The 58,237-nt window shown below is 40.3% G+C and overlaps 2 protein-coding genes across 2 annotated transcripts; both read left to right on the forward strand.

Annotated features, from left to right (window-relative positions):
• Positions 1 to 4,918: 4,918 nt before the first annotated feature.
• MURE (ALBINO OR PALE-GREEN 13) lies at positions 4,919 to 10,487 on the forward strand. The gene is made up of 5 exons (XM_010243579.3): positions 4,919 to 6,918; positions 7,668 to 7,784; positions 8,152 to 8,327; positions 8,564 to 8,709; positions 10,190 to 10,487. Exons 1-5 carry the CDS (start codon positions 5,046 to 5,048, stop codon positions 10,206 to 10,208), a joined length of 2,331 nt encoding a protein of 776 aa, XP_010241881.1. The 5' UTR covers positions 4,919 to 5,045; the 3' UTR covers positions 10,209 to 10,487.
• A 7,489-nt stretch (positions 10,488 to 17,976) lies between these two features.
• On the forward strand, positions 17,977 to 44,845 carry LOC104586405 (U-box domain-containing protein 33-like). Its single transcript, XM_019195840.2, has 9 exons — positions 17,977 to 18,163; positions 34,084 to 34,205; positions 38,842 to 38,963; positions 40,588 to 40,692; positions 40,783 to 41,242; positions 41,450 to 41,602; positions 41,800 to 42,309; positions 42,417 to 43,175; positions 44,308 to 44,845. Exons 1-9 carry the CDS (start codon positions 17,977 to 17,979, stop codon positions 44,488 to 44,490), a joined length of 2,601 nt encoding a protein of 866 aa, XP_019051385.1. The 3' UTR covers positions 44,491 to 44,845.
• Positions 44,846 to 58,237: the final 13,392 nt, after the last annotated feature.

A 58,237-nucleotide genomic window follows, 5' to 3' on the forward strand; every position in this document is an offset into this window, starting at 1 on the left:
TTCCGGGATGTGTCACTCATCCGATTGGGTAGTACTCTACAACGGTCACCTGCGCAGCCCTGGCAGATAACTGCTGCAACAGAGGTTCAGTGGCAGTTACGCCCGATTTGACAAGAACGCCCATATATAAGAGACCCTTGGTGGAAGGGGAAGGGGATCTTATCTCGAATATCTTGAACTTAGTTGAACTTTCTCTCGAGCTAACTCAGTGATTTAGCGCGACCTACACTCTTAGGCACTCTTTACTACTTTCTCCAGCATTCTAACTTAAGCATCGAAGTATTCCCATCGGGCAAGTCCCCCGGGAATTCTTCACCGTCTTCTTCTAAGGTACCGTCCATCATCAGCTAGGAGCCAATCAACTACTAGTTAGGAGTGCCCGGATTGCGCAACATCAGTATCTATCCTAGTTTCTATAGTCTTTTACACCAAATAGGCAACCCATTAGGCAATTACAATTAGAATTAGGTGTCCTTTTTTGCCTAGATTAGAATTTAGAATGTTTCTTGAAATATAAATATTTCAGCCTTCTTTCTATAAAACAGTTTGACTATATATTTTATTGATAACTTTTGTCTTCTCTTCTATTCTCTAACTTGGTCCGCCCTCCTCAAGTCCTCAACTCAAGACATCATTTGATTTTTGAACTTGTCTCTCCCAACTCTCCCATCTTCTCAAATAAATTTCCTTCTATTTCTAGGCTTCTTTGTCATTTTTGTACAGGAGCAAAACCAAAATCGACCCAACCCGACTCAAACCAACCAGGTTGGTTTTGCCTATCAGTGGGTCGGTTTCGGTTTCCACCTCAGGTAACCCGACTAGGTCAGGTCGGTTGGGAAAACCCTAGTAAATCGACTCAACCCGACCCGTGAATAGAATCACATTGTACCTACCCTTTCCCATTCCAGTTGACCAAACATTAGGGAATAGACTGACCCATTCCGATTTTGATTCCCGATCCCTATTCCCTCAAACCAAATGGACCCTATGTCTATTTGAAAAACTTAGGGGTATGCTTGTAGATAGACCTGTTCATGGTCTGGGTGGCTAGATGGGCCGGCCCGGCCCGTCCCCCGGACGGGCTTTAACATGTTTATAGGCCCGCAGGCTTAAACTCGGGCCAAAAAGCCCTGCCCGACCTAAAATTACACTTAAAAAATGGGTTATGTGATTATGTCCATTTGAATAAATTTTTTGATTTAAGAATGTAAGACTGTGTTTTAAAACGTAAAAGAAAGGGATAAAAACCATCTTGTAGGCCCATTGTTCATTTAAATAGGAAAAAAAAACATATGAATTTTTAATTCTAATTTGAATAGGGAAAATTGTAATTTTTTTATTAGGTCAGGCTTCGGGCTCGGGCTCGGGCTTCGGGCTTTTTATCAGGGTCGGGCTCGGGCCCAAGTTATAGGCCCGTTGGTCGGGCCGGACTCGGGCTCAGGCCTAGCGTATTTCCATTAATGATGAGTAAAAGCTCAGCCCGGCCCGACCCAACCCATGAACAGGTCTACTTGTAGACATGTAAATTTTCAAACCATTTTTGAGTCTAAATTATAAGGGCCTCCATGGGCCCATGAGCCCAATCTACATAAACATGACCATGTTTTAAGAATCCAATCCATGTATACTAGTCCTAATTAGGCTCATGTCCTATTGTAATAGGATGGTTCTATTGACAAAATCATTAACTTCTATATAATGAAGCATGTATGGGAGTTAACTCTAACCCAACACCCCACTTACATGGGAATGGTTAGCAAATTTGGTTGAAGCAACAACCTTAATCCTAGGCTATAAATAGCCTTGCCTAGGAAGAAAGAGCCTTTATTTTTAGCTAATCACACTTACATATTTGATAAGCTCTCCTTCACTCACACCAACACTTATTAAAAGTAATCACAAACTCTTGCTAATTCCAACTTTACTTCAAATTCAAAAGAGAAGAAGGAAGAAAAACGACTTTATAGTTCTATACTTCACACTTGGATTCAAGCCTCACAAGAAAATCAAGCCATTGCAAGAAGCCCCTTCTTAGAAAAACATTCTTCATATTCCATCAAGTGCGAAGCTCAAGGTAAAAAAAATCTACACCAACTCTTCAAAAGTGCCAAAATTAAGGAAATCTACATCAGCACTTTGAGAAGAACAAGAAACATGCAAACGACCCTCATCTTCATTGAATGTTTAAGTTTGTTACCCTTCAAATAATGGTTACACATTAAATTAAAATTTCTACCAATTACTTTAAAGGCATCACATGATATTTACTTTTCATTGGTAAATGTTTAGACATATTCACAAGTTAGGGTTAGGGTCAATCGCCAGGTCAAGGGGAGATCTTGCTATCAGTTGAACTTCAAAGTAGGCCATTGTTCTCAGTAGTTGACAATCAACATTATTGGTAATTATTAACTTTCTCCTTTCTCCACATTCTCTCTCTCTCACTCTCTCTCTCTGTTTTTCTTTCTTTCTTTCTTTCTTCTTCTTCTAAATCTGGGTTCTTATAGCAGATCTCTCTGCTCTTTCCGCCATGGTAGAATAGTGACAACTTCTTCTTCTTCTTCTTGATATGGGTTTCCATAGCAGATCTCTCTGCTTTTTCCACCATGACAGAACAAGTGACAATTTCTTATTTTTTCTTTCCGGATTTGGGTTTGCAAAATAGATTGACAGAACTGATTTATTTATATTAAACATCCTCAAAACTAAAAATATTGAAAGATCTTACAATGGCTAAGAAAATAGTAGAGGAACCAAAAAAATAGTATATTATCTATTTTATTTATCATATAAAATAGGGTACAATACAAAATACCTCCCTTGAAGTTTCTGACAATCATAAAAACCTCCCCTATGGTTTCATTTTAGCAAAAACCTCCTCTTTATTTTTGAAAAAAATGGACAAATACCTCCCCTCCCTCAATGACCAAAATGAAAACATTAATTTGATGATCATTTTTTTCAAAATACCTATTTTATCATTTTATGAATTAATATGCATCTATTTTCACTAAAATACTTCATTTAACTAATCAGAAGAAAAATATTGTTCATTGTCCTAAACTTCTCAAAGCACCCGAGCGGCGTAATCTACTCCGATCTATACCATTAGTCTCTCTTTTTCTCATTCTTCTTCGAGAAATATTGTTCACTATCATCAACATCCTAAAGCACCAGAGTGGCGAAACATACTCCAATCTACACCACAAGTTTCTTTCTTTCTTCTTCTTCTATTTTTTCTAAGAAATATTCTTCACTATCATCAACATCTCGAAGCACTAAGGCGGCAGAACCTATTCCGATCTACACCACTGGTCTCTCTCTCTCTCTTCTTCTTCTTCTAATTTTTCTAAGAACACTATTCACTGTCCTTAACGTCCTGAAGCACCAGAGCGGCGGAACCTACTCCGATCTACAGTATTGGTCTGTCTCTCTCCTTCTCCTTCTTCTTCTGCCGAGTCATTGTTTTTTGTTGTCCTCCTTACTACGTGAACATAGCGGCGGTGGCTGAAACAATTCAGAAGAGAACTCAAAGCTCGAGGAGCCAAGACTGTGTTTATACTTTTTTCACTCACGAAAGGAGAGGCTGAAGAAGGTTTTCTAGCTTGGGTTTCTTTAATTTTCGAATTTTTACTTAAGTCAAAGTATCGGTGATTATAGGTACCAAAAATGGAAATAAAGCCGACAATATGTGAAACAAAGGAAAACATTGTGCGTCTGCAGATGCCATGATAGTGACCGAGATGAAGTTCTGATGAGTCAGAATCACACCCTTACTCATACCTATCGTACTAGATGAATACAGAAGAGCCACGATATCGCTCTACTTAATAGAAGCTACAGGAAAATCGGATACTGACCCTCCCGCCATGTTAACCAAGTCGGAGAATGAAGTAGTTTTGGCACGGGAGACTATTGCTGAAGCACTCGGAGGCCACCCGAAATCCTTCACCTTGTCCCATAATGGAGGAACAGTGATTACGAGCTTCGGGCTAGAGTCGTTCACTTGCTTGGCGATATCTGCGGTGGTGTAAAGAGGATTCACAGTGGTAGCAATAGCTCCAATAGCAACAACCCCCAAGAAACAAATAGGGAATTGAACCGAATTAGGAGCTAATATGAGAATGACATCGCCTTTCTTTATGCCTAAGCGAACCAAACCATGAGCAACCTTAGCAATCGTGGATTTCAACTGGCTGAAGATCAAGGCCTCGTCGAATCAGTGTCCACAAGAGTAAGTTTGTTGAAGTAAGAAGAAGAGTTCCATGAAGAGAAAAGAAACCATAGAGAGATTTGGGTCCTTAGAGAAAACCACATGAGGTTGTAGGGATTGGTATTATAGATTGGATTTCCACCCAAGGGCTATTCTAATTGGAGGGATAGCTGCATTTGCAAAAGTGCAGGTGGAATAAAGTTGGGGGTTGCAGCTGTTGCCATGTCAACAGCAACAACCACTATGGTAGGATCTAAATGGGAATTAAATGATGCTAGCAAGTAGCCTTAACAATGTCATTGATGAAAGGGTAAAAATGTAACTATACACATTTCCCATTTTGGTCATTGACGGAAGGGAGGTATTTGTTGATTTTTTCAAAAATAAAAGAGAGGTTTTATGATTGTCAAAAATTTCAGGGGAGGTTTTTGTATTTTATCCTATAAAATATTATTAGATCAGGGTAAAACTCGAACCCAACACAAGAAAAGTCGTGCCTAGTATTTTTTGGCCCAAGCCCGAGGGCCTAAAATCATGTCAAGTCCGATAAAGAAAGGGCCGGGCCGTCGGGCTACCCTGCCCAAGGCCCAAAGTGTCGTGGAGCCCGTTACCTGAAACATGGATGGGGCAGCCCGACGGGCAAGTTTTACGGGTCCAGAAGTCCGACAGCCTACATTATTACGCTGAATTCTGTACTCTGTAGTCTGTAGTATCCCTATCCTTACAAGTTATAGCATTCAAGCTAAAACCCCCAACCAAAACCCTCCCCGCCCTTCACTCTCTCTCTCTCTCTCTCTCTCTCTCTCTTCCCCGTGGCTTCATCTCCACTTTAATGGCTCTTACTCCTCTCTCCCTCCCAAGCTTCTCTCCTTCACCGCAGTTCCCGTCCTTCTCTTACTCCATAAAAGCGCCATTTCTGCAATTCAAGTCCCTTCCGTCTCTTAGACTTCTTCGTCAGAAACCTCGGATTCCAACTGCCATTGGACCCGACGGTAAATTCTATCCGACGCCTGCCGACGACGACCCACCTGAAGCTCCAGAAGATTCCGGACATGGTGTATCCAAATTTCAGCAAATTCACCGCCAGGCCGCCCGAGCACGCAAGCTACAAGAGGAGCAGTTCAAGAAAGACCAGTCGATCTTCGTGTCTGCACTCGCCGAAGAAGAAGATGCTCCCGATGACCCTGAATCCACAAATAGTGAAAATTCAGGTGACGACCTGTTCGGGGAGATTGACCGGGCTATTGCACTCAAGCGTAAGGAATTTGTTAAGCAAGGTCTCTTAAAACCAAACCCGAAGAAAGGAAAGGGCCAAAAGGCAGTAGATGTGAATGGAGAAGGGATCGATGAATTGGAGCCCGAGGAAGTCATGGATTTGGATGAAATTCAAAAGCTTCAGGGGATTACTGTGATCTCTGAGGATTCTGACGAAGAAAACCCAGTGAAATTTGCCGAGGATGTTAGTAACTCCAGCTCTCGTACGTCGAGTTCGTCGTTTGATCTCGATTTCGATAGTTACGGGAAGTCAAAGCCTCGAATTGTGGAACCCAAATTTAGAATGACTTTAGCTGAGTTATTGGACGAGAGTAAGGTAGTACCTGTATCTGTTTATGGCAACTTGGAGGTTGAAATTACCGGAATCCAACATGATTCCAGGGAAGTTAGCGCGGGTGATTTGTTTGTGTGCTGTGTTGGGATGAAAACTGATGGGCATTTGTATTTGAGCGAGGCTGACAAGAGAGGTGCTGTTGCTGTGGTTGCTAGCAAAGAGATAGATATAGACGAGACCTTAGGATGCAAGGCGCTGGTCATTGTAGAGGACACGAATTCAGTTCTTCCTGCACTGGCTGCATCCTTTTATCGAAACCCATCAAAGAGCATGTCTGTGATTGGTATCACAGGCACAAATGGGAAAACAACCACGGCATATTTGATAAAAGGCATGTATGAAGCAATGGCATTGAGGACTGGGATGTTGAGCACTGTAGCTTACTATGTGCACGGGGATAACAAGTTGGAGTCACCGAACACAACTCCTGATGCTGTTTTGGTTCAGAAGCTCATGGCCAAGATGTTTCATAATGGTACGGAGGCAGTTGTAATGGAGGCTTCTTCTCATGGGCTTGCACTAGGTAGGTGTGATGAGGTTGATTTTGATATTGCAGTCTTCACAAACTTGACAAGGGACCACATGGATTTTCATGGTTCTGAGGAGGAATACAGGGATGCGAAGGCCAAGCTGTTTGCAAGGATGGTGGACCCAGAACGACATAGAAAAATTGTAAATATTGATGACCCACACGCACCGTTCTTTATTGCTCAAGGGAACCCAGATGTTCCGGTGGTAACATTTGCAATGGAGAATAAGAGTGCAGATGTTCACCCGTTAAAGTTTGAACTTTCCCTGTTCGAGACCCAGGTTTTGGTTAATACCCCACAAGGAATATTGGAGATATCATCAGGGTTGCTTGGGAGACATAATATCTACAATATCCTTGCAGCTGTGGCAGTTGGGATTGCAGTTGGGGCGCCTTTAGAGGACATAGTTAGAGGAATTGAAGAGGTTGATGCAGTTCCAGGTAGGTGTGAGTTAATAGATGAGGAGCAAGCATTCGGAGTAATTGTGGACTATGCTCATACTCCTGATGCCTTATCTAGACTACTAGATTCTGTAAGGGAGCTTGGCCCACGGAGAATCATCACTGGTATATCTCTTTTGTTTTTTAATTTTCTTTCTCTTTATTCATTCTTTTGTATCTTTCCTTTTTGTAGTATGTTTATTTCCTGTCTTGAAATAAAACTGTCAGATACTTTATGTTTATCCTAGGGATCTTTGAACTGCACATTAATTTCAGTCTTAGACAAAATATTTCAATAGTAAACAACTTGACTATTGATTTACTTGGTTAGGTTAATTTGGTACATCTGATGGGATCTGTCTACCCAATCCAAATTCCATGTTTGATAAGAAATCAGTTGAGATGATTGTTCACTCAGATTTTATTTTGCAGAACTGTTACTTGCTGGATTCCAGTGAGTAGTTTGTTGTCTTGTATTGGTCATCGTGGAGACTAAAATTGCCATTTTTTTATTTGAGTTTTTAAATTTTAATATTGCTAAGTAGATTAGGTTGTAGAAACCAAATCATCTTGTTTCATATTTTGGTTGTGATTCTCACTTATCACCAAAACTTTGTGGTATGTATTGAAAGAAAATATTCTTCCAGTCTCTGTTTCTTGAGCACAGCTGGAAATTATGATACTTTCTTTATTTTACTATAGACTATAGAGAAAGAAAAGATGGAACAATAACATCCAATTCTGCTAAAATAGATGTTTGTATTGATTAATTTTTTAATAATGACAAAAATGTAGAACATAGCAATGATTTGGAATAATGGTATAAAACAGAGTTGTTCTTCCGTTGTCTAACCAGTTTCATGCTTTGAATCAAGTCTTTGGGTGTGTTGGTGAGGGTGATAGAGGGAAGAGACCTATGATGACGAAGATTGCAACAGACAAAAGTGATGTGGTTATCCTGACTTCTGACAATCCTAAGAATGAAGATCCATGTACGTATTTGAACTGAGCTCTGTTTACTGCTATTCACTCTTTTATGTTTACTCTGTCATTCTCAAGACTGCTGGATCAGAGATCTCTTAACTAAAACATGGTTATGGATTTGGGGAAGATGTTGACTCTGATATTGTATAAATTACTGGTGGATAAAGCTCAGTTTATTCTGGTGGATGCTATTTTCCTTTACAACTTAGATATTTTATTTTATAATTGATTATCATTACCTATTTCTATATTTCTATATTTTTTCTTTTTTCTTTTTTTTTTCCCTTTCCTATAAAAAATAGAAACAGTAATGTGGAATTCTTGTTGGACCAGATATTGGCATTCCAAGAATAACTTTTGGTTGTTCTTTTCCAGTGAACATCTTGGATGACATGCTCGCTGGTATAGGATGGACCATGCAGGATTACTTGAAACATGGAGAAAATGACTATTATCCACCTCTTCCAAATGGTCATAGACTTTTCCTACATGACATCAGAAGGGTAGCTGTACGAGCTGCTGTGGCCATGGGGGAAGAAGGTGATATGGTTGTAAGTCTTCAAAGCCCTGCTTAGCTTCTCTGCTGAAAATTTATGTGTGGACGGAAATCCCTATCCAATTCAATTTCTCTTTGTTCTCTGATAAACTAGTCACAGAACATATTTGGTGCAACTGTATTTTTTTTTTTTTTTTTGAGAAAGAAAAGAAATTCTAACTCCACAATACCCTGGCTATGCTCTGTTAATTGCTGAGTACAATCAGTTTTAATTAATTTACTGGCTTGCAGGTGATTGCTGGGAAAGGTCATGAAACATATCAGATAGAAGGTGACAAGAAGGAATTCTTTGATGACCGGGAGGAGTGCCGGGAAGCATTGCAATATGTTGATGAGCTTCACCAAGCTGGAATAGACACCAGTGAGTTCCCATGGAGGTAAGTCAATTTAACATTGTTTTCATCTTCTCACTGCTCTCTTTATTAGTCAGTGTTGAAGGACTGTTGTTCTAGTTAGAAACCATCTATTAAATTATTTTCTAGTGATAGGCTGTGAATCCCTTATAAGTCAGCATTCTCACAAAAAAGAATCATTGTTAATTACCTTGCTGCGTCTAACCCTGGCCTGCTGCCTCCAGAAGAGGACAATCCTCAACCAAGATTTCACTGAAATCCCGCCTACTAAGTTGTTTCCAACTTATTTTCTGATAAAAAAATTGTTTCCAACTTATTTAAATGCAGATATAGAATAGAAGTGCTTAGTAATTCTTATTTCATCTATAAAAGACTTAAGTGGACAAAAACAGATGCCATTTTGAAACTGGCCAGAAGATTAAGGAGATATGTGAAAAAGAAAAAACACATGCAAATATTTTTTTGTTTACTTTTCTCTTTTTGAATGCAAGCTTTTCAACTTATTTCTCTTTTATACAGTTAATTACATCATGGACTTGCTATTGGTTCTTCTTTTGGCAATGTTCAATTTTTAGGAGACCAGACTATATATTGGACAGCCTGGAAACACAGTTAAGTCTGATCCCATATCAATCTGGTTTGACCAGTCCACCAGATGCTGTCACCTTTTATAATGGCGTGGTATAAGCTGTATCAGTCACTGCACTTTTTGTTCCTCCCTTGTATGTAAAAGGTTCACTAGAGTTCAGTACAGTCTGTAATTAATTCTGCTTATACGAAATGCTTGGCTTTTTGGTAACAAATAGAGTTCAGTTACTTAAATAGAGTCTTTAATTAATTCTGTACACTCCCTCACAATTTGTGTTTTGGGTTTCTTCATCTTTTTCTATCAATTCTTCTTCTTTCTTCCTACATGAGCGGTGCTCACTCGATTTTACTCTTCAGTATGGAGCTATTTTGTTGAACTGATTTTGAGTCTTCAATAAATATATGTAATAGATATGTCTACAAAATCTGGACAGGACAATACAACCTTGGATCTCAAGGAAAATTAATAGAAAAATTATGATAATACAGAGAGAATATTGTATATTGTTTGTGCCTTAGTTTTTCTTTTAAGTTTCTATGTAAATAAATGAGGAAATTTGGGAGAAAAGATAACCTGATTTTTATTTTATAGTAGAGTAAAGAATATTTTTTTTTCTTCTTCCAATTTGTATATTTTCATTCATGCATCAGTTTGGAAGGTTCATTAAAAACTGGGTGGTTATAATTTCCTAATAACTGGATGGTTCAAACGGTCTGTTCACTCTGGTTTTTATATCAGTTCACTGTTCAATTGTAATCTGACTGGGTCTAACCATCCAGTTTTGAAGACATTGGTGATCTTAGCTCTCTGATCTTACTTCTAGCGTAATCTGTAAGAGGATTACATATAATGTCAAGATCATGTAGTTAGAATTGGTTATGCTGACGTCTTTCTAATGATGTTCTATTGCTGCAGGTTACCAGAGAGCCATTGATATCATACAGAAGAATCAGAAATTCTGAGTCTAAAGCCATGTTCAGTCCATTCTGGGGGTATGTTGCACTTCTGTGAGATGAGTAGCACATCCTGATACTCCTACATAGAGCCAATATCGTCAGGACTGTGTCAACCTCTTTTGCTTGGGTGAAGTCAGTAAAGAATTACATTTCATGATAATGGAGAGAGCTTCAGTTCACATGGAAAATATGGCAAGTGTTATGATATTATTACGTGGATTACCTTTCATTCTAACAGAAGATAAAACTCACAATAACCACATCTTCTTCCTTTGGGAACCAGGAGTTCTGACTCTGGTTTGTCACTCACTAACTTTACTAAGTTGACTTAGCAACTTAGATCAAATTGGTAATAAATTTAATTGACATATGTATGTATATGAGCAGAACAAATGCATGAGATCAAAAAGATTCAGAAAAGAGTGATGCATGTTAGCATAGTTTTCAAGGTGACAAGGCGACAGGGGGGGTGCCTTGTTGCGTAGTCACCTAGGTGATGGAAATTTTAAATAAAACCTATGAATCCTATGGTAATTCCCTAGGTTCCATAGCAACCAGCGGAAAGTCATGTTAACCAAAGTTAACTCTTTCATCCAGTCAACTCTAAAGTTCAGCTTTAGATGTAATTACTTTATATATAGAAAAAAAGGAGCAGGTTTCCCTTAACCAACCCCAAGACTCAAAAACAACTAAAAAGAACTACTGATTGAACTAAAAGCCAAATAAGCCCAATATACCCATGTATATTCTCAATAGTGGACTTTTGACCCTTAAAATAACTCCAAATATCTATTGATTGCCTTATTGCAATTGAACAAAGCAAAAACAAAACAACAATAGGAAAACCAACTCAACTGATTGAATGCTTGTAGGGCAAAGCTGTTGGACCCAGATTGATTTAGATTATTTATTTATTTATTAATTTTTTTTTTGAACCAGTTCAATTTAGAGATTGAACTCACCCACATGCATTCCATTAGCCTCCTTCATATATGTTAAATATTGCCTAACCTTGCTCGTTAGGTGGATGTATGGGTAATTTGCAATTGTGAATTTGTTTTGCAGAAATTATGACATTGTTTTGCCATCTGACATTCTGACTGACAATTTTAAGCATTAAATTGGAAGGAGAAACAATTTTCCAACATTCTGGTATTCTTCTCTTTTGGCCATTTGATGTTTAGTGCACTTCATTATAGTTGTATTACATCCAAAGCCCATGTCCGCCCATTTCACACTATTATCCATTTAAGCTAAGAATTGCCCATATGTGCTCTATTTAAATCGTTGGTGCTTTCTCTGAAGAGCCATACAAGTGATTAAATGGCTGAATCAATCATGGCTGCCATCTAGTTGGTAGACTGGGCTAAAGAAGGTAGATGGAATAGAGAGGTGCATCTGCAGTGTTATATGATCCAAGAATATCATTCAGGTTAAAGGAAAACTCTATAAAATGGTCATAAGGCCAACGATTTTATATGGCAAAGCATTGGTTAGTCAAAAAATAATGTGCTGAAAAGGAATGAATAGATGGATAAGTGACAACCAAAATGAATGTATGGTTATATATGAGCATACTTGTAAGAATTTAGATGTATTCTCCTCCTTTGGTATTTATATCAGAAGAAAAAGTAGACTAAGATGTTTTAGTTATGTGCTTGGAAGACCACCTATTTCCACGAGTGAGAATAAAGTCATCTAATGCAAATTGAATAGCCTAGAAGAGCTGAGGCCAAGGACATGGGTTGAAGCAGTGAGAAATGCTTTGAGGGTTCACAATCTAATAAAGAATGGTTCTTGTTAATTTACCAAATAAAAAAAAGACCCATTAGACAGTTGGCTAGTGGTTGGGCCACCACCTCCAATCCAACAAACTCCTTGTGCAAGTAGACCTGTCACGGGCTGGGCTTCAGGCTTGGCCCATGAACATTTCACCCATTTTACTGGTGATGAACAGGTCTCCTTTTACTTGCAAGAATGATTTGTTGAGGGGGAAAGATTATCTAAAATACAAAACGTTGTATGATCTTCCACAGGACCATGTATTAGAGTAGCTAGTTTTGTGCTTTATTTATTTCTTTTAAGAATAAGTTAATAGCTTAGAGTTTAGAGTTTCAACCACGTACAGCCTAGCTCGCTCTCTCTCTCTCTCTCTTCTAGTTTCACTTCACTGGCATAAGCCTTGAGACAAACAACGCAAGCATGGTTGCACAAATAGATCTGAACTATATTGTAGGAATTAAAATGTATTTTGTGTTTTGGTAGGAAGGAATTTATATTTTATTTGGTGGTCATTTCGTGTTCCTTACTTGTAGTGGAATTAGGATATGCAAATAACTATTTCTTTTGATGACAATTTTATTTTGTCCAATTATTTTTCTACATCGGGGCGTGTTTAATTTGTTTTTTTATTTGATTGTAGGATAATCTGAAAATGACTACAAGCAACAACATGTATTTCTTTACCTTATTTTTATTGATTTTGGGGGAATAATCTGAAGTCTGCTACGGATGTAGAAATCTGAACAAAATCCATCGTACAATTCACAATATAAAACGCATGAATTCCGTGTTATCTTATAAAGTCAAAAGAGCAATGGAGGTTATATTTACGTTCTTCATTGGTACATTCTCAGCATATACCCTGCATAGTCTTTTGTCTTGTACTTCATTTATTTTTATTTTGGTGAAGTAAACTGCACTCTATCGCATAAATATATAAAATTATAGTCCCTTATAAATCACAATTTAACATTGATTTATGGACTAAAAATTTTGGGATGGACTGAATAGTCATTCTCTCTTTTTATTTTATCCGTACGAAAACCCAAGCCAAGCCAAGCCAAGCCAAGCAGATTGGACATCATTCGTCCAACCCTCCGTGCCCTAACCGAAATGAGAAATAAAAAAGAAAGGTTGCTGAAGAAGAGTCAATGCGACGGAAGCACTCTGGGTCTGGGGTTGGTTCCTGGCTTTACGTGCGGAGTCATGGATGACGCTAACTTAAGGCAGAAGAAGCTTTCGCCGACTATTCCTGGAAATATTACTTCACTGAAACAGTGAAATCACCTTTTTTTTGTGCCTTTTCTCGTACAAAGACGTCCAAGAGAGAGAAATAAGGGAGTAAGGGGCCATTTAATAAATAATAATTGGCTGGATTTAACTATTTCTTTGTTTATTAATTTGTCTTTTAGTGAATACATTCGGTCAATATTCAGTGGGTAAAGTAGTCCTTTTATTTATTTATTTTTTAATCGATGCTATGCACATTAATAACTTCCCCCTCACCCCTTTTTCTCCAACATGTTGGTAGCGAGATTTGATTCCGCATCTGGAACAAACCAGTTAACACACCACCGACTCAGCCCTCAGTTGGTGGGTAAAGTAGTCAATCCACATCGCATTCAACAATCAATCTTATAAAATAAGGCCATGTTTCTTTCCAGTTGTATTACCATTTTTACTCTTGTTTTTAAATAATGTCAATTTTGGGAGCAAGTATCACCCAAAGAAACTTCTTTGATGGAAATAAGAAAGGGAGGAACGATTGATGGAATAATAACAATCCTCTAACAATTCATGCAAGGATTTTTCACTGGGAGCCTCTAGAAAGCCCATTTTATTGATTTTTATCCCAACATTTGATAGTTTATTTCTCACAAAGTATTGATGAATACTGTACTAGGGCAAGTGCAAATTCTTTTTCATCATTTATTTGGAGACCTTCCATTTTTTATAAATGGGGCATATAGGGGTGGATTCAAGCAGAGTTGAGCTGAGTCGAGTACTTGGTTATTCGAACTTGGCTCGTAGGAATAGTATCAGATTCAAGTTTGAGCTCGAGTTTGGTTCGGTTCATAGCCTATAAGTTTGAGCTCAGCATGGCTTCAGCTCAATTATAAGCCAAGTTTTTTTTTGAAAATAAAAAATATTATTTATTATTATATATAATAAAATTATTTATTTAATGCTAAGCTCGCGAGCCTCACGAGCCGAATTTCATTGGGCTCGAGCTCAACTCGATTAGCAAACGAGCCTATATATCGGGCTTAAATTCGACTCGAAGCTCGGTTTAAACCAAGTCAAGCCAAGCTCAAATAGCTCGTGAAAGGATCGGCTTGTGGCCACCCCTAGGGGCATATCTCTAGTGAAAAAAAGTTTGGATCTCCTACCAACAAAAACCATTTCAATACCACACATCTCATATATGATAAGTCCCAGAGTCTCATGGTGAGATGTGCGGTGTCTGATTCAAGGATCAAAATTTTGATACTATATATCCCATATCAAGTATATTGTATCGTATCTTTGGGGGCCCGATACATGAATCCTCTTTTTTTAATAAAAGATATGCATAAAAACCTCCCCAAAAATCAGCTTTTAAAAAAAGAAGCTAAAAAAAATATAGGCCTGCATGAGTTTTAGTACTGATATGCCTCTACCGATACATAGGGGCCTATTGATACTTTGAACCTTGGTGTGATCATGTAGGGTGTTGAAATATGTTTCAATGCAGGAGAGTCCATCTAGTGAAAAGAGAAAAGAAACCGCCCTTGTCTTAAAATTAAATCATTCCCCTTCAAATAACTACATTGTTGCAATGGAAATAAATTCATAACATCACATGAATCACTTTCTGTTATTATCTTTAGGGTAAAAGACTTAAACCTCCCCTGAGGTTTAACGTAAATACTTACACCTCCCCTCTCATTTCTCATAGGACTTAAATCTCCCTTGTCCAAAATAAGGTGGCGTTATATTTAACTGAATTAATGAAAAGGCCATTTTATCCTTTAAAATTCTTTAAATTTAGAAACAAAACCACCCAACTGGAAAACAGTGTTTTATTTATTTATTTTTGGCAAAACATGGGAGTTGAGAAATCTTCCCCAAACCCACCCTCTGTCTATAGATTTCCTCTACAAATAATCACTAGCAGCAAAGTGAAACCCATCACAATCATCCACTACTTGTGGAGATTTCCAGCTCCTTTCCCAAATGGCCCTCTTTCATGCATTCAATACATTCTCACTTGACTATTGAAGATGATGGGAAGGGGTGGGAGAAGTTAAGTAAAAAGATAGGCGATTGGAGCAGAGGTAAAAATCTATCGGTTCCTCACAATTAATTACCATTATTCTTGTATCATTCGTCTATTCATTACCATTATTCTTCTATTAGTTCCTCATGGTTAATTAATAAAGTTGATCCATATAAAGTGTATACCCCACCTTTGTAAAATTCTTCTAAATTCAAAATATTTATGAATACTGATGAGGGTGGATTTGGCCCTCCAGTGAAATTGTGACACCTGGCACCTCATGTAAACCAAGTGCAGCCTCTTGACAACTGGGCAGCTCAGGAAGCTTGGGCAGCTCGGCAGAGCTTGCCACAGCTTGCCACTTACAGACAGCTCGGCATGGCTCACAACATGTAGCTCGGCATAGCTCGGGGAGCTCGGTATAGCTAGGGGCAGCTCGGCATAGGCACCTCGCCACAGGCCGCTGGCCACTCCGCAGGCAGCCTGGCGTCTTACGAAGAGCTCACCACTTAGGGGTAGTTCGGCACTTAGGGGCAGCTCGGCGTATCGCAAGAAGATCTCCTGCCTGACAACTGTACCTAATAGATCTGGAGACCTGTGCCCATGTCTCTCGCTAGGCGACGCCATGCCTGCCAGTCTTGAGAGCTGTCCCTTGACTGGCCGAGTCGTACTCTGCAGCAGCCGCCTGCACCCGCCATCTCAGCTCTGGCAGTAATGGCTGCGGCAGAGAGACAGAAGCGGTTACGCCTGACTTGACAGAGGCTGTTACGCTTGATTTGACAGGACACCACTATATAAGCACTCCAACCCCCAAAGACACGGGGAGAGAATGGAAAAATGGAGGTAATCCCTGCTCTCTAGCTCTCTCATTTCTCTCCAAGCTCTTTGTAATCAGAATGCTAACTTAGGCATCGGAGAGTTCCCATTGGGAAAATACCCCCGGGTCCTCTGATTCAGTTCTCGCAGGTCCCTCAGCTCCCGCCGCCTACAAAGGAGAGGAAATCACCTCATGCAGAGGGCAGTCGGGTTGCGCTACACCAGGGAGCTCTACCATCCTCTAAGTTGTAGGCCGCCTAGGAGCAGGTCAAGTGACGAGTCCACCAGGCAGTTCTCCCCAGGGAGTTCGCCACCAGGCAGTTCTCCCCCAGGCGGTTCGCCACCAGGGAGCGCCACAGGCAGTTCACCACCAGGCAGTTCTCCCCCAAGCAGTTCACCACCAGGCAGTTCGCCACCAAGTAGCTCTCCACCAGGGAGCTCGCCACCAGGCAGTTCGCCACCAGGGAGCTCGCCACCAAGCAGTTCACCACCAGGGAGCTCGCGACCAGGCAGCTCTCCATCAGGGAGTTCGCCACCAAGTAGCTCATCACCAAGGCACGTCACCACCAGGTCAAATAACGAGGTACTTAGCCAAAAAAAATTTATACATCACAAAAAATTGGTATGTGACCAAAAACAGTTACATCAAATACCAAGCACAAGAGTCTAGTAGTGAACACCTGCCATGCATCGATACTTTGTACAAATGGTGTTTTTGTACTTCATCAACTACTTGTACAAATGGTGACTTTGTACATATAGTGCATCGGTACTTATTCATCATATGCAAGCAAAGGAGCAATAAGGGCAATTTTGGATTTATAAAATAATTAACTCTCTCACATGATGTCACATATAAAGCAATTTGGATGGAAAGCTAAGGAAGAGAAGTATTTGTTTGATTATGTCACCCCACATAGGAGGTCTAAGGGCCTGTTTGTTTGCTTTGAAGCTTGACATCTATTGGTGAACTTTTCTTTCTTTTGAACTCTCAAATGCAGAGAATGTTCTAAATTCTGAATTCTGAAAATTATCAAATATCCATTTTGACCCTATATATGAGAACTTTTGTTTATCTTTTTGGGGGTATCATTGGAAAATAAAAAATTGTCTGATTGCAACTTTAAGTGATAAGAGATAAGACGAAACTAACAACCATTTTTCTCTTAAAATTAAAAGATTCTTCTTAAGAGATAAGAATTAATGAAAAAACTAAGCCATAAGTCCAATTTGTAAATAGAGGGGATGCATGAGTATTTAAGTCTTTTACGCATATTTTTAATTTCAAATGCTGGTTTGTCCGTGTTTGATTGGGAGAGGCAAGCGAATCGTAGCAAATGTTATTTGTCCAGTGTTTCCTTCCCGGCGACAGTTATTACCGTTGACCATTCGAGATAAGCGACGCTCAACATAATGCGTACATTAGCACCAAATGCACGCGTACCGTGGTCACGTTGGGGCTTGGGGGGTGACATAGACCGGAGTCCCGACCATAAGACCAGATCCTAGAACCAGAGAGAGCAGTAGCAGAATCAAGCTACCGAATATGCCTCCGCTCATCCCTCTATTTCACTATAATAATGCTTGTGGAGCTCATCTTGCGATAGCAACCTGCTTCTGCAAGTAAATCGAGAATCCGTCGCTCCACTGCAAATCTCAGATCAAACCGAATTCATCGCCCTTGTTGATTTCGTAACGTTTGTGGAGAAAAACTTTACATCTCTTCTGATAATTCAAAGATTCCAATGGAGAGGGAGTTCCATAAATAGAATCTGATCGAGTGGTGTGGTCGGAGAGGAGTCCAAACGAAAGTAGAAGATCCTTTGTTGCGGTACTGGAGCGATCTTCCACTGCGCGCACCTCGGAAGGATTGCATTTGTTCCGAATTGATGGAAGGCGGAGTCGAGATCGAAGAAGAACCGCCGTGCAACATCGATGATAAGATCTTTGTGGCGGTCGGAAAGGAAGTGAGAGAGAACCTATCCGTTCTGCTATGGACACTGAGGAACTCAGGAGGGGAGAAGATCTGCATCCTTCATGTTCATCAGCCGGCACAGTTGATCCCGATGGGTCCCAGTAAGTTAATTAGTCTGAAATTTTGAATTCATTAAATTTTCAAAACAAGCCTTTATGAAATGGTTTTGATTTTTATTTTTTTTTCTGTGATGATGAATGTTATCTTCCTAGCTAGTTTTCACGCTTGTTAATTGTGATCTCTGAAGAACTCCATTCGGTATCAGTCCCTTTGCAAGGTTGACAGTGCAGTTGAGTTCGGAGTGTTGGATTCAACTCCGTTGAGTTGTGATTCTGACATTACAAGTTCACTGTTCACCTTCTATCATCCATCCATGAAAAGAATCCTGAGAACAGAAATTACTGTTCACGTTCTATCGTCCATCATGAAAAGAACCCTGAGAACAGAAATTACTGTTCACGTTCTATCGTCCACCCAATCCGGACTCTGATTCTATGGACAGCCCTCTGAGTCGATGTCCAAATTGAAAGGCTAGCAGGCAACTTTAAGGTACCCCGATACGAGTTGGGATCTTCTGCCAACAAACAAGTTTCAACCCTCTACCAACTTGAGATCCATCATTAAAGTTGGACGCACCATGTATGATATGTACGGTGTAAGATCATGTTGGTAAAGGGTTGTAACGTATGAAATACCAGCTATGTATATGGCTGGCGTGGGACGTAATTATTGGTTCCACTGCCTAATATACAGCCATCTCATCTAATCTGAGTTAGCTCCAAGTCGATCCATATTTTAGTTCCTTTTCCTTTCCAGGAAAATTTGAACCCCCAGTTCTAAAGGGCAAATAAAATAAATCCCAATCCCAACTCTTCTGCAATAATCTTGATTCTGTATGACCACAATTGCAGGAATAATTCATTGGATAAGCTAAAAATGAATCCGTCCTTGATGCGTTACCGTATAAAAACTAATGCATGATAAAATTTTAGCATTTTCATGCAATACATGTATATATGTTTGTATATTTTAATATATTAGTAAGTGATGCCGCACGATCCGGACACTCCTAGCTGGTTGTTGATTGGCTCATTATTGGCAACGAATGGCACCTTAGAAGATGAAAAGAAGGATTCTTGGGGATTTACCCAGTGGGAATACTCCGAAACTTAAGTCAGAACGTTGGGGGAGGAGAAAAAAGAGAGTGCGAAAGCTAAGAGTGTACGTTGCGCTTTATCATTGTGCTCGAGAGATTAGCTCGCGAGTAGGTAAAGACTCAGGTTGAGAATATGAAAGTGCAGAAGTATTCAAAAGTCTGAGAGATCCCCCTTCTCCTTTGCCTCAAGGGCTTTTATAGGGGAGTTACTATCAAATCGGGTGTAACCGCCACTGGGCCCCTGCCGTAGCCATTACCTGCCAGGGCTGCGCAGGTGATCATTGCAACATACTTCTTGCTTGGATGAGTGACACGTCTTAAAGGGGCAGGCACGCCTTCGCTTGCTGAGAGACGTGGGTGCAGACTATCGAAAGGACAGGCACTGCACCGTCAGTCAAGAGACGTGGCGCAGTTTGATCGGTATGGTTTGTCAAGTAGAAGCTTCCTGAGAAACATCCATGCTGCTCATTCGCGAGCTACTTTGTAGCGAGCTTGGGAATACTTCGGGGTTACCCTTACTAAGGCTGTTCTGGGCTGACTTATTTGCTTAGGGGCTGGAGCGAGCTGGTTTCCCTAGCTCGCAAGCTAAAGCAATCTTGGAGTTTCCCCTTCGGGGTAGCTCGGGGGGTCCCAGAGCTTGTGTTGTAGCGAGCTCCTCCTATAGCGAACTATGATATAACAAGCTGCTTTATGGGCTCGTTACTTAGCCGTGATCAGGCTACGATGCTGAGCTGTTGCCCGTGCTGAGTCAGGTCCACGTGTCATCATTTCATAGGTCAGGTCAAATCATCCTCCATCAATTGCCCCCCACTCCTTGAGCTAAGAGTGTTGCCTTAGCGCAAGGAGTTCATGAAGTATGATGGACTGATTTGACCGGAATTCAAACTTGATTGACTGCTCACATTAAATGCATTTGCGGGAATTGAGAGATTTTCTGACCTTTCGTATTCCGAAAACGTGCTGTGGTGGCTCTTAACTCCGGATGTCGTGCAGCCGTCATTACCTCAATCATGGGAGACGTGCAGCCAATCGCTTTTCGGTTTTAGAAGGCGTGCGGTCAACACACCTGCAAACCGTCAAATCTGCCTTAATCCGGGCCGTTGATTCGGAGGTGCGGAGACTATAAATATGAGGGCCCTCTAGGTCTCACTTTCTCTCACGCCATCTTGCTGTCTTCGGATTCTGAGGTCGCGCATCTATCAAGTCTACTCGAGTTCCTCAGTTTACTTCGTCCTGTCTTTTTCAGTGAGTCTTGATTACTGTCAATCATGTCTGGGTACCCGTACCATACTCGCCACCGGAGCGGTGACCAGGATAATGATGCTCCCTCGGGCTCGGGGGGAGCTTGGGAACACGTCTTGGGGGCTCAGCAGACCTCCGGTGACGGAGCCTCCACTTCCCGGGGAAGGGAACCTGATACTTTCGGCCCTTCCTCTATGACAGCGGGGAGACTTAGGTCTCTAATCAGCTATTTCCACCTTCCTAGGGACCTTTTCTACTGCCTTCCCATCGGTAACTTCCCGTGGGAGCACGGCCCCAATGAGATAGTCATCTACTAGGAGCAGCTCGAGGCTGGCCTACGTCTCCCCTTGCACCCCTTGATAGTGGAGGTGCTAAACCATTTTAACGTCATTACCGATCAGCTTCATTCCAACGCCATTCAGAACATGGTTGGGACTATATCCTTGTGTTGTGAATACTGTCTTCCTTTGGACCTTGACATCTTTTCTGCTATTCTTTGTATAAAGAATGTCACCCCCGGGAATCCACCGGAGAGGCGTCTTTACTACCTCTCCCCCCGCCATGGCTACAAGCTCTTACACGAGCTACCGAATAAAATTCCTGCCTGGAAGCGAGATTATTTTTTGGTCCGCAATCCCGAGGGGTAGCCCTTCCCTACATCTTGGAGGGGCGTCATCCAGGACTCCGGGGTCGAGCTGGACTCTGAAACTCAAAAAACGATGATGTCCTGGGCATCAGTAGGCTTCCACTATTCGGACTACTTGACCGATGAGAAGATCGTGCAGGCCGGCCTGAGCCCACGTAGGTTTCCTCTTTAGGTCGCGTAGTACCTTGTCACAATATTGTGTAAATACATATACTTTGTTCTTACCGAACTAATTACCTTATGGTTTCTTCTTGAAAGCCATCATGTCTGGTGTTGACTCCTGTCGTCTTCTTTCAAGCAATTAGAGGCGCAAAGTGAAGAGGTCACGCCCCGACCAGACTCCCCCCTCTGGGGGCACCGAGTTCGGGTCTGCTGAGCCAGGCTTCACCTCTCCGCCGCCTGAAGTTCTGCCACCCCCATCCGAAGGAGGTGTTGGCGGGGCCAGCCTCGAGGAGGGCGAGCTCCCGTAGCAAGGGTTTGTTCCCTCGGGTCCTTCTCAGTCGTTTCCCTACCCGCGACTCCTAGTGGGGAACTGGGAGGGCGTAAATGACTTCGTTGTGGCTCGTTGGAGGAGCCGGAGAGCGATCTGCAATGAAGAGGTTGCTAAGTGGGGAGCGATGGAGCCTGGGGATCTTGCCGCGCTTGCCGCCTCTCTCTGTATGGTGGTAAGTGGTCATTCTCTTCTCCTTCGTCTTTCCTTCCTTTTTGCTGTCCTTTGACTCCAGTCTCTTGTTGGCAGGTGAACACTACCATACACGCCATGTCCCTCCAGACGCATGTCCACTCCTGCGATGCTCGTAACCAGAAGGTTAACAATTAGAAGCTCTAGGGCGAGCACTTTCACACTTGCAAGGGGAGCAAGTCCCAGGAGCTGCTCGTCCGAGACCAAGAGGCGCAGATTGCCAGGTTTTCTGAAGAGAGCGCATGCTACAGGGAGGAGTCATCAAGGGTGGTAGCGGAGAGGGAGCTCCTTCGCCAACAGGGTCGAGACTTGGAGTCCACTCTTCTGGACCGAACTCGAAACTTCGACAACATGGTGGAGGCCGAGCAAGAGAAGGCGGTCTAGGACTTCAAAGACTCCCAGGAATATCATGACCTCCAGGTAGAGTATGGCTCAAGTTCGTACCACTTCGGGTTCAAGCTCTACCGGTGGTTGGTCCGAAAGAAATTCTCTGGGCTCAACCTCGACGGCATCACTATGAAGGGCCTGTCTCCCGAGATGGTGGACCAGGCGGAGGAAGAGGAGCCTGACTCTCCGGAGGATGAGGATGAGGAGGCAGATCCCTGAGGCTTCAGTGGCATTTGATCATCTGCTTTGACTTCTGGTGGCTCCCGGGTGCCATAAACCCGGTCTTGAAAGGATCTTTTGCTGGGCGGTTGTGCTCTTTTATTTTCTACCAGACTTTTTAGAGCTTTTTAGCTCGGTTGCTGCTTTGTTGTTTTTTTTTCTCTTTCTTTCTTCTTTTTTTTTTGAGACAGTAATGAAATTTCCCTTTTCTTCCAAGTACGGTGTGCTCTTTTTATTTTTGCTAAAGCGATCTCATCACTTCGAGCTATTAGGGCTACATGCCTAAAATAAGACCTTTCAGCAATTATGTTTAAGGCATCTCTATAGTATACCGCGGAGTGGTCACCATGTATGCCCGAGCTGCGTGTTTGTTGCCTATACCTTGGTTTAACCAATGTGTCGTGACGAGCCATGCTCTGTGGGGTTTAAACCTGAGCTGCCTACGCCTCTGATATCCCATACTTTTCCTTCGCTACCGAAGCGGCTAAGTCTTCCCTGATGCTGAGGTCTTTGTTAGCTCGGTGTTTCTACCCTTTGGCTGAGGGGGCGACATAGTCTGCCCTTGAAGTTTGTCCATGTCGTGGAGGCGATTGGGTCTTGTTGCGCCGAGGTCGTGTTAGCTCAGCATTTTGGCCCTTAGGCTCTAGGAGTGACTCATGGTCTACTCAGTAGTTCGCCCATGCCATAGAGGCGACTGGGTCTCATTATGCCGAGGTCATGTTAGCTCGGCATTTTGGCCCTTAGGTTGAGGGGGTGACATAGTCTGCCCTTGAAGTTTGCCCATGCCGTGGAGGCAATTGGGTCTTGTTGCGTCGAGGTCGTGTTAGCTCAGCATTTTGGCCCTTAGGCTCTAGGAGTGACTCGTGGCCTACTCAGTTGTTACAGGTAATATTGTCTTAAGTTGACAATATTCCATGCTCGAGGTACTTGTTTCCCTTCGAGAGTCTCGAGCTCGTATGTTCCTTTCCCGAGAACTCGTTTCACTCGGTAAGGTCCTTCCCAATTCGGTCCGAGCTTCCCAACGTCGGGCTCAGGTACCATAACTTTTCGAAGGACCAGGTCGCCAACGCGGAGGTTCTACTTCTTGACCCTGGTGTTATAGTATCGGGCTACTCTTTGTTGGTAAGCTGCAATCCTGATATATGCGAGGTCCCTTACTTCATCGAGTAGATCGAGGTTGGTATGTAGCTCATCTTCATTTGCCTTAATGTCATATGCTTCTAGTCGTAACGAGGGAATCTCAATTTCAACTAAGTGAGGTTGAAGGGAGTTTCTCCTGTGGCGGTTTTCTCTGTGGTTCGGTAGGCCTATAAAATGCTGGGTAGATCATCTGCCCACAGTCCTTTAGCTCGATCTAGGCATGCTTTCAGTCCGCGAAGAATAGCCCTGTTTGTAACTTCTGTTTGACCGTTCGCTTAAGGGTGTGCGACCGAAGTGAAGTTCTGTCGTATCCTCATGTCTTGGCACCAGTTTTGAAATTTTATGTCCTCGAACTGCTTGTCGTTGTTAGAGATTAGCACCTGAGGTAAACCAAAGCAGCACACTATGTTCTTCCAAAAGAAGTTCTGTACATTTCGGGCTGTAATTGTTACAAGAGGTTCAACTTCTACCCACTTGGTGAAATAATCCACTGCTACCACTAGGAACTTCCTCTGGCCTATCGTTGGTGGGAACAACCCAAGTATGTCGATACCCCACTGTGCAAAAGGCCACGGACTGGTGAGGTATTTGAGGTCGGCAGCAGGCTGATGATGGATGTTGGCATGCTTCTGGCACTTGTCGCATTTTCTGACGAGTTCGGTGGTGTCTGCTTTCATTGTTGGCCAGTAGTATCCATGTCGTAGTGCTTTTTGGGTGAGGGCCCTACCCCCCAAGTGTCCGCCGCACAAGCCTTCATGAGTGTTGCGGAGTACAAGCTCGGCTTCGGAAGGTTGCAGGCAGTGCAAGTAGGGGAGCGTGTAGGATCTTTGGTACAGTCATTCGTCTATTATGACGTATTTGGCCGCCTGACGCTCTACCCTTCTGGCGGCATTGCGACCTGCAGGGAGGGCCCCGTGTAGCAGGAAGCTCGCGAGCGGATCGATCCAGCTCGGCTCTGCTTAAACGACGGGAGTGACCTCCTCCGCCCCCTCGAGAATGCTAGGCCGAGGCAAATCCTCTATGTACACGGTCCTCATGGTGTTATCACTGGTGCTGCCAACCGGGACAGGGCGTCGGCCTCAGCATTTTCCGACCTTGGGATTTGCCTGATGAAGTATGACTGAAAATTAAGCAATGCCTCCTGTACTTTGGCTAAGTAAGCAATCATGGTCAGTTCGCGAGCTTCGTATTCTCCTGTGACCTGATTGACCACGAGCTGAGAGTCGCTGCAGATGATAATGTGCTTGGCTTTCATTTCTATGGCTAGAGATAGCCTGGGTATCAATACTTCGTACTCTGCTTCATTGTTGGATGCCGCGAACTCGAAGTGTAGTGCGTACTCCAACTTTGTGCCGCTTGGGCCATGCAGGACTATTCCGGCTCCGTTGCCCTGCTGGTTCGAGGATCCATCTACGTGAATGATCCATGGTTCCTCATCCCAGTTCGCGCTCGGCCTAACTAGGAGAGATGCCACACTGGCTGCAACCTCACGGTGCTCAGACTCGACCACCCTAGGAGCTTCGGGCTCAATCGGCCTGGGGACTTCGGAGCCAAAAGTGCATTCTGCAACAAAATTTGCTAAGTCTTGGGCTATGATAGCAGTTCGTGGCTTATATTGGAGATCGTACTCGCTGAGATCAACGAACCACTTCGTCAGTCGACCGGAGACCTCGGGCTTGAGTAAGACTTGCCTCAGAGGTTTTTTGGTGAGGACGACAACAATATGAGCTTGGAAGTACGGGCAGAGCTTTCGGGCTGTGATAACCAATGCGTAGGCCAATTTTTCTATCTCTGGATATCTTGTCTCTGCTCCCTACAACACTTTACTAACGTAGTAGATAGGCCGTTGGACCCGATCTACTTCCTTTATTAGTACCGAGCTGACCACCTCGTCGCTGGCCGAGAGGTACAGTTCTAAAACGTCACCCTCTTCGGGCCGGGTTAAAACCGGAATAATGGCGAGGTACCTTTTGAGCTCGTTGAATGTGAGCTGACAATTTTGGGTCCATTCGAACCCTTTGCTTTTTATTGTCTTAAAGAAAGGCAGGCAGCGGTCTACTGATTTGGACATGAAGTGGCTCAGAGCGGCTATCTTGCCGTTCAACCTCTGAACCTCCTTCGCTTTCCAAGGTGGTCTCATATCTAAGATGGCCTTTATCTTGTCCGGGTTGGCCTCGATGCCGCGCCGGTTCACAATATACCCTAAGAATTTACCTGAAACGACTCCAAAGACACACTTGTTCGGGTTCAACTTCATACTGAATTTACGCAGAATTTCAAAAACCAAGTTCAAGTCTTGTATTAAATCACAAGAAAGTTGGGTTTTAACGACCATGTTGTCTACATAACACTCCACTTTTTGGCCAATTAATGGCTCGAACAATTTATTTACAAGTCTTTGAAAGGTCGCCCGACATTTTTTAACCCGAAGGGCATGACCTTGTAACAGTACAGGCCGAGCTCGGTTATGAAGGTAGTTTTCTCCTCGTCTGTTGGGTCCATCCTGATCTGATTGTAGCCCGAGTAGGCATCTAGAAAGTTCAGCAACTCATGCCCCGAGGTTGCGTCCACTAGGCAGTCAATCCTAAGGAGTGGGAAGCAGTCCTTTGGGCAAGCTCGGTTCAGGTCGGTGTAGTCAATGCACATGCGCCATTTACCGTTAGCCTTTTTCACCAAAACGGGGTTGGCCACCCAGCACGGGTAATGGACTTCCCTGATAAAATTGGCTGCAAGGAGCTTCCCGACCTCCTCGTCGACTGCCCTCCACCGCTCTGGGGCTAGTTTGCGTTTCTTTTGCTTAACAAGCCTAACTACAGGATCGGTATTAAGCTTATGAGTTATAATGTCGGGGTCTATGCCGGGCATTTCTACCACGGACCAAGCAAAAACATCTAAATTCTTAAAAGCGTACCAGTTCGGACCGCAAGGGCTCCTCAATGGAAGCGCCGATCTGAAGCGTTCGGGTAGGGTCCTCCGCTGAGGTTGGAATGGAGACAGTCTCCTTTGTGGGCATAGCTCGTTCCTCGCTCTACTCCGCAGGTCGCTCCAGCTCGAGGTCGTTGGCCACCTTAGCTTTTCCCTTGAGGGCGGTAACATAGCACTTGCGGGACTCAAGCTGGTCACCCCGCACTACCCCGATACCGAAGTTCGTGGGGAACTTCATGGCCAAGTAGTAGGTGGACACCACAACCCATAAGGCATGGGTAATCAGTTGACCTACTATGGCGATGTATGGGGAGGGGGTCGCGACCACCAAGAAGTCGTGGTTGAGCCTTACAATGCTAGGCCAGGTGCCAACTTCCACATGTACTGTTACTCTTCCTAGGGGCCGAACTTCCTCTCCGCTGAAGCCAACCAGGGGAGTGTTTGTGGGCTTTTGGTCGCTCTCATGAAGCTAGAGTTTGTCAAAGGCCGCTTTGAAGAGGATATCCGCCGAACTGCCTGAATCAACGAGGACTTGCTTGACTTTGAAGTCGTTGAGCCTCATCTTTATGATGAGCGCGTCATCATGGGGGTAGTGGACCCTGCGTGCATCATCCTCTGTGAAGAAGATGGGGTCTTCTGTCCTTGGCCGTTTTGGAGGGTTCTGCTCTTCCCTGCCAGATTCACGAGCTGACGTGCGAGCTGCTGCTGAAGTGCAACCCGCCATAACCGATCCTCCGACTATGACGTGGATGATCCCCCGAACTGGTCTCTCTTCGGGGGGCTGCTTCTACGGTTGCTCCGCTTGTCGGCTGGATTTGGGGGCATCTTTGCCTTGTTCCCCCCGTCGACCTGCTTTATTATTATTATTACTATTATTATTTTGTACAAAATTTCATAAATATCCACGACGGATGAACTCTTTTATCTCATCGCGAAGGTTTTTACAACTCTCGGTACTATGACCGTGATCTTTATGAAAACTACAATACAAATTTTTATTCCGAGTGCTAGGGTCGACCTTCAACCGAGGTGGCCACTTCACATACGGAGCGTCCTTGATCGCCATGAGGATCTCGACCCATTTTTATTGAGGGGCGTGTAGTCCCTTTCTGCTGCTGGGGCTCGGGAGGGCTGGAGTGGCCTCACCCCCCGAGCTATGTCCTTCTTCTTCCTATTGTCGCCCTGAGACGGGGGTTCTGGTTCCCTCTTTCTTTTTTCTGGGGCCTATCCGCCCTTCTGGTTGATCTCCTCCTCAGTCCCAATAAACCTATCCGCGAGCTTAAGGAACTCGGTTATGGTTTTGGGTTGGTTGACAACTACGTGCCACTTGAACTCCTTATGGGTGATGCCTCGCTTGGCTGCTGTGAGGCGTACTGCGGGATCCAGGTCGGGTATCTGCAATCAAGCGTCATTGAACCGCTTGATGTAGCTCCGGATGGACTCCCCTTCCTTTCGCTCTATGCCGAGGAGGCTTTCTTGAGTTCGCGAGCATCTCTTGCTGGTGACGAAGTGGGCGGTGAAAACCTGCACGAACTGCGCCTAGCTTCTTATCGATCCTGGCGCGAGGTTCCGGTACCAGGTGCGGGCCACTCCTTTCATAGTAGTGGAAAAGGCCACGCACATGTAGGACTCGCTAGCCCGTGCCAGGTGCATCTAGGACTGGAAGGCGTCCACATGGTCATTTGGATCGAAAGACCCATCATACTTGTCTAGAGGAAGGAGCTTGAAATCCTTTGGCATGGGGACAACAAGGAGTTCTAGAGATAATGGGGAAGAAACCGAGAGGAGGGTGGTAGTTTTCACTTCAGCCAAGCACACTTCCTCCTTTCCCTTGAGCTCGGGAGAGGCTCTGGAAGCAGTTCGGTAAGCTCGTCGGCGCCTCCGCTACTGCTTTGCTGGTTCGGCGTTGGTGCTTGATGCCTCGGTGTTGCCGAGCTCGATAGGATCGGACTGCTGGTGACAGCTCTAGACCGAAGGGCCCTATCTGTAGCCCGCTGCTAGGACCTCGAACGGGTTGTCCGCTAACGGGAGCTTGAACTGCGAAGGTTGTGGTGACATGGGCCGCTCACTCCGGCGGGTTGGTTTGGCCTGCTTCGTGGGTGGGTGCTGAGGTGGAAGCGACATCTGGGCCTGAGGTAGAGAGGGAAACTGCTGCTGGTACTGGTACTGGGAAACCTGGTGCAACACTTGATGTTGGTAGACTTGAAACTATTGGAACTGTTGCATTTGTGCCTGCATGGCTCGCATGCATTGCAGTAAGTCCTCCAATTGGTTCGGGTTGGCCGCTGGGGGCACAACCGAGGGTTCAGTAAAGGTTGCACCTATAGTAGAAGGGAGCAGAGCAATGGTGGGTGCCACGGTAAGAGGCACATTCAGACTGGGGGCTCCATCCACGGTGAGGGGGACGGTAAACTGTCCAATGCAGACAGTAGGAAGCTGGGGCTGCTCCCCACTAGCGTTCTGGCTGTTGCCACATCCGGTATTGTTGGAAGAAGCCATGAAGAATGCTAAGTTTTTGGAAGAGAAGTGCTATAAAAGCTTGGAGAAAGGCTTTTAGAAGCGTTTCCCACAGACGGCGCCAAATGATACTGCACGATCCAGGCACTCCTAGCTGGCTACTAACTGGCTCCTTGTTGGCAACGGACGACACCTAAGGAGGTGAAAAGAAGGATTCCCGGGGATTTACCCGGTGGGAATACTCCGAAGCTTAAGTCAGAACGTTGGGGAAGGAGAAAAAAGTGAGTGCGAAAGCTAAGAGTGTAGGTCGCGCTTTATCATTGTGCTCGAGAGATTAGCTTGCGAGCAGGTAAAGACTTAGGTTGAGAATATGAGAGTGCGGAAGTATTCAAAATTCTGAGAGATCCCCCTTCTCCTTTGCCTCAAGGGCTTTTATAGGGGAGTTACTGTCAAATCGGGTGTAACCGCCACTGGGCCCCTGCCGCAACCGTTACCTGCCAGGGCTGCACAGGTGATCGTTGCAACGTACCTCTTGCTCGGATGATTGACACGTCTTAAAGGGGTAGGCACGCCTTCGCCTGCTGAGAGACATGGGTGCAGACTGTTGAAAGGACAGGGACTGCGCCATCAGTCAAGAGACGTGGCGCAGTCTGGTCGGTACGGTTTGTTAGGTAGAAGCTTCCTGAGAAACGTCTGCGCTGCTCATTCGTGAGCTACTTTGTAGCGAGCTTAGGAATACTTCGGGTTTACCCTTACTAAGGCTGTTCTAGGGTGATTTATTCACTTAGGGGCTGGAGCGAGCTGGTTTCCCTAGCTCGCAAGCTGAAGTAGTCTTGGAGTATCCCCTTCGGGGTAGCTCGGGGGGACCCAGAGCTTGTGTCGTAGCGAGCTCCTCCTATAGCGAACTATGATATAGCGAGCTGCTCTACGTGATCAAGCTACGATGTTGAGCTGTTGCCCATGCTGAGTCAAGTCCACGTGTCATCATTCCATAGGTCGGGTCAAATCATCCTCCATCAGTAAGCATGTATGTGTTCTGCACATAGCAATTCTATATGATGATAATAATAGTAATAATATATTCAAAATTTTCTATAAACTTTTATGTATATTTTGTTTTCATATTTTATATTTTTTATTATTAATCGGACGTAGATTGCAAAATCCAAATTTGATACATAAGCACCTCATCCAATTATGTGATAATTGGATTGAGTTGTGAAGCTTTAGATATCACTGGCAAGCCTACCTGGTTGATAGGGATGCAAACGGATTGGAACGGATTCGAATCAGGATATATTCGAATATGATCCAATATTATTAACAGCAGATCCGATCGCATCTCATAAACATGGATTTGAATATGAATCCGATGAGAAAGTCAAATATTTGGATATGATCCATTCCAATTTAATTTAAAAAATAATAAAATATTAAAAGAAAATTAAAATATAACAATTTAACTAAAGAAAAACAAAAAAATACAAGTATCTTTTCAACTATTTTCATCACATATATACATCTTTTATAAAAAAATAAATAATATAACAAATTTACAAAAATACAATATAAATAAATAAATAGCATATATATACATACATACATACATACATTGGATATATATATGTATGTATGTATGTATGTATGTATGTATGTATGTATGTACGTATGTATGTATGTATATATTGGATCAGATAGGTAGTGATCCGAATTTGACCTAGTTTTTGATCGGATCCTTTAATCTAACCAAAAGACTCGAACTAGGGATATCCGAATTCGACAAAACGGATTGGATCGGCCCAGTCCTTTTGCACCCCTACTGCTTGGCTAGATTCTTCATTTTGTAATGTTTATTTTTTTTTTGTTCATTTATCAAAAAAATGTAAGATTTAAATAAAGTAAATTAAATGTGGTGAAAAGTAGTAGTTTAATTTACAATTTAAACCTCACAATTAAATAGGGACTAAATTCAAAAATGAGTATTTTAGTTAAAAGAAAATTCCACAATATTATTCATATTTTTAATAGTGTTGTCAATATATAATTATAGTTGTTTTCAACTTTTACTATAGTTTTTTGTATTTTTGTGTGTAAAACTAACTATGATATTTTACACTTACTTTTTGTTTAGTATGATAAATATATGATATTATATATGTGTTCGAATGCTTTTTTTTATAAAATGTATGTATTTTTTTATTTTTAGACATTATTAATTTTTATTATTTATTTATTACGTTAAAGTTTAATACATTTAACTCAAAAGTTGAACTATTTATTATTAATTTTTATATTTCATTTTGGCCAGTTTTAGGGGGTGTTCTATAGCATAGATGAGAAATTGGGTAGTGTGTTTTCATCCACACCACAACCACACCCCAACAAGGTAGTTTTTCTACATTGTGGACAAAAATGTGTGGACTGATCCACACCACACCTCCATGGGCATTCTGCAAGGTGTGGCATATTTCAGTCTGCACATTGCGTTTTATTCCATGCATCTCAACTACAACATTTGAGATAATCTGTCGTTAATCATTAAAAAAAATATATTATTCATGGTTTTCAAAACCAAACAGGACCGGACCGGATGGTTAGACCAAAAAAATCGGGAACCGATCAGGTGACCGGTTCCGTTTTCCCAAAAATTGGATTTCCCCCCAAAACTGATGATTTTGGTCAGCGAACTACTGAACCGGGCGGTTAACTGTTTGAACCGTTTGGACCGTTCAAATGGTTTTGACCATTTTTTATTTTTTTATTTTTTTTATTTTTTGTTAGAACGGGCTGAGCATTCGGTTTGCACGATCGGACCGTTTGACTCGGTAATCGGACCCCTGATCGGTTCGATCATTGGGTCAGTTTTAGAAACCATGATATTATTTTTGGTAATATACACAATAGATAAAGATTAGTAAATTACTAAGGATTTTAATAGTTAATAAAAATAATATTAGTAATAATTAATAATATTAAATAATAAATAATGATATTAATATTAATTAAAAGCGGGTAGTAATATTAATGATAATTGATAGTATTAACAACAATTTTAATAATATTTAATAATAATTAATAATATCAATAACAATTAATATTAATTATTAATATTAATAAAAGTAATATTTGAAGCTTAATAATTAATAAAATAATATTAATATAAATTAATAAACATGAGTAGCAGTGGCAAGTGGTTCAAATAGAGAAGAGTAATATAGCATGAGAATAAACAAAGGATGGATACTTACTAGTTACCATCGACGATCCAATGCAGCAGTGGTCGGAGGAGGAGTAGCGAGTGGTTCAATCTAGGTTTGTTAGTAATACTCAAAAATCCAAGGCCTGATCTAACATCCAATCCGATTATCTCAGATTCAAATGATATATTTATGTAATTGGATCGTATTCAGATGTTACAATCTACATGCGATTAATAATCGGATTGGATTTGGATGTTATAATCTACATCTGATTAATAATCGGATTGAATTCGAATTTGACCCCATCCGATCTGATTAAAATATGAAACCAATTATTATAATATTTATTAATTTAATATATAATTATATTTAAAATTATAAAAATATATTCTATATATTATATTATATATGAATTTATATATAATAATTTAGTATGTTATATTTATATTAATTTATTATATATAAAAGTTGAAAAATAAATAAATTTTATTTTTTTGGTATTTTAGAAAATTTATAGCAGAGTCAAATTAAATGTGGATCCAATCCGAGTCCGTTAGGATTTGAATTCGAATCCAAGCCAATTGGATTCAGATGTAGGTTATCAATAATCGGATTGAGTGTGGGCTTTGTTGCATCCGATCTGAGTCCAATCCGATTACAGCCATAGTTCAAATAAAGATGAATAGAAATGATGAGAAGAGAAGAATAACAACAACAAGCTCACAAAGAAGTGTTGCAATGGTAAAAAGAAAAGAGGTCTTATACTAGGGTTAAACATCTATGTGAAGTATGGGATTGTTATTCCATATGCAAAATAGTGTGGTGTAGATGCTTCCACAAGATAAACCCATGGATGAGAAAATGGGCTATGGTGTGAATCAATCCATGAAATAGTGTGGATCAATCTACACTACAGCCAACCGAATGCAAGGTATAGAGGTGGTGTGGATTGAAACTAAATATATCGTTGCCAATCCACACCACTGAACACCACATTAAATTATGTATTTCATTTTTATTATCAATAAAAAATAATTTGATTACATAAATGCGTTTAAATTTTCTACATTTTTTGTAATTTTCTATATTTATTTTTATTTTAAAAATTTTATACCTAATTATGACTTTATAGATTGATCAATTTGATTTGGATGGTTGAATTGCTTAATCACTACTTGGATAAAGAATGCTTTTGTTTTTGAGTCAATTTTAAAATATATGGATTTATATTGTTAAAAGTATTGACATAGATCTAATTAGTAGCATTTATTAGTGAAAAATAACTTAAAAATATAGGATTTAATAAGAGAAAATGAGATTTAATACCTTAAGTATAAGGCTTAATTAGAGAAGATTAAATGAAGTGGAAAGTAATAATTGAAGTTGCATTTTCAACCCTTACAATTAGAGATGGATTAAATACACAAATATGGTCATTTTAGTAGCCATTAAAGCTGACATTAAAGCTATAATAAAATAGCTTTTATACCCCTTCTCAAATAAGGAAATAGAGAATAATTTTAATTCAAAAAAAACTTCTACACTATATTTATATATAGCATAAATTTTATTTATGGATACATATAAGTGCATTTATATACAACATAATAAGAAATATTTGAATTAAAATAAGCATAAATGATGAAACAAGTTAACAAGATTCATGTAGTCGAGACCTCTTGGGATAAAGATTGGATTGTAACAATTTGAAGTAAAATATCCCATAATTTTTCAACCACTTATTTTGAAAATCCATAGAAGTTGTGTCTCGTATATTCTTTATATATGAAAAACTGAAATATTCTCCATATTTGAAAAGGTTAAGTATTTAATGCGTTCTTATATATAGTATGCATGAAGTTGTTTGACTATAGTCTCAAGTTTCTTGCAGGTTGCAGCTGCTATTGATCAGTAATTTTTTTTTTTTCAATTGCAATTTCAATTGTTTTGTTTTATCATATACGCAGTGGGTGGAAAATTTCCAGCAAGCAAAGTGAAGGAACAGGAAGTGAGGGCATACCGGGAGCTTGAAAGGGCAAAGATGAATGGCGTTTTAGATGAATATCTATCGACTTGTGCAAAAGAAGGGGTATTGTTTCTTCCTCTTTGCGTTGCACCTTCTTTACTCGTTCATTCTTCTTTTCTTTTCTTTTCTTTTTGTTTTTATCTATTTTTCTTTTTATTGTACTCAATATGATTTTTTTGATAAATGTGCTCAATATGGCTTAGGCGAAGTTTGGGAGTGCTTATTGTTTCTAAATGGGCATTTCGGATAAATGCTTATTATTGAAAGGAATACAAATATAAATACGTAGGGCTCAGTTTGAAGGAGTATAAATACAAATATATATAGTATAAATATATACAAAATACAACATTTTGCACTCTACATATTTGTATTTGTACTCCTTCCAAACTGAGCCTAGAGTGCAAAGTCTTGTATTTTGTACTATTTTGTATGTATTTGCACTCTTTTCAAATAGAGCCTAATGCTCAGGCTCAGGCTCACTTTGGGAAGAGTGGAAATACAAATATGTATTGTACAAATATAAGGTGTAGAAATACTGTATTCAAAGTTTTGTATTGAATATATTTGTATTTGCACTCTTCCCAAACTCAACCTAAATAAGCAGCTTATGAGTGTTTGGTGAAAAAATGCTTCTTTCAAATGGGGGTAGTATGAGTATTTTGATAATTAGGCGGCAGGCCAAGACAGGCCAGAAATACAATATGCACTTTTCAAAAAGTGCTTATTAAAAAGCTCAAAAGTGCTTTTTTGGATGCTTATTTTCTTGAAAAAGTGCTTATTGGTCCTTTGTACTGAAGACCCATAAGTGCCTTTTTGGATTCTTTTGGAATCTTTTAAATGCTTTCCCTAATAAACACTTGAAAAGAAGTACTCTCAAATAGAGACTTAACAATCTTCCTCTACCAACATGCTTTGGTCTCCAAAAAACTACCCATGTTCATTTCTCCATCCTTTAGGTTATATTTGGTTTGAAGGAAAATGCATGGAAAGGAAGGGAAAGGTAGGAAAACCTTTACAAACCTTATATAGATTTCCCAGTCTTTCCCTTCCTTTCCCTACCTTTTCCTTCAAACCAAACATAGCTTTATTGATGGAATAATAACAATTTAATGTGAAATACCTAAAAAAGTTTGAATTGCTATCATTTATATTCTATATATTAAAACAGAATATGCCAATCAAACACTTTCTTGTTTTCTGTTTTTTTTTCTCAAAGGCCCATATCTTTTTTGTTTGTTTTTTTTTAATTTTTTAACTTTAAAATCGAACAAAATAACTCAAGTGGTCAATCACCTTTAAACTTTTAACTTTCCTCATTAACTCATCATTAACTTTCCCACTTCTTTCTCATTAACTCTTTTAATTATGTAGAATATAAGGTCTAATTGCTTTTATTTTTTTTTATAAATAAAAAAGCTAAAAATTGAAAATTGAGGCCAACAATCTAGGTTGTTTTAGTGGGGCTGCAAAGATTGTGAAAAGTTATTCAAAATGAAAAAGGATCACCAAAATCAAATAATGGAGCACCAAGCTAAGTCCTCCAGAAGTTTTCAATACATTGTAAATTTGTAACTTGTGACCCGATGATTGGGTCAAAAAGGTCAATGGTTCAACTACCCAAGTCGAATAACGCAGATTTGAGAAAACCCGAAATTAGAAATAGTGTTGAGTGAAAACATTGAATAAAATATCCTAAAAATTATAATCCATTTATATTCCATTTAAAAATGAAAAAAAAAATAAATAACCATAGTAAACTAATTTAGTAAGTTACTTAAATAAGAAAATCATTATTAATTATTGTTATTGACAAAAATATTTTTATTAATATTATAAAATAATTTAATTATTAGTTTTATAACTAATATAAAACTAATAAAAACTATCTAACAATTATTAGGTTTATAATTAATTTTTACTAATTTAAAACCAACTTAAGCTCTATTAAAAAATAAAAAACTCATTATAGTTAATTAAATTTAGTAAGGATTAATAAAAAATTAATAAAAATGTATTCATTTTAAATATATTTTAATTAATTTAATATCAATTTAAATTCCATTTAAAAATAAGAAAAATTATAGAAACCTCCTTTGGTTATCTAACCATCCTATGAAAGTCCCCTATGTTTTGACCTTAACAAAAAGCTCCCTTATTTTTTTTTTGAAAAAATAAGTAAATACCTTACTTTCATTAGCATTCCAAATAGAAAATGCTGATGTAATGCATTAATTATTTCAAATACCAATTTTACCCTTAACCAACTATTCACATGTAAATTTACTAAAATACCTTGAAAACAAGATTTTTTTTTGAAAATTATTTGACAAAATAAATTAGTGGAGGGTAAAGTTGAAACTTTAAATTGTGTACAATAGCACTTTAATCATGATAAGGGTATTTTGGTAACTTTAATGTCTTTGAGATTGAAAAGCCAAGGGAAAGGAGGTATTTGCACATTTTTTTTTCAAAACTATAGGGAGGCTTTTGTAAAGGTCAAAATATAAAGGTGGTTTATAAAATTGTTATAAGAGGAGTTTTTTTTTATAAATTTACCTAAAAATAATACAAAAATCATAACAAACCAACAAAAATGAAAAAATTAATAAAGAATTAGCATTAAGATAAAAAAATACAAATTTATCTAGAACATAGAAAATTGGCCACTTTGATTAATTGAGAACAACTTAGATTGTGATGACATAATACTTGAATTGGACTTAAATGGGCACTTACTTGGAAATGCCATAGAGCTCCGTCTTCAATTTTGCCCAAACTAGTTATTCAGAGAAAAGGGCGTGGAGCTTATGTGGGCATTAGGCTGCAAGAATGAACATATGGCCAATCTAGACAGTCCCTATTTAAAGGAGGGTTTGGATAGACCACAAGATTCCTCTGTGTGGCAAGGTGGGATCATCTAATGAGTCTCCTAAATGACCTGCCTTTATTTCTGCAAAGTGGATTGGTGATCTTGTGATTGGGAGCCCCCCTAGATGAATCACCTCTTCATTCCAGACAGTCCACCTTCGCCCCAAAAGTCAAAACCTTCATTGCTTGGAGTTAGGGGTGTCAAATGACCGGTTTTGGATTGGATCTAATCTGATCCAAACCTTATCAAATCGGATTTGGATGGTCCATTATAATTATTGGATTGGGCCAATCCAAAATAAATTGGTCCATATTTTTATTTGTCTGAATTGGATCTAAACCAAATTTTCAATAATCCGATCATGAAGCCAAATCCTTGTTTAATTTGAAACTGATCAAAACTGATCCGAAATAAAATCACTTTTATGAAAGCACTTTTATAAAAGTAGTTTTATGAAAAGTACTTTTATGAAAACACTTACACAAAAATACTTTTACAAAAGTACTTTTATGAAAGCACTTTTATAGAAGTAGTTTTATAAAAGAACTTTTATGAAAGCACTTCTATAAAAATACTTTTACATGAAAGCACTTTTACAAAAAAACTTTTATGGAAGTACTTTTATAAAAGCACTTTAACGGAAGTACTTTTATCTTTTATGAAAGCACTTTAACGGAAGTACTTTTATCTTTTATGAAAGCACTTTTAAGGAAGTGCTTTTATGAAAACACTTTTATGAAAGTACTTTTATAAAAGCATAGAACTTTTATGAAAGCACTTTAACAAAAAACACTTTTGCGAAAGTACTTTTATAAAAGCACTTCCATGAAAGTACTTTTACAAAAGTACTTTTACTAAAGCATTTTTACAAAAACATTTCTATGAAAGTACATTTTATAAAAGCACTTCTATGAAAGTACTTTTATAAAAATACTTCTACGAAAGTACTTTTATAAAAGCACTTCTATGGAAGCACTTTCGTAGAAGTGCTTTTTCAATGCCAAAAGGGTACATTTTTGTAATTTTCAGATTTTCTTCATTTTAATATTTAGATAGATAGATAGATAGATTAGGATATTTCAAATTGTGTTTTGGCCAAAATTGGTTTGGTTTACGCTACCTTAGGCCTAGGACTAGGGATGCAACTTGGGCAGGTCTAACTTGAGCCTAGACCAACCCAACCCACAATTTTTACATGGGCTGGGTTTGGATTTTCATTACTTGGGCTAGACCTGGGCCCACATGTTTAGGCATTTTAATTTTTAGGCTGCACTCGAGCGTAGCCCTTACACACACACACACAATTTTTAGTGTAGGATGATTGGCCAACCCCAATGCATCAAATTTTAGTGCGAGATGGATTTGGATTGGATAGTTTAAGCTCAACCTCGGATTCGAACTTTAAACCCAACTCTTAGGGTTAGATCTGGGTTGTGCTAAAACTTGGCCCAACCTGCCTGACCTATACTTCTACCTTGGACCATGTCGAACCCAACTAAGCACAAAACTCAAAGTTCCAGGCAAAGACCCATTCTGAAGACTCCGAATCTCCTGCCCACAAGAATTCTGCCCACGTCTACCCACAGCACACTACCCCTGTGTATTAAGAACATCTCTCCATGCATAATACTATGTAGGAGAATACGATGTTCTCCATATATAACTGCAATGTTATGTGGATAAAAGTGGGCAAAATTCTTGTGGGCTGGAGATCCAGACTCCATTCTAAAACCCAAAAAACACAAGAGAAGGCCATTCTAAAAATTATTAACCTCATTGACTAGTGACCTATAGGCTATTATTGATCTCTTTGGCTTATTTTCATAGGTAAGGGCAGAGAAACTAGTCGTGGAAGCGGAAGACACAAAGAAAGGGATTGTAGATGCCATCTCACAACATGAGATCAAAAAGCTTGTGATGGGAGCAGCATCAGACAAGTACTATTCGAAGTATGAACAATACAGCAAGGCAATTAGGCAATTGACATTTGATTTGGGGGATGTTCGCCAACGTGAATGGATCTTACTTTTTCAAAAATAAGATAATTTATATTGACGAACACCCCCTTCCTAGGGATCTGCTCTTTATACTAACCTCACAGTCACATTCCACTGTATATTGGGAATATCTCCCATGAATAATAACATACAAGAATATGAAATTTTCCCGATATATGGCTGGAACATGCTGTGAGGACGTCAATGTGAGGTGTGTTCTGTGAGAAGCAGATCCGATTTCTCTTCATAGTCACCATTATCGTTGTTGGTAATACGGTGCTTTCGAATCTTCTATCTCTGCAGGGGAAAATCGGTTTTGATCACCACAGGGTGTTGTTGGCAATACCTATACATCGTAATCTTACATTAGAAACATCTCTCCATAAATGACAACATATAAATATGAGGATGTTTCCAATCCAGATCTAAAAGTACTGTAAAATTGGAGTTCACATCTCTGCCCTACAAGGAGCCACCCCACAATGCCCCACAGCACATCTCTGCCGTGTATTATGAACATCTCCTGATGATGGTACGGTTGGTACCAGTCCTGATGATGTTATCATCGAGAGATGTTCCCAATACACGGCGGGAATGTTGTGGGGCAGAGATGTGATCTCGTAAAATTGGTGTGACAAGTAAATCCAGATTACCAAAGAGTCCCTTTTCTACATGGAGCTAGATATAACTCTACATCCATCTTTGAGGCTCAATTTGGGAATAATGTAAATACAAATATATTATATACAGTATAAATATAAGGTTTAAAAATAGTGTATACACAAGATTTTGTACAATACATATTTGCATTTACAGTCTTCCCAAACTAAACCCTAGGGTTGGGCCAAGTTCAAGGCTAACAGCAGGTTGTCAATGGATTGGGCAAAACCCTACTAGAACTGAACCAATCCAATTATAATATTATTATTGCCAAATTATAGGTTTAAAAGTATCGCTTTCAATTGTAATCCGGTCTACCCGGTCAGACCTGATAGTCCCAATTACAGATCCTATAGGTCTGGTTGGGAGAGGGTCTCGACCCAGCCCAACCTGATATCAAAGCATGAGTTGCTCGGACCAAACTCAACCTGAGTAAAACCCAAAAACTGCAACAAGGGTTGGGGTTGAGTGGGCTCACGTTGGCGTGGTCGGATTTTAAGGTCATCTTATTCATTCATGTTTTGCACTTTTAACTATACTTTTGGCTGTGTTTGGTTGCAATGCAAATTTATTTGTACTGGTACAAAATTATAGTAGTGCAAATGATTTAAATGCAAATTTTGATTTATTTTTATTTCAAACTTTACATTATTTTATTACAGTAAAATAAGTTCTGAAGCAGAATAAAGTAAAACCCAAAATAAATTAAACCGGAAATTGCATTTTTTTCCATTTGCACTTCTTTTTGCATTTGTTCTAATAAAAATAAAATTGCACTGCAACCAAACACAACCTACGGTCCAAAACTTGTAACATTATTTGCCTAAATGTCTATGGAGAACTTGGGAAAAGTATAAAGTTTTCTGAAACTGTTAAAACTAAATTTGACCGACCCAAGTTTTTGCTTCAATTTCAGGAGGATGACACAGCTCAGATCCAAGAAAGCAATTTTTGTGTGCGAACAAGCGCAAATTTCCTGCGATATATCGTTTGTCTGCAAGGGTATTCTCATCTTCAGAAGGTAAATTACTATATTTTGAGTTTTTTAGAAAGATAACTTTGTTGATCGTGTTTTGTCATGGAGGTTAACACTAGAATCACATCTAAACAGGGGCAACGAAACAGGGGTATCTCCTCCAATGCTGGCAACTGGTCCAATCAGTGGAATCAATCAACCAGAGTACACAAAATCTCTATCCTTTCCACAGGCACAGAGAGATCATTTTGCTGTAATTAGCCCGGATAATGACTTCTTCCGACGAGTGAGATCTATGCCGCGTCGCGCTAATGGAACAAGAGTTGCACCACTAACACCATTGCCTTCTCCACAAGTGTCTGAAGGAATACCAACACCACGGAGCTTGTCAGGATTGGAGGGGATTGCCAATAGATTGGAAGGGTTATCAGGGAGGAGCAGTTCTCAGGGTTCAGAGCATTTCAGAGGGTCTTCAAATGGCGATGACACAATTTGCATTTCAGATTCAACCTCCATGAGAGACGACCAAGATGACGGTGGTTCGATGTTTCACTCTGCAGATGAGTACAACATGGATCTTGAGAATGGAAAATTAGTATGTGCTTCTTAACCATCATTCTCCTGCTTGTTTAAGAGCAATTAACAGTTGAGTATTGTATGAAGTGTTTCTGAGAAGGTTTGCCTGTATAAACCCTTATCCCAAAATCTAGTCAAATTGAGTCTGCCTTCATCAGAGAATCAAAATCTCAATGTTCTTTGATGTTGTTGACTAACTTCTACCATGTCTTCTGGAATTTTGCAGGAGAAAGGAAGAAGAAATCAAGATATGTACAATCAAATAAAAAAGGCCATGGAAGACGCCATGGCGGAGGCTACAAATGCGAAAAGAGGAGCATACGAAGAATCTACCCGGCGTCAGGAAGCAGAAAAGTCTGCATTGGAAGCTAAACGCAAGGTAAGTTAACTATCATAGTTCTCTGTCAGATCGCCTCTTCTTTTCCATGATAACTAGTGGGGGATGGTCATGGTTCTTAGCTTCTTATTTGTTTTGTTAATCTTCATCATCATCCACAGAGTTGGGTCACAGTTTATAGGATAAGAACTAGGAGCTGCCATTTATCATGCTCAATCGTCACTTCCAAATCTTTACAGGCCCATGACTCAGAAATGTTATACAAAAAGGAGTTCAAGAAGAGGAAAGACATGGAGGAATTGCTTGCAAGAGAAAAACAAGAAGTAGAAAACACGAGGAGCCAGCTAGATCAAGTCATGAAAGAACTTCGAATTGCCCAAGACCACAAGCTAGAACTGGAGCGGAAGTTGGAAGAGTTGCACCAGAAAATCGCCTCGGCTGTGGAACTCATGACATCTCTCAAGAGCCAGTTGGACGAGTTGCAGAAAGAACGTGATGATGCAGTCCGAGAAGCTCACGAACTGAGGACAATGAGAGGAGATGATGGCGCAAGCTCGCAGAGCCTAGGGTTCCTACCTGAGTTCCCTTTCTCAGAAATTGAGCAGGCAACTCAAAACTTCGACCCATCATTGAAGACCGGTGAAGGGGGATATGGAAACGTCTATAGAGGACTCCTTCGCCAGACCAAAGTGGCCATCAAGTTACTGCATACCAATAACTCGCAAGGCTGCAGAGAGTTCCTTCAAGAGGTAACTAAAACTAGATTAATTTGGTTGCAGATTTCATGCTCCCATCTGTATACTTTTGCATTAATAACAAACCCAATTAATCTCATGTCGATTTTGTCTGGATTCAGGTAACCATTTTGAGTAAGATAAGGCATCCCAATCTGATAACCCTGATCGGAGCCTGCCCAGAAGCTTGGGCGCTCATATACGAATACTTACCCAACGGGAGCCTGGAAGACCGATTAGCTCGCAAGGACAACACTCCCCCTCTTTCATGGCAAACGCGAATACGCATCGCTGCAGAAGTATGCTCAGCCCTCGTGTTCCTCCACTCACACAGCCCTCAAAGGGTCGTCCATGGGGATCTCAAGCCAGCGAACATCCTCCTGGATTACAACTTCGTCAGCAAGCTCAGTGACTTTGGAATCTGCCGCTTAATCCCCCACGAGGGGAGCTCAACCAGCCCACAATGTCATAGAACCGACACAAAGGGAACCCTTGCTTATATGGACCCAGAGTTCCTGGACACAGGAGAGTTGACATTGATGTCGGATGTTTACTCATTTGGAATTATATTGTTAAGGCTTTTGACAGGAAGACCAGCCATGGGAATAGCCAGGGTGGTTCAGTATGCACTGGATAAAGGAAACTTAAAAGCAGTGCTGGATGAATCGGCAGGGAACTGGCCTTTTGTGCAAGCAAAGCAATTATCTCACCTGGCACTGAGGTGCTGTGAAAGGAACCGGGAGAGCAGGCCCAACCTTTCATCGGAGGTGTGGAGGGTGCTTGATCCCATGAGGGCTTCCTGCGGAAATTTATCTTCCTTCCGCCTGGGTTCAGGAGAGCACTTCCAGGTTCCATCCTATTTTCATTGCCCCATTTTCCAGGTCAGTAGACTCACAACAGGGAGAACTGTACTTTTGGGGTAGTGATAGATAGGTGCCCTCAACTTTCAATTGCAACACTTGAGTATCCTGAACCATGGTTCTCAAAACCGGACCTGATCAGACGGTCAGATTGGAAAAACTGGGAACTGGTCAGGTGATTGGTTTCGTTTTACTCCAAAACCGTTGATTTGGTCAGCAAACCACTGGCCCGAGCAGTCAAACCATTCGAACCATTCAACGGTTTGGCCGGTTTTTAATTTTTAATTTTTTGTCAGAACGGGCCATCCATTCGGTTCGAATGGTCGAACCGTTCAACTTGAGAACCAGACCCCTAACCGGTTTGTTGTCCGGGTCGGTTTTAAAAACCTTGCCATGAACTCTCAAAAATAGACACTTGGGTCCATCCATTAGTATTCTGTCAATTAAACATTGCATAATATCAAAAATACCCTTCTTTTGTATTTCTAAGATCATTCTTAGGTAACTGAACAGCCCCCCACAATAACGTTCTCATGTGGACAGCAAATAACAGATTCAAATTTTCCGACTATGGCATTCTCTGGTGATGATTTTATTCTGTAGAATGATCTCAAAAATACATAGGAAGGGTACTTTTGACATTATGTAATATTTAACCGACGAAATACTAATGATGGACCCAAGTGTCTATTTTTGAAAATTCAGGATGCTCAAGCGTTGCAATTGAAACTTCAGGATGCCTATCTGCCACTACCCTTAGAGTACAGGGTACCTATCTTTAATTTACCCTTTTCTTGGTTTATTAACGCAAAGAAAAGAATGGCGTAAGATTAATTTAAGAAGTAGTTCTTAGTCCTTACTCGTTGATTTGCATTAGGTGATGATTTTACTCCGTAGAATGATCTCAAAAATTCATAAGAAGGGTATTTTTGATATTATATAATGTTTAATCGACAAAATACTAATGGATGAATGGATGTGATACCTATTTAATTATTTATCACCACCCCCAAAGTTGTAATTTACCCTATTAGTGAAAGAAAAGAATGGCGTAAGATTAATTTAAGGAGTAATTCTTAGTTCTTACTCGTTGATTTGCATTAATTGTTTTGTTAATTTCTTTTAATTTTTATACTTGGAATTGGAATTGTAGGAAGTCATGCGTGATCCCTATGTAGCAGCGGATGGTTATACATATGAAGCCGAGGCATTAAAAGCATGGTTGGACAGTGGACACGACACTTCACCCATGACAAATCTTAAGCTCGCCCACTGTGATCTCATCCCCAATCATGCCCTCCGATCTGCAATTCAAGAGTGGCTATTCCAGCCCTGAAATCCTCTGCTTTCTTCTTTTAAGCTGTTTAGGTTTTCCTACCTTTTCTTTCAAATCAAACACAGCCTTATGTATTTTACATTCCACGGTGTTTTTTTTTTAATTAATTTTGTGCATATACGGAGCACAATATATGGAGAATTTATGCTTGTGTGTGTAAATATGCCAAAGTGGTGGTTATTTGTATGGTATGACCAGAAGGCCAAAGGTTTTCTTGGGATTCAGCCATTCAGAATTGGTAAAAGTGACTCTGATCATACCCTTTTTTGTAAAAATTCTAGTGTTGCCTATGTAAAATTGACCAAGTGTATCAGACTTATTGGGATATTAAAATTTAATGAAACCAGCAGCTCAATGTGCCCTCTCCCTTGTATTGGCCCTACTGTATTTAAACATTATGTGTTAACAGTTTCTAACAATTTCCTACACAATTCATATACACTGATAAGGGAATTTGCCTTTAATTTGCTTAAGCCAAGTAGCCAATTTGATGGTGAAATTGTTCACTTAAGATCTCCTACCCACAAATTTATTTTTTTCACATCTCTTTACTCACAAGAAAAGATATTTCCAATGCACATCTGTAGGTAAGAGTGGAGCACGAAATTGCCACTTAAAAACATCAATTAAACCTGGATTGAAAGGCCTGGGTCCATGCCTGAGGCACAACATGTGGTGGGCGGACATGTGCATATGTGAGCCCACCTGGCACGTGTGTGTATGTAGTAGTTTAGGTGCACTCTTTCCTATAAGACATAAATCAAATGCACAAAACAATAGATAAGCCCATGAAGAGTTCTTTTCTAGTCCATGTCGGACTGAAGACACTCTACAAGAAAAAAAAAAAAAAAAAGAAAACAATGAGCTTTTAATTTGGAACACACAAAACTCAATAAAAGTACCAGCAATCCCTTACATGGTTCAAATTAAAATAACACAAATTGGGCATACTTTAAGAAGCAAAATGAATTAGTGGTGATGAGGCATGTGCTAATAAAATTTGGTGAAACTAAGTCTTGAACCAAAGTCCCTTGATTGTAACCTAGTTGCACTTACAACACATGTTTCACCCTCTATAACAACTAGTTCTAATAGTTTGGTACGTTTTGGCCATGCACCCTTATTTGAATTTTCATGAGCACTCTAGAGAACAAAGCCCGTGTTCTAATAAGAGGTGACTCCACCTCCACACTCGTATAAGTGAATTCATTAGGTTTATGCTACAACCATCCACACCACCCATAAGGGCTATGAATTCATTAAGAGTGAATTACTCAAAACATATCATGATAGTGCTTTATCAACTCACAGTGACTTGTTATTATCCATTGAACCTCCTTCATGGTATCTTCAATCATAAAGGTTGGGTTGCTACCATTGTTCGTTTAATTTATGGGCTTTAAACCCATCCTCAATGTATCAAAGACTAATTTTCTAGTCTTTCTTTAATCAGAGGATCTGCTAAATTTTTCTTTGACCTTACAAATTAAAATGTGATCACACTATCACTTAGTAATCCTTTTACTATGTTGTGTCTTAGCCAAATATGACCTCTCTTCCCATTGTAGCTACTATTTTGGCTTTAGTGGTCATTGTTTGATTGTCACAATGTGAAGAAACAGAAGGGATTGTTTTTGTCTACAAAGGTAAGTCAACTAATAATTTAAGAAGCCATTGGGTCTCCATACTAGCCTATTTTATAGAAATGAACTCAGATTCCATTGTTAATTGTGCTATACAGGTTTTCTTGATGGACTTCCATTATATGGCTCCACCACCTAAGGTAAACACATAATCTTCTAACGCACATCTAAATTTATGATCTAATTTGCATCACAATAACCTTCTGGTGTAGATATCCATCAAAATGCAGTCCTAAGTCAATTGTACCTTTAGGTATCTTAAGATTCTAATTAAAGCATTCCAATGTTCAAGTTCGGGATTATGGATATATCTACTTAATTTGCCAACAACAAACACAATATTTAGACATGTACAATTCATTAAGAATATTAAATTGCCTAAAATTCTAACATATTCATGTTGGAAAATAGCACCACCGTATTTTTCTTTAATTTAATACTAGGATCCTAAGGTGTTCTCACAAGCACACAATGAAACTAATTAAATTTCTCCAACATTCTTTCAATATAATGAGACTATCAATGTCAAATCATTAAAAGTTTTATAATTTTTATTCCAAGGATTACATCCGCTTCTCCCATAATTTTTCATTGAATATGCTATATACATAACTATCTGCATCACTTATTACAAACCCATTAGATATTAGGACATTGTTGAATTTTTCATTCCATTGTTTAGAGGAGTTTGTTCAAGTCCATATAACGATTTAACTAGTTTGCAGACTGTGTTCTTGTCCTAGAGTTTTAAATCCTTCAAATTGATCCATATATATTTTTTTCTATAAATCATTATTAAGGAAAGTAGTTTTTACATCCATTTGATATGGATGTATAAATAATTTCAAAATAAAGGCTATGACAATTATGACCCTAATGGTTGTTATTTTTTTTAGCGGAGAATAGGTGTCAAAATAGGTGACACCATCTTTTTGTTACTGAAGAACTAGTTTGGCAGCATGACAATCAATTCCAATGTGTTGTTGACTAGGTGAAGGACATGGCTCAGTCCCCGAGCCACATCATCTTCCATGTGGCATGTAAAATGGGCTAGGGTATGGCCCCATCACCAGTCCCCCGATTCCGTAGTCGATGAGATACGCATGCTTTTTCACTTTTGAATTTTGAATGGGTGGTCACATTGTTTCATCTTCCCAAGTTCACGCTTGTACATGGGCCACAAGATCAAATCTGGACCATTGATTACAGATTAGCTACCTCTATTTTTAAGGTAAGGGGTGAGCCATTTTCCTTTGTCGTTGAGCAAGAGTGATTTGGAGAGTTTAGCTAGAGTCCTCGTGCTTAGTAGTCCTCATCCCCGTATGTCTTCAACCTCGTATTCTTTTCTTCCTTGTCAGATTATTCTTCGGGGTACTTGAGGACCACAAAGTCCATCTCGAGTAATGAGCAAGGTGGTGAGGCGGCATTACAAAGAGGAGGTTGTCGAGGTGAGTGTCCCTGAGACCGACGCCAATTAGGCCAAGGTCAAGGTGGATGTTGTAGGCATAGATTCCAAGGATGAGGTCCGTGAGGTTCCCAAGGAGGAACTTGAAATCACCCAATGAGGGTTGTCCAAGCAGCCCATTAACCGTGTGGAGGTCGAGGGGAATGATCAATCCGACAAGGCCGAGGAGGGCGAAGAAGTCTCTGGTTGGGCCTTCCCTAGGCTTGGCAACACACCCTATTGTCCAACAGATGTAGACATGGACCGCATCAAGAGTCTATACTTAATAACCGAGGAGTATAGGCTTAGGTGCTCGAGGAGGGGTGAATGCACAAATAAGCCTTGGGAGGGAGAGCTATGTGTATACGAGCATAACCTAGAGTTCCCCTTAGATGATATTGACCAAGCATAGGGTGTTACCCATCCAAATAGTGTCGAATTGTTTTCAGTATTTGATCGGTCTGTTGTGCTTTTAAACTTTGCATGACATGCCAATGACTTCCCTTTGTTCCATACACTCTTGTTCTTGAAGAAATATAGCCAACTGAGATTTTACAATTTCTTAGCTTGGCAAAATTTGAAGATACTCGAAGGAGAACCCTCTTCCATTCACAAGTGAAAGGCAGGATTTTTTTTTCATGAGCAGTAAGGGCAAGTTGCCTATAGGATCGAGGTTGTGAACTCCTGTGAGGGAAAATGGCCTATGTCTAGTCTTCAAATCAATGTGATGAAGTATATGTCCAAGGCTCGACTAAGTAGAGACAAATTGTGTCTAGCTCGTCCCGATTACCGATGACTCTCCCTTACCGATGACTAAGTATATGTCCAAGGCTCGATCAGTTGTTCTTCTTGCATATTCAGAGAGGTTGTCAGTAGGAAATCAACCAAAGTCAGCCAAGGAGTTAGGGAGGGAGAAGCTTGGGATGCTCATCTTCGACATCTTTAAAATGTTCAGAACCGAAAGAAGACCATGTCCGGTCCTAAGGGTGCATCGGTAGTGGTTGATGGGGCTGGATGTTTGAGTGCGGTGGCTCCTCAGCCTTCGAAGTGCCCACGTGAGGTGGAGGTGGAGGCTAAGTCCAATGTAGAGTGGAAAACAAGGTCTTCTCATTGTCCCCAGGTTAAGTAGGAGGGCGAGAACTCGATATGTTGCCCGAACTAAAGAGTTAAGGTCAGCGATACACTTGAGGTAGAGGGGGTGTACGAAGAGATCAACTAGGGGATCCTGATCCCCAAGGTGGCCAAGGAGATGTGGGAGCAGACAAGCGGTGCAGTTGGTAGCGCAGTCATCAAACTAACCATACAAGTAATTTTGCTATCAAAATTTCTTCAACTTTGTGCTTTAGACTTGTCTATCTTGTTTTGGTTCTGTAGGGCACCAACTTAGTTGTTCACTTGGTGAATTGGATGCGGGGAATGTCCTAATTCATCGAGATCCTAGGTGGGAAGATGAGGGTTGTGAAGGCTACATTGGATGCGGAGAAGGAGAAGACAAAGGTCGAGGAGAAGAAGACTCGTCAACTAAAGAAGCATTTGACTAAGGATAAGGCGGCTATTAAGCTAGCAAAGAAGAGGGTTTGCACGACTAGGGAGGCTACAGATGTTGAGGAGTTTCAAACCTTTAATAGTGTGGGTAGGAATTGGATGATTTCAGTAATGACTCCTATGTCTTTGGGTTCCAACACTATCAAAAGAAGGTGGTTGAGATTTTTCCAGAGGTGGCCAAAGTGGTGCATGGCCTCCCACCTCTTGATTAGCCATCACAACCTCAAGAAGGCAACTTGGCCAAAATGGGAGAGATTATTGGGCAACTTGAGGAATTTTCTTCCCCATTGTTTTGTTTCCCTCTTTTTCTTCTCCCTTTTTTCTTGCAAAGTTGTAGGACTGGGTCAGACTAAGCCAAAGAATTATGTATATAACTCAACACTTAATGAAACCTTAGTTTTTTGGCATATGCCTTTGGCTTCATGTTGTTTCCTTATCTCTTTGCATTCATTTAATACATTTATGTGACACAACCTCAGGTTATATAGAATCAAGGTCTTTTATTGTACTCGGTTTAGAAGTGGTATCAGGTGCTTGCTTGATCGTTCAAGCATTACCAAAGTTGAGTTAGTTGAAGTGCTTCCAAATTCCCATCATTAGATTTGCTTAAGTGAGGGAGTCCGGTTATGCTGGGTCATTTGGAAGCTAATTGGGGGTTTCTCAACAAGCAGGTCATGGTCCTCAACCAACTTTACTCCCTCAACGCTTGGCCAGGGAGTTCATCATGGGTCATCAACTAAGTGGGGCTATACACATGCCATAGGGTGGTCCTCATTGATCATCCTCTTGACATGGGTGGTAGGGGTGCCATTCCCTTCATGCCCAACCCAAGCTGGCATCATAAGTGATATTCCTCGATCGTTGGTGGTCGACCAGGTAAATACGTATAGTGCTTGATGTGAGTGATGTTGTTAGTGCTCATCAATATCATAGGAGATACATTTGCAAGAGCGTAATTTCATTGTTCAAAGTGAAGTTACAAAGAGTTCAACCGCCATTCAACTCATCACCACTCATTGATAACACATTCTTAAGTTGATGGAGTTCTAGCTTTGAGGTATGGGGTTGCCGCCAAAGTCTTTTAGCTTGTAAGTGTTAGACAGTTATGCCTTTAGCTCCAATCAGATTGATGTACTTATTGACATTTATTGTAAATGAATGAAGTACATAATTGATTCATGCTATTATAGTGTATTTCTGTGTAATACCCTTAAACTAGACACTTAAAGTGAATGATCGGGGAATACACTCTCTCTGATGGAAATCTAAACTATCGACAATTGACTTCAAACTTGTTGAGATTTGTTTTGCAAAATATATTTATATAGAGATATACATATATATTATGGTTTCAAAAAATATTTGCAAAAACATTTTAATTCCCGGGATTCATGTGAGTAGAGAGTGCAACACTGTACCTTGTAGTCGAGGGAGAGGGTCTCTCTTGTCGGGCGGTGTTTGATCATTATGGGCTGAGAGGTTAAGTGTAAGACCATTTAGGGCTTTTACCTGATGGGCTAATCTCACATCTGCCCATAGTTTTTGGGCTTTCATAAGATAGCTAGACCCAACGACCATTTAGTGTAAATGTTGGGCTCATTAAGAGCCCATACTGATGGATTTAGGGGTTCATTGTATTCAATAATGAATTCGACCAAGCCTTGTAATAGAGGCTAGGTTGAACCCATGTGGCTTATGTGGAAATCAATGATAGGGTCCCACACCATACAAAGAGAGCCAAAATAGCCAATACTTAAAAGGAAATGAGCCTGAAATCTTAATGGACTTAAAGCCCAATTCAAATTGGGTTTAATTTGATTAATTAAATAGGGGGTGAATATGGGTATGGATCAGTAGATAAGGATAAGAGGATAACTCTTATCCACTTAAAGAGTCCAGATCCAAATAAAGATTTGGATTAGAAAACTTATAATTGGATTAGGAGAAGCTGATCTTGATCTGCAGATAAGATAAGGGATAAGCCTTATCACTTAAAGAATCCAGATCCAAATAAAGATTTGGATCAAGAAACTCCTAATCAAATTAGGAGGTTAACTCTTTAAGGATTATATAAAAGGATAAGGATGAATTGGAAAAAGGTTACACAGTTTCACAGTTTCTTGCATTTAGTTCCCTCTCCCTCTACTCTTGCCGCCCTACCCTGTTCGATCTCCAGTTCTTGGAGTGATTAAGATTGGATCTTGATATTGATTCTTACTAGAAGAGTCAAATATTGAAGTTGTGCTCACATCCCTACTTGATTCTTGTTGAAGAATTGGGGTTCTTGCTGAAGAATCTCCTTGTTGATCCTGCCTCACCCTAAGCTGTGTCATTTTCAATGGAGGAAGGATTTGGTAACCTCTTTGGGCATGAACACCTACATTGGAAGGAGCTCTTTGCGTGGATTCCATATCATGTATTCCTCTCCCTATTCTTGGTTTCAGGTTTGGTCCAGTTTGTTTCAAGAACGAACCTTGAAAATGTAGTTTTTCTAAATCAGGGAATAGAATTCCCGGATGGGAGAAAGAAATTTTTGAAATTTCGCCCAGCCACCCTACATGGTTCGGCCATCCATATGATGGATCTCCCATCCATTCAGTAAGAGCTCAGCCCGAGTACTTTGCTGACTTGTTATGGTCCTTCCCAATTCAGCTTAAGCTTACTAACTCTAGGCTTAGGTATGATAACTCTATGAAGTGATGTAGTAATCAATACCAAGCTTAGTGTAGTATTCTTCAAACTTTTTGTTTGAGAATTGGGTACCGTTGTTAGTGATCAGCACCTGGGGTATGTTGAAGCGGCAAATAATGGATCTCCATAGGAAGTCCTAAGCATTTTGAGGCGTTATATGCTCCAGGGGCTCAGCCTCGACCCATTTAATGAAGTAGTCAACAACAAGGAGGAATTTCTTCTAATCAGGTTTAAGAGAGAAGGAGCCAAGAATGCCCATACTCCACTGTGCAAAAGACCAAGACTACTATTGGCATTAAGGGCACCATAGTTTGGTGGAATAGGTTGCAGTGCATCTACCAGCAATCGCATTTTTGTACAAGTTGTGCAACATCTTGCTTCATGGTCAACCTAAAGTACCCTTGACAAAGAGCCTTGTGTGCAAGAATCCAATCTCCAAGGTGATCACTACATATTCCTTTGTGTATCTCTCAAAGCATATACTCAGCTTCGTTATGGGTGAGACACTTCAGATAAGGCAAGGTGTGTAACTTTCGGTACATGTTACCTGTAATGATGCAATACTGAGCTACTCAATGTGTCACTTCTTAGCTTGGGCTCGGTTTTCTGTGAGAGTGTCACCTTGGAGGTAGTGGGCTCCCAAGCTTCAAACTCACCACTAATTTGGTTCACCACAAGTTGGGAGTTATTGAAGAGTTCGACATGTTTTGCATCGACTTCTTGAGCTAGGAAGAGTCTGGCAATAAGGGCTTTGTATTCCACTACATTGTTGGAGACCTTGAAATTGAACATGAGGGCATGTTCTAAGGTGGTATCATCTAATCCAAGGAGGAAAAGGCCAACACCACTTCCTTGCTAGTTCGAGGAGCCATTGGCATGAAGTGGTGAAGGTACACTCTGTAGTAAATTTGGCCAAGGCTTGAGCTTTAATGGTGGGCCAAGGATCATAGTCAAGGTCCAACTCATTGAGCTCTATGCTCCACTTTATCAACCACTCTGAGGTCTCAAGCTTATGCAGTAGTTGCCTGAGGGGTTGATTAGTGAGGATACAGATGCCACTAGAGCTGGGTAACTTTTTTCAAGTTTGGATATTTGGTTTCCCCATCAATGAACACTTTGCTATTGTAGTATATCATCCTCTGTGCACCATCCTCTTTCTTTTACTAGGATTGAATGAACCATTTCACCACCAGTTGAGGCATACAACAACAACTGATCTCTGGGGCTCGGCTAGGTCAACAGCTATGGCAAGCTCAAGTACTGCTATGGATATTGGAAAGCTTGTTCGCATTCTTCGCTCCACTAGAAATTCTTCACTTTCTTGAATGCCTTGAAGAATGGAAGACACCTATCTACGGACTTAGACATAAACTTGTTGAGTGCGAAAATTCAACTTGTAAGGCATTGCACCTCCATATGTGTCCGAGGAGATTGCATGTCTAAGATTGCTTGGATTCTTTTAGAGTTATTCTCTATCCCCCTTTGAGTCACCAAGAAATCCAAGAATTTACTTGAGCTAATGTCGAAGGGACATTTGGTCAAATTTAGCTTCACCCAATACTACTAGAGAAGATTGAAAACTTCATAAAGGTTAGATAGGTGTTGCTTGGCCTTCAAGCTCTTTACAAGCATGTCGTCGACATAAGTTTTAACATTTCAGCCAATCTACTCTTTAAAGATGTGGTTCACCAGACTTTGTTAGGGTTGTGCTAGCATCCTTAAGGCTGATCGGCATGTTCTTGTAGTAGTAGAGTCCAAAGTTAGTGACAAAGGCAGTCTTCTCCTATTTGAAAAGGCACATTTAGATCTTGTTGCATCCTAAAAAGGCATCCATGAAGCTAAGTAGTTCATGGCCCATGGTGGCATCATCAAGCCGATCTATCCTTGATAGAGGAAAGCTTTTTTGGGGGTAGACCTTGTTGAGGTCAATGAAGTCGATGCAGATTCTCAATTTCCCATTGGCCTTCTTCACCATCACCACATTCACCAACCAGCCTGGGTAGGTCACTACTTTGATGAAGTCCGTGATGAGAAGTTTGTCAACCTCTTCACTTATTATTTGCCATTGCTTTAAGGTGAAGCTCCTCTTCTTCTGCTACACAGGTTGGTGCTAAGTTGGTGGGTTGTGACTTAGGGGCCAATCCTTAACATGTCTCCTACGAACCAAGCAAAAACGTTAATGTTAGCCCTTAGAAATTGGACGATGTTATTATAGAGACCGGCATCAAGCAGGGAGCCTACTTAGATAGTTTTCTCTGATTTACTGTCAAAAAGAGGTACTTGAGTCAAACCCTCAATGTGCTGACAATTCTTGGTGGGGAGCTCGTCCGAAAGGTCTAGGCCATCGGTGGCAAGAGATTCTTGGGAGGTGAATTTCCCCTTCATGGTTGCTACATAGCACTTTTGAGTAATGCAATGGTTTCTTCGGACTACACCAGTACTATGGTCAATAGGAAACTTTATCACTAGTTGGTAGGTCAAGATTGAGGCACATAATGCATTAAGCGTTGGTCGGCTAAGGGTGACGTTGTATGGCGATCTAACCATTACCATGAGGAAGTAAACCAATAGCATTCACTTCTATGGTCCATCCCCTGTTGTCAATGATAGGGTAATCTTTCCTTCCAGTGTTAGTTCATCACTAGAGAATCCGACAAGGGGGTGCTGACCGGATGCAACTTGTTGTGCCTAATCTTTGAAGATAATAACGACCAAGATGTCTGTTTCAATAAGCACTCTGTTAGAAGGGTTAGAAATCAGATTTGACATGGCCAAACCAGGTTTGGTGGCTGGCTGAATTTTAAAAAAATTTCTAACCTAACTGGGGAACTGATTTCCCATTGATTTTGAAATCTGAAATTTTAGGATCGATCTTGCATTGAACTGGACCAGATTTGAAACCCAAATTAAAACTAATCACACTTGATATAGAGACCACAAAAACCTAGCTCCCAGAATGGTAGTTCACGCCTAATATCAGTCCCAAAATTGGCCTCCCACTTGTAGCAACCCGACCCAGAGAGTGGGGATGGATTTGGATATAGAGTTTGGAGTCGCCACCTAAATTTTTGGAATTGAGAATTTAAGAAAACTTGGGATTTTTCAAGAAAAACATTTTAGTATTCTTGGTGACTTGTTGCCCCAATGGGGATGAGATTCTTAAGGTCATGGGACCAAGGTACAGTGTGGGAAGGTGTTAGGCACCCCACACGTGCCCGGTTAAACCAGTCTTTACCATAATTCCAAAGAAGATTCTTCAATTTTTGGGCTTGAAATAAAAGGATTACCACACACTAATTTTCACAAAAAAAAAAAAAACTATCAATTAACGACTAGGCAAAACAAATAATTGAAGACGAAAAGAAGAAAATCAAGGATTAACTATAGAAAATTGGCGATTAACAACTAAAAAAATAAACTTACATCTAAATAAAACTTCGGAAGAAAGATTAAAAGTTAACTATAAAAAGAAAACCAAAGAGAGCAAGATAATCAAACATATGAAAAGGGACATAAGGCCATTATCAATGTAACTAAAACCTAAAACAATAAATGAATTAAATGGCCCACTGTGCAATAGTACTTATGATGATCAATGCACTTAACTAAACGAGAATGCACATAAGAGAGAAAAAGAGAACCGAACTAAGATGGTGCCAATTAAAAAAAAAAAAAAAAAGATTAAAGCTTAGGTGAGTTGGGGTTTTGTTAAATGAGTTGGGTTTTAAGGTGGAATTCCAAGCGGTCTATTGGGCTTCACTAATGTCAAGTTAACTGGTAATTTAAAAAAAAAAAAAAAAAACGCTATAGTGATTGAGATGCTGAGAAAAGAAAACAGAAAAAATAAACTTGACATATTGAAAAGATGTCGTAAGGGAAACATTGAGACTAAAAGTATTTAAAGAAAATGATGGGACCGTGCAATATAAAAAAACAAAATAAATTAATCACTAATATGATGTGATGAGAAAATCCTATATTGCTTTTAACCCCTCTATTGGAGAAAACTAAGAGAGATATTGGTACCTAAGAAAGTTAAACTAAAAAAACTTCCTATAATAAATTAATTATGACAAATGCCAAATTAAGATGAAGCACCTAAAGGAAGTTCTAAAGTAGACAGAAGGAGAGAGATGATCAAAATCATTATAATGGAGATTTTTTAATGCAATTAATGATGAATTAACCTAGAGGATGCAGACCGAATTAACTGAGTTCAAAGATTGTCATGCTCATGATAATAAAATCTGAAAATTTTCAGTCATAAGTGCCACGGAAGATTTCATAGACATAGAAATGTAAGACAGAGCTGAATGTTACACGACAAAGCATTTCTACTTCGAGGCTTCAGTATGAGAATTGAGTAAGATGTCATATACTAACTTGTTAATGCATTCCAGAGATGAATGAGAGGCGCCGAACAGATTCTTCTCACTACAGAACTCTTCTTGTTCCAAGGAGACTCATTGATGTTTATCTTTCTATGTGGAATGTTGGCCAATAAATGTGAAATGCTTCTGGAAATCTGCAGGTTCCTTACACCATTTCGTAGAATTCAGACAAGGTTCAGCTTCCTCTTCGTGAATATGACTACAACCCGGGTAAGTTTTCTTGCTTCAAATTGGCTTGGGGCAAGGGCAAGAGTATGAGAATAGCATTCTTCAGGCTTAGGAAGTTTGGGATAGGGGGAGGGAGAGTGAAGACATGTCTTGGACATGGTGGGGGAGCTTGGGGCTGATTGGGATGTGAAGGGGTATTCTATATACTAGTGAGTATAGGAAAATATCTCTAGGTTTTCTTGTGTGTCTAGGATGTGAGAAAGGAGTGGTATTTATAGATTTTTTGAGAGGGGAATGGAGGTTTAAATGGTTTTTGGAGGGAGATTGATTTAGAGATTGGGCTGTCAAGACAGTTTTGTGAGAGATCCTCTCAATCAATCAAGACAGAGTGAAAGATTTCACCAATTTACCTAAATTGGACATTCCAAGTTTAGGTGATTGGCTTAATTGATTGGAGGCTCTAGCTGGCCAAATCTTAGATTTTTAAGATGTTTCTAGAGGTAGAGAGGAAGTTTTGGTCGTGGAATGCCCTACGTTCAAAGTTATTGTGAAGTGGATTCTAAACGGAGGGCTTGGATCGAGTTTATATTCGGGTCTCAAGATGGAGGGGTTAACGGTGTTAGAATTGGATGATCTTAGTACCGTTGGACTCAGAATTTCGAGATCTATCCATCTACAGGGTTGGATCATGTGGCAAAGGATTTAGGATCAAAAATGATCCCGATCGGACAATCAGAATTGGTTCCGGCTTCGAGTCTTGAGATGAAGGGGTAAATGGTGTCGGATTTGGATTTTTGAGATCTATGTACCTATGGTTTTGGAATTCTGATTTGATGTAAAATAAGATTTAGGATCAAAATGGCTCCGATCAGACGATCAGAATTGGTTTCGGCTTTGGGTCTTAGGATGATGGGGTAAACGGTGTCGGACTTGGGTGATCTTGGTGTCATCGGATTTGGATTTTCAAGATCTACGTACCTATGGTCTCAGATTTCTGTTTTGATGTGAAATGAGTTTTATGATCAAAATGAGTTCGACCGGACTATCGGACTCGGTTCTGACTTGGTGTTGTTGGATTTGAAATTTTGGGCTCTACATACCTATGGTCTTCGATTTTGGATTTGATGTCAAATGAGGTTCAAGATCAAATTGACTCCGATTAGACGATAAGAATCGGTTCCGGCTTCAGGTCTTGGGATGAAGGGGTAAACGGTGTCAGAATTGTGTGATCTTGGTGTCGTTGGATTTGGATTTTCAGGCTCTATATACCTATAGTTTTGGATTTCTGATTTATTGTGAAATGTGGTTTAGGGTCAAAATGACTCTGATTGGACGATCGGAATTGGTTCCAACTTTGGGTCTAAAGATGAAGGGGTAAACAATGTCGGATTTGGGTGATATTGGTGATATTGGGTTTGGTTTTTTGGGTTTTACGTACCTATGGTTTTGGATCCTTGAGGCCCCAACTTTTGTAAAATTCCAAAAATATCACGGTTCGGCTGAGAGGTTAGCTAAAGCATGCTTAAAGCTCAAAATGCTGCAAAAAGACTGAAGAGCGCAAAAATGGGGTGTCTGCACCACTAAACATGGCACTGTGTATATGTGAAGCCGATTCAACAACACCATTTCAGCAAAACCAGTATTCAACTTGCTTGGATCAAAGAGGGTATGTGAACCTAATGTACCCTGATGTTTTTCTTGTAGAAACATAGTGAAGGACCAATAAAAATAATCCCTTATCAAGGCTAGGTCAAAATAGGGTTTTTGGAAGACAAAAGAGAAGAGAAGAGAGCTAGAGAGTGGAGAGAATTATCTGAATTGGACTCTCCCCTCTTTCTCCTTTATATAGAGCACTCTCCTAGTTT

Source organism: Nelumbo nucifera, chromosome 6 (assembly GCF_055504915.1).
Source record: "Nelumbo nucifera cultivar China Antique chromosome 6, China Antique-T2T, whole genome shotgun sequence".
NCBI lineage: Eukaryota > Viridiplantae > Streptophyta > Magnoliopsida > Proteales > Nelumbonaceae > Nelumbo > Nelumbo nucifera.

Coding starts and splice junctions, on each gene's coding strand:
- MURE (XM_010243579.3), top strand. CDS start 5,046: ATGGCTCTTACTCCTCTCTCCCTCCCAAGCTTCTCTCCTTCACCGCAG. Junction 6,919..7,667: donor CCCACGGAGAATCATCACTG/GTATATCTCTTT, acceptor CTTTGAATCAAG/TCTTTGGGTGTGTTGGTGAG. Junction 8,328..8,563: donor GGGAAGAAGGTGATATGGTT/GTAAGTCTTCAA, acceptor ACTGGCTTGCAG/GTGATTGCTGGGAAAGGTCA.
- LOC104586405 (XM_019195840.2), top strand. CDS start 17,977: ATGGAAGGCGGAGTCGAGATCGAAGAAGAACCGCCGTGCAACATCGAT. Junction 18,164..34,083: donor GTTGATCCCGATGGGTCCCA/GTAAGTTAATTA, acceptor TCATATACGCAG/TGGGTGGAAAATTTCCAGCA. Junction 34,206..38,841: donor CGACTTGTGCAAAAGAAGGG/GTATTGTTTCTT, acceptor TTATTTTCATAG/GTAAGGGCAGAGAAACTAGT.